The following is a 52,500-nucleotide window of genomic DNA, read 5'->3' on the forward strand; positions in this document are numbered from 1 at the left end:
GAGAAACCATCCACCGATGGAATAGTCACTACTAATAAGCTCGTAATTTTTAAGCGAAACTAGTCCAGTATAGTGATCTAGCTTTATTGTGGGACTGATATCTCGCAATTACTGACGACTAAACCTTTCCTGTTTGGTTTTATATTGCGTATAGCTGCCTTTGTTATTTTACACACTCGCATACACATACGCACACGTGCGCGCGCGCATGCACACACGCACGCACACATATACATGAACACACATTCACTCACATACACACTCACATGCAAAGTTTAGGTTAGGTAAAATATGTTTGTAACATATTTCAACTGGCAAAAGACAATTTCACTGTAGTTACTGTAGATAATTTTTTCTTTTATGCTAAAAAGATGTGAAAACACACTATCTGTTCAGTGTCGCCATCCACCAGAATTCCCAGACATCGATGTTTCTAGATCGTTGGCTTTTATCAATGTGAAGTACCTAAAAGAAGCAACTCTGAATAAATCTTATAAAGTGTTAGCTTTAAGTAAAATACAGTCAACAACGTTGACTGACTTGCACTGGTAGATGGCTAGATCGTGGAAATTACCGAAATATTAGCACCAAGCAGTGTTTTAGCATCAGCAAAGCTGTTAACTCTATTTTACATACAGCTATTACTTTATAAGATCTGTTCAGAATTGCCTCTCTTAGGGACTTCCGATCGATAGAAGCCACGAGCTAGAAACATCGTGCCTCGGAACCCTAATGGATGTCGACACTGAACAGATAGGGTGTTTTCACACAGTTTTACCATAAGAGAAAAGAATTGTCTTCAGTAATCCTATGAATTTGCCTTGTGTGTGCATATGCATAATCATACATGCTTATTCCAGTTACACACAAATACATACACATACATGCATATATATGCATACACACAGAGATATATACATATGTATGTGTACATTATTATTCCATGATATTTTATTCTTGTCTCTTATTGAATTTCTTTTCAAACTTTGTGAACTTTATTTCCGAAATCTTCACACAATATTACATTATTAAATAAATGAAAACTCATTTCATATTAAAAAATATCTAATTTCAACCCAAGCTGTAAACAAACCGTTATCTAAGCATCGATATTTCTATTGTAAACAACGTATAAGAATGTGTAGGTAAATATCTTTTAATTCAGTATATGGATAAAGATCAATAAAAGTAAACGCAGTACGTGGAAATGCGATGTTATCAACGTGATATGACATATATCGATCACGTTGGTGGTGATGGGAGCTTGTGGATTACTGTTATTATTTACTTGGTTATATTTATATGATACTCACCAATTGCTTCATTAAGTAAACTCGTTGTTTTCAGGTAAATGCTCTTTAATATGAGCGGCGTCGCCGTCAAAATCAAAATAGATAACAACGTAACATTAACTCGCATACACTACTTGAGACATATATATATATATATATATATATATATATATATATATTATATATATATATATATAATTGTTTGTACATGTGTTTCTTATGTGTCTGTATGTGTTTGGGATTGCGTGAGTATGTTTATATATATATATATAAACATACTCACGCAATCCCAAACACATACAGACACATAAGAGACACATGTACAAACAATTACACGCACACAGTCACCCACACATACACACACGTAAGCACACACACATACACTAAAAAAACAGCACGTATGAAGTGAAAGCTCATATCTCTTTATACCTGTTTACAATAACAGATTGAATATACATAAATGCATTGTAATTTACATAAATACATGTATATATGCAATGCATATATATATATATATATATGTATATGTGTGTATACACACACATAAATATATGAATGCTTCTATATATGCATATTTAATATGCATACATATATGCACACACAATATAGACACATATGTGAGCGTGTATATATATATATATATAAAATATAGTGTAATAGTGCATATATATAATATATAATATATATATAATGTATTAGTGTGTGTATGTGCAAAAATCTATGTGCGTTTATATCTATATATATATGTGTTTTTGTATGCTATACTCATGCACACATACTCACGCAAATATTAATGTATCCCTAGGTCTATATCTTAATGTGTATATATATATATATATTATATATATATATATATATATATATATTCTTGTAAATGCTGAGGTATATTATTTCTGCAAATTAGTTAACAATCAGGAGCGAATGTTTTCAATGCCCTTTCGCTTCTGTCGCCTTACTTTGAATTTTTCCCAAATCAATTTACTCCAATTATTACTTCACTGCATTCATCCCAGTGAAATAAAGGTACCCCTTTAATTAGATTATTGTCGCCGTTGTCTATGACACATCGTTGATAACATTCAAATTATATACTACATATGACAATCATGACGATGTCTATAGGTTATAATAGTAAAGACGCAAAATGAGTTACATAAATCAACTTGGAAAACATGTTGGATACGTAAAGCAATTTTGTTGCAGTGATTGAACCAAGAAAGACTTATTCTTTACCAATTATTTGTCAGCGCAACTGTATTTACGTTCTTCATTATTATATTTCGATTTGCATCCGTGTACTTCCGTAAACATACGTACAGTTTTCGCTCTTGTTTGTTTTTTGTTTGTTTCTTTAATACACACACACACATATATATGTATGTATTGCTGTATATATATGTATATATTGTGTGCATACAGTTAGATCTATGAATATTACTGCATGAGTTAGAGATCCATGTAAATATCATTATCCAATCAGCTTCCACTATAGTGGTTAGATCACTGTACTTAGCAGACAACCTGCTTACAATATGCAAGTAGAAATGCAGTAGAAAATTAAAATAAAGATAGATGTAGATTATTAATTCTTACGTACGTTTTACCATTCCAGTTATTCGGAACTCAACATTGGCTGTTCCAAATTTATTCGGTTGCCTAACTGCAATGGATCATCGGTAGAACACTTAAATGCACGTTACAGCTATCTGATATCGCTGATATGAGATCCCTTATCATAAAGCATCCAAATGTACTTGGAACATCCAATACTGTTTTCCAAGAAGCTGGAAATTAGAAATTAAAATGGCAAGGGAATAAGAAATTGTCATGAACTCCATTAGCTTACAGCTGTTTCGATTATAAGATGCAATCCACTCATAATTGTACTTCATTTCGTATGCTGTGATGAAGCTATAGGGTGATACACAAGCACTCTACTGTGAGTGCATTGCATCTTCAATTTCGTATTCCTTTGTCACTTTAATTTCCAATTAATGCGTTATATTCACATGTGTTTTTTTCTGAAACATATGTATACTGTGTATTAGTATCATTATGCCGAAGCGAAATAAATAAATAAATAAATAATAATAATAATAATAATAATAATAATAATAATAATAATAATAATAATAATAATGATTATTATTATTATTATTATTAATATTCTTCTTCTTTTTCTTATTATTATTAGTATTATTATCATTATTATTATTATCATTATTATTCTATGTTTGACTTTTGCTTTATGTCTGTACAAGTTGGCTCCAAGTCTCACCCAGAGACCTCAAGAGACAACAGGTTGGAAGTTCTGTGCCATATATTTGGTTTTTTTTTTTTTTTTTTGGTGTTGTACTAGTGAATGTCTAATACATAAAAATAAAAAAATAAATAAATAAAATGTTTGTTTTAAACCTTGGGATTACATAGAGAGTATTTTGCGTAGGATATGAGCAGTTCCCATGAGCACTATCTTTTGAATTTCTGCCATTTTGTGGTTTCCTGGTATCTGAGTTAGGTAGCAATCAGTCCCTTTCGCTATCATTCCCAGGGCACCTATGACAACAGGTATTGTTTTAGTCTTCAGCTTCCACATTTTGCTGATTTCTATTTCAAGATCTTTATATTTGCTCAGTTTTTGGTAGGTCTTGACAGATACGTTTATATCGATTGGGACAGTCATATCAATGAGGAGGCATGTTCTTTGTCTGAAGTCTTTCAATATGATGTCTGGCCTATTTGCATCTATCTTCCTGTCAGTTTGAATGGTGAAGTTCCAGAGGAGTGAGATGTGGTCATTTTCAAGCACAGGAGGTGGATTGTGTTCCCACCAGTTTTTTCATGGGGCAAATCCAGGTTTTTGCAAATTACCCAGTGAATATATTGTGCAGCTCTATCATGCCTACTGAGGTACTCTGTAGGCGCTAGAAGACTGCACTTGGAGACAACATGATCAATGGTTTCATTTTGTTGTTGACATACATGACATGTTGGTCTAATGCCGTTCTTTAATATGTCACTTTGATGTTATGCACTGCTCTCACACTGAATAATAATAATGATAATGACTTTGATAATGATGATGATGATATATGCATATATATGTAGATACATGTATGTATTTACATATATAAATACATACATATATGTTTACCTACATATACATGTATATAACTATGTATAGATTTATATCATATATGCGCGTATGAAGAGGAAGGTATAGAACATTAATTTACAACGCTGGTTTACTTGGATGAGTAAATATGGCAGATACACACAAAAGCGTGAGCATATACATGCGTATACATATGTGCATATCTACAAACGTGCATGCAAATAAGCATTTGGTTTTATGTGTTCTTTAAAGATTTTAGCGAAATTTTCAGATCATCATCGGTAACATGCAATAAACTGGTTGAACCACAATTAACGACGACTAATTGGTTTGTAGATTAATAGAACGAAAATCTATTTATTCAACAAAAAACAAAATAAGATCTGTAATATTCTGCAGTCCATTATAGTCTAAAGAAAAAAAATCAGTAAACAATAATGAAGCCAGAACACATAATTATCTGCCTTAATTAACTATTTTAACCAGTAAAAACATCATACACGGAAATAGACATTCAGGGCAGAAGAAATACTCAGAAGAAATAATTATTTGAAACATCGCATGCTTTATTTAGCATTCATGTGGGCTCCTTTGATAAAGGAGTGCATGAAATTATAAACATCGTGTCCTATTTGGTGATAATCCATTGTATAGAAATGATATTCAGCATCATGCATATATTTTTCTCCCAGATCGTCACCATCATTTTCATCGTCTTCAGTATTGTGATAATAATCGTCCTCCCGATCTTCGTCACGTTCACCATTTCCGATTTGCTGTTGTGTGGGACAAGTTACAGGCTGAATTGGCATCTCGTTTGGATATTTTCTCATATAGTTGATCCACGAAAGGTAATCAGCAACTTTAGTATATACAGCTACACCATTTTGGCAATCATTGTACCCAAACGAAGTAATCCCCGCTACAACCAAAGCATTATCCGAATGTCGCCGGCACATCAAAGGGGTTCCAGAATCTCCCTTTAGAAATTAGAAAATGATATGCAAATAATATTGTTTTGTTACTGGCATCGATCATCGATTTATAAAATACCAATCTACAGTTAAATGTGCAATGTCACAAGCAATTATATAGTATCGCTTAAGTAAACGAGATGCCAATAACCATTTTAAGGAAGATAAAATAGATTAAAATTGAAATTCTTTTGTTGCTGAGGACGCTGTGGAGTGGATGTAATAAATAATTTACATAAATAAATAATTTATATATATATATGCACATATATATATATATATATATATATATGTATGTATGTATGTATGTATGTATGTATGTATGTATGTATGTATGTATGTATGTATGCATGTATGTATGTATGTAGAAGGTTGAAAAGAAACACACGAGGTGATATATATGGAAGAAAGTGTCAAGGTAGAAATTGCTAAAAGAATTTTATAAAAATATTTCAGTACCGGTTTCAGTCATTGAGGTTTTTTAGCTGTACGTATTGAAAACAATTAAATTTTGGAAAAATTAAAAGAAAAGTTTTTTACAAGAATATTTACATAGTATTCAAATACAAGAGGCATTTTCCTTGTTTCTGCCTGTCTCTGTCTCACTTGTGAGTTCGAGGTCGAGGCAGAAACAAGGAAAATGCCCCTTGTATTTGAATACTCTTTTACTCTTTTACTTGTTTCAGTCGTTTAACTGCGGCCATGCAAGAGCACCGCCTTTTAGTCGAGCATATCGACCCCAGAACTTATTTTTTATAAGACTAGTACTTATTCTAACGGTCTTTTTTGCCGAACCGCAAAGTTACGGGCAAAGTAACACACCAGTATCGGTTGTTAAGCGATGTTGATTCTTTTTAAAAACTTTTCTTTTAATCTTTCCAAAATTTAATTGTTTTCCATACTTACAGTTGAAAAGGTCTCAATGGCTGAAACAGGTACTGAAATGTTTTTCATAAAATTATTTTAGCATTTTGTATCTTGACTCTTTTTTCCATATATATATATATATGAATATATGTATCTATTTATACATATGTGTGTGTATATATGTGTTTATATATAGTCATATACTTCCCGTTACAGTATATATATATATATATAATATATATATATATATATATATATATATATATATATATACATACAGATGGAGAGAGAAAGATATTTACTACTCTCTCCCTCTCTGTTTCTCTGTATGTCTCTCTCTCTCTCTCTCTCTATATATATATATATTATATATATATATAGAATTTGAGAAAAAGGAAGAGGGAGAAAGAGAAGAAAATATAAGGATAAGTGAGTCAGGCAAGTTAAATATTAAATATATTAAATACTTAAATGTTTGAAATGCTAAATATGTTTATATGTTTACATACAAAAAGGCCCGAGGTAAACATAATAGAAATGATATCAAGAATTAAAAGGATTGAAGGAAAGTATTACAAATCCAAAAGGGGTTTTGGTGGGCTCGGTAGTCCAAAATAATGTTTGTAGATTGATCGACAGCTAGCAAGCCAAGCTACTCCAAATTAATGACGAGCAATGACTCAGACACTAGTCTGTGGTTGCTGGCTTTGCTGGGTGGATGTGCTTATCTCACCATTTGTAAATATAAAGACACAGGAAATGTGTGAAGGCCGACAGGAAGCAGTGCTTCCTTGGGCTAAATAGCAGTAGTATTATTCCCTTTCATGAGACTGTCACATTAAGTTGACAACATACCACAAATTTATCGTGTTACTACTGCATAGATCTCTCTGACAAATTTATAAATGTATTAAATATATATATATATATATTTAAAATAATAAGGGTGAACAATTGAATATTAATTTAATTAATATCAATTGAAAACCAGTGTTCTAGCATATCGAAAAATCTGAAGTTTCAGAAAAAATTATATTACATACATATAAGAGGGATGTCCACTTACAGGTCATCTCTCTTGTATATATATATATATATATATATATATATATATATATATTATATATATACATATATATATATATATATATATTTAATGTAGGATAAAATATTTTCGAAAAAAAGTTTTTATCTATGGCCGTCATATTAAAAAATACCTTTAAATGTTAAATTTATAAAAGTTGTGTGTAACTACATATATATATATATATATATATATATATATATATAGAGAGAGAGAGAGAGAGAGAGAGAGAGGAAGAGAGAGAGAGAGAGGAAGAGAGAGAGAGAGGAAGAGAGAGACATACATATATATACTCATGCGTATACACGTTGTTTCGAGTATATATTTCATAGTGTCAGTCATTATTAACTTTATTGGAAACATGCATGTCTAGTTACCTTATGAAGGTTGAAATTCTGATGAGCACAATTAAATATGCTGAATGTTAAATCAACTCACGTGACATGCTTCAATGTTATTCGAAGCTGACCCAGCACAGAACTGCGATGAGATTAAACCACCAAACATATTTTGACAAAACGAGGTTGGATACCACTGAACTTTACCGTACTGGAGTCGGTCAGGATACTTGCCGTCTGAAATAGAAAATGAGGGAGAATTTGGAAGAATAAATCGTCACAGTTAACATAGTCAAACGTTTCTTTGGTACTAGAAGATAACTTCTGAGTACTACGAAATTCAGTGGATATTAACATATAGAATAAATGTGGGAAAATGCTTCATTTTCCTATTATATTTCCGAAAGGTGTTTCGTTTTTCAATTATATTTTCGAAATATATTCTACCATATTTAGTAATGTTTATCAATAAGGTGTTTTTAACCTCATTGACACTACTTATGGTTGAAGATATACCAGCCCTGACCCAACTATTTCTTTATTACGACAACGTTTATTTACGAGTACATTATCCAATTCATATAACTTTTTTGTTAAGAACATAGAGCTCAATTTGAAAGCTGTTTGGCTGCTGACTCTGGGGATCGAGTGACTTGCTGGATATTCCATATTTGGCTAACGTATCAAATTGCGTTATTATTATTATTTTACTTCAAGCCAACCCCAATGGAGCAGATATACTTATTGATGAGGCAGACAAAGGATTTTTGTAATTTGTGCAAACAGTGCATTCTGAGATGATTCAGTATTCAATGTGTTCTTCATCGAAGGATTAACTGCTGCTATCTTTAACATACCAAATAACCTCATCAAGATTCCATAGTGCACATGTTGATCCACAGGGATCAGTAATCAGTAATTTGAAGACTACATAACTGTGGGGACGACGTATTGACAGAAGTCGTCAGATCATTATGAAAGAACATGCATTATATTTATTAGATCTGGATTACTACAGCCTGAGTTGAAATCGTACCTCACTACTAGCGGATTAATCGGGATATTTCTTATTTCTACCACAGTTGTCTTCAGTTATCTTGTTGGTCAGCTGATAAATTAATACCTTTGCAACATTTTAAAACGTACAAGTTATCTGAATTTGATGACGAGTGCTGTAAAACAGCAATAATTACGCACACACACAGAGAAATATATAGAACACACTACTTACTTTGTGTTTTCCCCCATCCAGCAATGACACATGTTGATTGGAAGACATCTTGCGCTGAAGCAAGCGGCAGAGGATGGATACAGCGTGTGAAGAAAAGAGCTCGTGGCAATGTCAAAAGTGCAACATCATTGTCTGTTAAATACAGGAAAGAAATGACGCTGAGAATTGAAATATCTCGCCTGCTGGGTTCGACTACTTCACATTGATAAGAGGCAACCGCCTCGAAAATAGTCTGTGGAAGCCATACCAGCTGTTCGAAGGTTATAATGGACACAGATTTGGGTGTCACATAGCTAGCTAGAGGTGATGTCCTCTTGGAGCTAATCAACGGCAGCATTCGTCATATTTTTCTGGACTGCCATGTTAGCTTGGCGATGTCTATTAATATATATATAGCTAGATGGGCGTGTTTATATTTTCAAGTTGATGCAAAGGTAATCCCTTGCATGATTTAGAGTTCGTAAGTAATAAGAGGGTAATTAAACATTGAGTGTCCTATCAGCAGAATCACACATAATTTACATCGGCTGTGAATCTCCGAGTATCAACTATGAGGTGAATCACCAGGTGTTTCTCTCTCTCTCTCTCTCTCTCTCTCTGTATATATATATATATATATATATATATTATATATATATACATGCATGCATATATTCATAAGAACATATACGTATGCATGTTTAATAAATACGCACACATTCATTTATATATAATGAAGGAGATGGGTATAAACTGGCTGGCATTGAAGCAAGACAAAAAATGGAGACAGTAGCCAAATAGTTACAAAAAAATCAAAGTCTATCTGTCCAACTGTAAAGGATATAGTAAGGAAAACAGTAGCATTTCTATGTGCTCACACTTGTACACTGCATCATTATTAAAGTGTTAAAGTGGTATAGCTGTTTGTAACTGCTGTCTTATTGAAGCAGAAAGAATTCTCTTCTTTCTACGTTTGTCTTTTATTGTGTTCAACACTTGCAGAGTTCTTAATAATCATTGCCAGCTATTTATTAACCATATTAATAATATTATTTTAACTGCTACCGTGTGTAGGCCACGTCAAAATACTTTGAATGTTATTGATTCGGGCTATTTGAAATCAATATTCCATCGGGATCAGGAGGAAGTAATAAATCTTTGAAAAATAAAGATAACAGCCTTTGTTGAATTTCGAAAATAAAGGAGTCTAATAAAAACAGATAAAGTGAACGAGTCGCCCACTTGCGAAGAATTCCAATATTCATTTCTTTTATTCCATGTTTGAATCTTTAAATATCAAAATAATGTGGGGTGGGTGTTGAAACGTCTTTCAAAATAATAATTAGAAAGAACGATAATGACAAAAGAAAAATTTGATCATAATTATAAAAAATAAATAAATAAAAACGCATTTTATTTAATAAATGTGACCATGAGATATCCATATGATCCTGTTCTGAATTATTTTCTGAGAAGTCAAACAAAAAGAAAATATCACAGGTGAAGCTCTTATGTTTTTGTAGATAACTCACGGAATCTCTGTTTAGAAAAGTTGGCCGTTCTCTGAATTGCTGCTGGTGGTACTGACATACGGACTGGCATCATCGTTCGATCATTGTTTCCCACTCCAACATCCACTGATACGACATTGCCAGTCCTTTGTGAAAAGAAAGCTATAATTTATTAAAAGAAAGTCCTTGACAGAAAATCGAAATGTTTTCAAATGTTAATGAAGATAACAATGGAAGTGTAAATGTTATAGAAATGGTTTATTTCTAAAGGAACTCAGAATATTTAACGCCAGTGGAAACATGAGAATATTTAACAGTAAGGAAAATGGAGAGAAAATGGGTTTCGATTTTCCTTCCCAATCTAAAATCTATAATGGTGTTATACGTTTGGGATAGGAAATGCTACGTCAGAAAATAAATCTTCATCCTTCCCTTATATAATATATTATAAGGATCTCTTCCTCATTAATTTAAATTCTTCGTTATTTTGGAGTGCGGCTCAATAAGAATTGTTTCGAAAAGTCGACCGCAGATCAAATTTTAAGATAACAAAATTCTCAAATACTACGACTTTTATAATTCAGCATCGGAGTATTTTTGTTAACCATAAAAAATAACGTGTACTTGAAACTGTTGGTCAAGAGAAACAATTAAAGCCTTACATTTGCAACGCATTCTCCATAAATTAGGTTTTTTACCTCCACTATTTATAGTAGGAGTTTGAGGAAAATAGAAATTCTATTGCCAGTAACGTCATAAAATAATATTTAAACACTAATCTACTGTGAGATAGCAGTCATTTCAATAATACTAGCACTAAAGAATTTGAAGCTATTGGTTGAGGGTTGGAAATGAGAGTAAATTTTATATACATGTACCCTTAATGAAGTCGAAAAAGACGTGACGAACTGGAATGCGACAGTTAGTGAGAGGTATGTAGAATATTTGATCAACTCAATGCTTCCTAACTAGATTATGATTTTGTAGTTCCTTGCCACATTTTACAAAACCACCCTTTGTCTGTAGATTTTCTTTTCGTAGTAGACAATTTAAATAACTTATATATTGAATTAGCATTCGAAAATACACCAGATGCGTGTCAATAGGTGGTGCTGGACTGCTGTACATTGATGGTAAACACCTAGTCAGGGTGTTTTGTCTTTTTTGGAGACCGAATGTTTATAGTTGGTTTGGAGTCCACTATCAACTAAACTTACGCTGCTGAAAATGGCAAGCGGCGAACTTACGCCCAACTTCGTGATAGAAATGTGTCGGAACTGAGGTAAAGGAAATAGATGTTGCCACCAACAAAAAAAGAGCATTTCGATGAATATCATGAGGTTACATATAGGTGAAATGAGAAGCGAATCGATTTTTGACATGGAAATATTAGTTTCACAGTTACACACGAAAATGTTTTCAGTGCCATATATTGCTGTTCCTATACCTTCCTTTCGTGCACACACACACACACATATGTACACACACACGCACACACACACATACACTCTCTCTCTTTCTCTTTCACACACATACGCACACTCATGCATTAAGACGTAGAGGAAACGCCAATACATCTCAGACACATTCACATTCTAAACATTATCACATTATCTTTGAAAATCAATGGTTCACTAATTAACCTACCTTTCCCTATGTGAAATGTATTTATCTATGTTGATTGGTTTAATTAACTAATTGAGAAATTAATTCTTTCTAACAGAAATATGCCAAAAGTACAAGTGAACGTTGATAATAGGTAGCGCTTATAAACTTTGTAGTGCCTCAAACATTGTCCTTGTAGGGAAAGAATGAAACACCACAAAATGTGTGATTATATAATAAGAAATAGTAGACTGAAATATCAAAATCGTGCATCATGTTAATACAAAACCATTACATGTATTACTGAAAAACGCACGTAAGAATTGATAAATGTCATTAAACTGTAAGTTAAATAAGGATTTTGATAATTGCAGATATGAACCCGAAAACACAATCCTTTTCTACTCTAGGCACAAGGCCCGAAAATTTAGGGAGATGGGGCCAGTCGATTAGATTGACCCCAGTTGCGCAACTAGTAATTAATTTATCGACCCTGAAAGGATGAAAGTAAAGTCGACCTCGGCAGAATTTGAACTCAGAACGTAAAGACAGACGAAATACCGCTAAACATTTCGCCCGGCGTGTTAAAGTTTCTGCCAGCTCGCTGCCTGAACCCGAAAACAGAATCCGGAAACTCCATACATACAAATATTTATAAGTCAATTTTAAGTTGGGTTAAAGTGGAGTAAAGGGGAAAACAATCTATGAAATATGACGTTAGTCTCTATACAGTAATATACAAATACTTTTCTACCTACCATAAACGTAACACTAAATCAGAGAAGGAGGGAGAGACAGACAAAATGAGAGAGACTGACAGACAGGTAAAGGAAGAGTGAGAGTGAGTGTGTGCCTGTGAGAGAGTTTATGTAAGACAGAGATTTCTTAGAAACGTAAAAATAAGCATGCAAGGCTGGATGTGATATGGAGATTTTAAGCACAAAGAGTGAGAGAATAAAAAATATGAAGACCTACTAGATTTTGTGACGTCACTGCTCCTTTAGTAATCTTATTTTATTTGCCACAATCCCTCCCTCTTTGCGTTTGTTTGAATTGCTTTCCAATTGCATTATGCTATATAACATAATGGCAAATAAATGGATGCATTAATCTGAGAGCAAAAATGCTAATATCTCTACATATGTTTGTATGGGAATAATGCATATAATTATGTATATATATGCATATTTTATTGTATGCGTTTCAGCCCACAGCATGTTTGTAGCCATGCTGGAGCACCACCATTGGAATCATCTTTCCAGTCGCTCCTCGTATGCGATTGGCTTTGGTCAAGGAGAGTACTCGACACAGCTGCTCACTTCTGAGTTTCGTGTTGTGATAAAGGCTCACCCAGGACCTTAGACAACAGATGTATGCATATATGGATGTGTGTGTATATGTGCACATTCAAATATATGTGTGTATATGTGCACATTCAAATGGCAAATATGCGTCACGATGTGTTACCGCTACTGTTTATAACTCGCTCTGAGATTTATCATTGTTTGATTTCACTTTTTCAATATCAGTGTCAATCGACACTGGAAAAAGTATATGTATTTGTGAAGGGAGCTGACTTCTCGTCGACAACCATGATTGTTATTCGTCTAGGGACACCTCTTTCATCTGCGTTTTGAGAATTTTGCTGCTTTTTTTGTTGAGTGAGTTCGTAATTTTTGTTCGTGGTTGTTGTGTTTACTCGTAAATTGAACAGTTGTCCGTTGTGTAACAGTAATTCTGTGTTTAAACATTGTCATTACCTTCGAGGTAATTTTTTTGAAACATTTCTTCTCATAATTTGAGAAATGGATTTCGACTTGGCGTCGAGGAGTGACTTTCCCGTGATGGGAAAAGGTGAACAAAAGGATACTGAAGTCAAAAAACAGTCTTTTACGGCCGCAGTGGGCGGAACCGTAACGGATGTAGAATTTAAGATTGAACAGTTATTCGAATACCGGAACTTGGTAAAAACGGAAGGAAATGAAATTAAACTGGTACCGCCGCAAGCGAAGATACAGGAAATAAAGGCAAAGACAGTTGTATACAAAGTTTATAGCAACAAAGAAAAAATAATAATGGACGTCAAGAACGAGATAGTAGAAAAGTGCTTGTCCCCGGTGTGGAACAAAATTCGCCACGTTGTTCGAGGTGCTCGCAGCGCTACCGTTGAAGCACATTTCGACTCGGCTGATGTGGCAAGAGAGGTGTCATCAATGACCATGAAAACTGAGGATATCATGTTGCTACCTTCGTATATGGGAAAAAGAACAGCCAAACTACATGTAGAGGATATACCAAGAGGGTATGACATAATGTGGGTAGCAGCGGCAGTCCTGCACAACGTAGAGCGGGAAGTTTCAATTCTGCAGATGAGAAGGAAAGAGGAGGTGCACTGGAAAGGACAAACGCTAGAACTCCTCGTTCAAGCAGAAAATAAGATACTAGAAAACTTACCCGATAGGGTATTTAATGAGGAGGGAACTTCAATGAGAGTGTCAGTGGAGGGGCGCAGACCTAGGTGCTTCAAATGTGGCGAAAAGGGTCACGTCCGCTCAAACTACTTTAAAAAAAAGAAAATCAACGAAGCCCCTCCTCAAAGTGCTTCAAACACTGAAAAAGAAAAGGCGGAAAAAGAACCCAAGACTGCGACAAGGAAAGGAACCGAAACGGAAGATTTTAATGAACAAATGGAATATACACAGGTGACACACAAAAGAAAAAAAGATAACATCCTGGACTCCCCTCCCCAAACAAAGAAAAAATCAGCAAACACCGCAGACATACATACAAAACAAATTCCCCAGCCCTACCCCCACGGCATTGTATTCATTGGAACACAGTTCGCCAAGCCCCTCCCCATAAAACAAGATTTGAAAAAATTGTTAAAAAAAATAATAAGATTATAGCATTTAACGAGAAGAACGATAGGGTGTACAAGTATTTCAAATTTTCAAAATTTAAACTATTCAGTAAGTCTACAGACACAAAATCAACCACTCGCTTCGCAAAAATAAAGGGGAAGACGAGTGGAAGGAAAAAACACTACAAGAACATTTAAAGAATAATCTTATAAGAGATGTAACGAAGGAAATACTGGAGGGTAAACTTATTATAACCCCGGCAACCACACCTACCCAGAGCCCGATGGCAACGCCGGTTAAGAGCCCTGCAGCTACGACCACAAGGGAGGAAGAAGGGGAAGCAGGCAGATTTAAACTGTCATGCTCCCTGTCCCAACCGTAAGTTTGTTTATTTTTTCTCTCACCGACAATGGCAAAGCTGGGTTGTGTGAATGTGCGTGGAATGGGGCCGAAATGGAAACAAATTTGTTTCCTGAACAACCTCACGACACATGGAGTGGGCGTAGCTATTGTAACCGAGTCCAAGATGAACGGGGCCCAAGCGTTCTCGCCTCTTCTAAATGGTTTCGAGAAATTTATTTCTCCTAGCCGAGGAAGAGGAAGAGGCGTGGCAGTCCTTATCAGGAAGAGCTTGGACTTGCAGGTAAGTGCTGTCTTTCTGGACCCAGAAGGCAGGCTGGTCGTTCTGGATGTGATCCACGTAAGTAAACAGTCCTTCAGGTTGGTAGCTGTCTACGCTCCAAATGAGTGTAGGCAGGCGGTTTTTTTTCGGAATCTGGAGCCCGCTGTCCCTTGCCCCGATTCATGGCTTAGCAAGTTGGAGCGAATCCTTTTCCGTTTTTTGTGGAAGGGAGGAAAGCCACTTGTGAGGCGCTCCGTTTGCTGCCAGAAACCGTTAAAGGGTGGGTTAGGAATGCCTTGGTTGATGATGTGCAGGCATGCGTTGAGGCTGAAGCATCTCTGGCACCACCTGGAGCGTGATAAGGTGTGGAGTCCGCTGGCAAGGGGAACTTTTTCCGAGACCGGCTTCCTTAGTGAATTTTATACCCGGTCGCATCAAAAGACGGAATCTGACTTTATGGCAAAAGGAGTGCCGACAGGCACTCACGCTGATCCACAAGGCGGGCAAGGCCGGCTGCGGAAATACCACCTCGGTATTTTATAGCAGGCTGGTAGAGGCAAAGAACGACGACGTCCTAGGAGGGGCTCTGGGGTTTGACGAAGACCAGCTTACCAACCTGTTTAAAAAGACTTTCAGGACGGGGTATTTGGATAACTTCCAAAGATCCCTGGCCTGGCAGTGTTATAGGAATGCTTTACCTGTTCGCGAGAAGTTATCGCGGCACGGAATTTCAGTGCCACCGACGTGTCCAAGATGCGGGTTGGACGATGAAACCGTCCAGCACGCTTTTGTACACTGTCGGAAGTTGTCAGACATGATAAGTTACGCAGAACACGTGTTATCGCATCTGGGACGAGTACAGCTGTCGGCTGAGTCTATGATTAAGATGATACCGCCAACTGGACTCTCGAAGGAAGGTGAGGCATGTTTTCACTGCACGTACAAGAATGGAAGGAGTCGCAATAGGATCCTTTGTCTCAGGCCCCGGCTTGCTCACTTACTTCAGATATCATCTGAAGAGCAGAATGAGGCTGGAAAAGAAGATCTTACCACGAGGTGTGTATGAAAAAAGATGGAAGGAAGTGGCAAAAAAGGTGGGTGTCAGAAACCCAGCTTAACTATGGATGGAGGAGAGGAAAGAAAAGCTGCGGGGCCTTATAGGTTGCCGGGGTTTAAAATATATCAGTAAGAGCGCAAGTTAATGTAATGTCGTAATGTTCTATTAAGTCAATGCAAAGGACCATTTAAACACAAATTTTGTTTAAGGAATAATCCATATATTATAGAAAATTTTTAATCGAACCACTTAACTGTTTTTTATATGTATGTCCTGTATTGTCCTTCTATGTAATGATTTTCTAATCGTAATAAAGAAATTCGTCGACAACCATGATTGTCACACGCTGAAGATAGGTAAACACCTTGAAACTCGAGTTCGTGTGTATCATGAGTTGAAGACGGGGAGGATGACTTCCCTTCACAAATACTGAGAGGACACAGATAGTGTGTCTATAGCCAGCTGGAGGAGATATCTTCCTGGGGCTACAAACTACAGTAGCATCCACCCTTAGGGGTTAGCCATATTTAAATGGCAAATATGCGTCACGATGTGTTACCGCTACTGTTTATAACTCGCTCTGAGATTTATCATTGTTATATATATATATGAAAATAGTAATGCAATACGAGAGTATTGCTCTCCAGTAAAAGATAGCCCGTAAGGGTAAAATTATACGTATAAAAGTAAATAAATGGCACAACGAAGCACCGATATTTACTGGAAAATAGCGAACGTAATAAATAGGACGCTAATGTATAGCTTCACTGCCTATGTACAAGTAAAGACGCGTGTGTGCAACAAACATGAAAAAATTGCCTTACCTCTAGGAAGAACATCTGAAAAATAAAAAAACCTAGAAACGGATGCGGGACCGGTTTCAGAGTCTCCAAAATATGTCTGCCAACGTCGTATTTACTCCAGTAAATATCGGTTCTTCGTTGTGTCATTTATTTACTTTTATATGTATATATATATATATATTCTCTCCTTGTTTCTTTCTGTGTTTCTTTTCTGTGTATCTTTCTGTTGAAGAGCGTAGGCTCGAAACGTAAAAGACTTGTTTTATTTATATTGCTGAGCGCCATACTAATACAATTGTTTGTTTGTATTCCACCTGCCTTCGTCTTTTGTTTATTTTCATAAAGCTTCCCGTTATATATATATATATATATATATATATATATATATATATATATATATATATATATATATATATATATATATATATAGTTTATGAGTGTGTGTGTGTGTGTGTGTAAATGTATCAGCTATTTGAAAACAAAATTTGGATACGTTATTTACAGCTAAACAATTATATCTATTAGCAAAAACAAAATATTTAAATAGAATTATCTTAAATACACATAGCTGTTTAAAATAAGATAAGCATAAGATGCTATTACTGCCGCCATATGGCTTCTGAAACAACTGTGTTGAGAAGGTAAGCATTATTCCTGTTAGCCATGATGCCCCAGATAGCAAGCATCTGCAAGTCCTTGAATTGTGTGCATGCTTGTTTGTCTCCCCACAACGATGGATCGTGCATAGAAGGCTAGGAGGCCCAAATTAGGAAGTCAAGAGGATTCTCTTTTTTAACCCCGACACTGTTATTCTGGGACTTATTGGACATGAACTGTCCACTTCTCATAAAGAATTCGCACAACTTGTCTTCCTGCACCACACTTCTAATGTTTATCACGTACCCTTGGAGATGATTGGCAACAGCATTCATTGATTTGTTGTGATTCTCGTAGATAATGCGTTGGACTTGCTGGAAAAAATCGACTTTCTGACAACGTCTGGCCGTCAAGAATGTTATTTTATTGTTATTATTATTATAACTATTATTATTATTATTATTATTATTATTATTATTATTATTATTATTATTATTATAACTATTATTATTATTATTAATATTATTATTATTATAATTATTATTATTATTATTATAACTATTATTATTATTATTATTATTATTATTATAATTATTATTATTATTATTATTATTATAACTATTATTATTATTATTATTATTATTATTATTATTATTATTCAGTAGTTTTATTTTTATAGCGTGCTTTCACTTCACTACCGAGCACAGCTCTGTGTGCCTTGGGTATGTGCTGTGATTTGTTGTGATGCTCTGATGGTTATTGTATGGAAAGTGTTCTGCGTAGGATGTGTGCAGTGCCTAGTAGTGCAATTTTCTGTATGTTATATGTGTTTGTAAGTCCTGGTGTTTTTGTTATGTATTTGTCTGAATATTTTTTTATCATGCCTAATGCACCTACTATGATAGGAATTGTTTCTGTTTTCAGATTCCACATTCTAGTTACCTCTATTTCCAGGTCTTTGTATTTTGAGAGTTTCTCCATTTCTTTTAGAGACACGTTGTCATCAGCCGGTAATGATACATCAATACATCTCTGACAACTATATCTGGTCTGTTGGCCTTAATTTCTCTATCTGTGTGTATCGGCATATCCCAGAGTATGGTTGCTTCCTCGTTTTCTGTGACCTTTTCTGGTGTGTGCCTATACCATTTTTTTCTGTTGTTATTCCATAATGTTGGCATAGCTTCCAGCGTATGTAGGTTCCAACTCTGTCATGTCTGTGAATATATTCCTTCTTAGCCAGGACTGGGCAGCTAGAGATAATATGATTTATTGTTTCTTGTCCATCTCCACATATTCTGCAGTTACTTGTAATATTTCTTTTCATTACATGTTTTTGGTAATTTCTGGTGGGGAGGCTTTGGTCTTATGCTGCAATTAAAAATCCCTCTGTTTCTGCTTTGAGTCCTGAGCTTCTCAACCATTGCTGGGATTTTTCTTTGTCTATTTCTTTTGCGTTTAGTTTAGTGCAGTATTTACCATGAAGGGGCTTTTCTTGCCATCGTTTTATCATGGTCCGTTGCTGTTCTATTTTTAGTTTGGATTTCATTTGTTTTATAGCTTTTGTTGTTTCTTCATCTTCTTCTTCTTCTTCTTCTTCATGTTTATTAGGTGGTATGATTTCTTGTTTGTATTTGTCAGCTTCCTTAAATACTGAGAACAGTTTTTTGTTTTGCTCGTGTTTTGCCGCTATCTGGATCAGTTTTCCTTCCTTCTGAAGTAGATATTTTTGCAGTCCTATGGTGGTTATTTTATAGTAGTTTTCCAGCTGTATAAGGCCTCTACCACCTTCTATACGTTGTATATATAGTCTTTCTATGTCAGATTTTGGGTGATGCATCCTAGATCCTGTCATTATTTTTCTTGTTTTCCTATCTATTTTGGTCAGTTCATTTCGTGTCCAGTTAAGGATATTGTAGCTGTAACTTATAACTGGGACAGCTAAAGTGTTGATACCTATTACCTTGTTTTTAGCATTGAGCTCTGTGTTTAGTATTGATCTAACTCGTCTATAATATTCTTTTTTTTATTTTCTCTTTCATTTGTGTGTGTTGTGTCTTATCTAGTTCATGGATTCCTAAGTATTTGTAAGTTTGGCTTTGGTCTAATTCTTTTATTTCATTGGTTTTATCTAGTGTGATGTTGTTACTCTTAACTAGTTTTCCTCTTTTCAGAGTTACTTTGGCGCATTTTTCTAATCCAAATTTCATATCTATTTCTTTGGTAAATCCATGAACTGTCTTTAATAGTGTTTCCAGCTGTTTGTCATTTGCAGCGTATAGTTTTAGGTCATCCATATATAAAAGGTGGCTGATCGTTTTGCCGTAACATTTATATCCGCATCCACTTCTATTTAGCATATCAGATAGAGGTGACAGTGCCAAGCAGAAAAGGAGTGGAGAGAGCGTGTCTCCCTGGAATATTCCTCTTCTAATGGGGATGCTTTTGGTTTTCATGAGTCCCTCTTTTGTTTGGAGGTGTAGGACTCTTTGCCATTTATTCATAGAATGCTCTATGAATTTTATGATTGTTGGTGCTACTTTGTTAATGGCTAGTGTTTCGAGGATCCATGTGTGGGGGATGCTATCAAACGCCTTTTTGTAGTCAATCCAGGCGATACTGAGGCCTTTCTTCTTTCTGTGGCTGTCTTCAGTTATGGCTTTATTAATCATTAGCTGATCTTTACAGCCATATGAGCCTTTGCGGCATCCTTTCTGCTCTTCTGGGAACAGTTTGTTTTCGTCCAGGTGCTTGTTCAGCCTTTGTGATATCACTGCAGTAAATGCCTTGAACATAGTAGGGAGGCAGGTTGTTGGTCTGTAGTTTTCTGGTTTTTCTGTTTCATTTGATTTGGGAATTAAGATGGTTTTCCCCTTCGTGAGCCATTCAGGCATTGTCTCTGGCTCTGCTAGTACTTTGTTAAAGTTTTCAGCCAGCTTTTTGTGCATTCCTGTTAGATATTTCAACCAGAAGTTGGGGATCTTGTCATGCCCAGGTGCCTTCCAGTTGCTTAGTCTTTGCAGTGCCTGGGTGACCTCTTCAGTTGTTATGGGTGTCCAAAGTTGTTCAGATGCCGAGTTTGTTATTCTGATACTCCTTTTTTTTGGGTGTTCGTTCGCCGACCATATTTCTCCCCAGAATTCTTCCAATTCTTCTGCCGTTGGTGCTGCAGTGACTTCTATTTTATTTTTTCCCAGTTCTTGGTAGAACTTTTTGGGGTTAGAGTTGAACTTTTTGTTTTCTTCAGAGAAGCGTTGGCGTTTCTTGTACCGGCGGATCCTTTGTGCTTTGGCAAGGATATCTTGCTTCAGCTTTTCTTTTATTTCAGGCAAATCTTTCTCTGTGATGTTATATTTGCGGAGTATTTTTGTTCTCTTTTTGTGGCTCAGTAGCGTTGATTGTTTGCTGATTTCATTAAGAATCGACAGGTCTTTTCTAATTTTTTAAAATTTTGCTTTGGATGTTATTTATCCACAGGGTTTGTTTGGGTGGTGGTACTCCTGTTTGGGCGGGTTTGGGTGAGTATCCAGCTTCTTTTGTGGCTGCAGTGGCTGCTGCGTATATTAGGTTATTTAGCTCAGTGATATCACCTTTTTTTTTATTCAGTGGCTATCAGTTCAGTGACGGCTAGGTTTATGCTGTTTATAATAGGTGTTGTTATTTTGTTTATTTTGATTCTTGGGAGGTATGGTCGGTGGTCCATTTTGAGCTCTGTGGTTTTTAGTTCTTTGATTATTTTATTTTATTATCATAATCATTAGGCTCCCCTTCGTTGTTTACATCGTGTTTGTTGGGAATGTTGCGATTGTCTTCGTGTTTTACAGTTTCAGTGTTTATATTATTGGGCATTGTTGTGTGGCTTCTATCTACATTTTCCTGGTGTATGTTTTCTTTTAGGTGTTCTATTTCTATTTCTGATATTTTTTTTTGTGTTGAGAATGTATCTTCGTCCGTTAGCTAATTAATTAGGGTTCATTGCCGTATCCAAGTCTATATCTCTATTATTTTCCTTCCATATTTTATATGTATGTGTTGTTGTATTTTCATTTTTTGGGTAGAGTACTGCTGTGAAGTATGCGTGTAAGATAGAAATGTATTCCTCACGTGTCCATTTACGTCTTTTGGGTTTTATTTGCGGGACATGAGGTACAACGTCCGGCCCATTATTTTGACGGTCGTCATTTTCGTAGGGTACCGGTCCGTTTATTTCTGTTGTCACATTATTTCGCACGTGTAGTTTTTCGTACATTTTTTGTTGTAAGTTTAATGTACGTACCGCTCGATTGTTATTCTTGGGTTGAATAGTATCGGTGGCATTTAATTTCTTCGTAGTTCCTTTGTACATGGTGTTTGGGGTCGGAGATGATCGTGATGTTCCACGCATGTTTACATGTGTTGCGTTAGAGGCGGAGATGATATCGAGTCAAAATACATCATTTCGTTTCGAAAATAGTAATAAATTTCAATTAGTATTACTTACTCGGATACAGTCCAATTCTTTGTTAGTAAAACTTTGGCTCCATAGGATGTCCTTGTTTTCGATGTTTGTGGATAGATTTCGGAGCTCTGAATTTTCCTTCTTACATCTTAAACGTCCCCGGTGTTCTCTCTTAAACGTCTCCGGTGTTCTCTTATTATTATTATTATTATTATTATTATTATTATTATTATTATTATTATTTCTTTGGTTACAGAAGACATATTTACGCCAAAGGCCAGGAGCGTTTTTCTGATATTAAAATGAGGGACCTGGTGACATTTAAGAAAGTTGCAATACCAGAATCAGTGGGGCAGGTGGCTGAGGTAATGAGAACAGAATAACGTTTCATTTTATGCGTTAGATTTAAAGTTTCACTTTTGGGGCCCCTTATGGTCCTTAAAAGTGTTTTACTCTATACGCTTCTATAATGTTTTTTTCTACCAAATTTTACTCAAGGCATTAATCAAATCGAGGTTACAGTAGAAAGCATTTTCCCGAAGAACTACAGAATAGAACCGAAACGAGCACCACACGGTTCTGAAGCGAACATTTCCTGCACTTCAAGTACGACTACTATTATGCATCATTAACGGAAATGTGGTTACTAGTCTAGACGTACGAACTTTGCTCTGATACGGAGATATACATGAATAAGTATGCAATACAGAATATATAGGTTTGCTACAACATTACCCCCGTAAATGTAGAGTAACAAAATACTATACAGATTATACCTTCGATTACATTCCATTGTAAAGACTGCTTACTCCGTGACATGGAGTAACATGAACAACACTGACGCTAGATATGGCAAGCGTATGATAAGGGCTATAGCTATTTTATTGATACGAAATATAGTGATGAAGTATTCCCTAGAATATACTATTAATATAACATAGAGTGATGACGAATGTTCTTTGAAATAAGAATACAGAAGTTTCCGCGACAGAATATTATGGTAATTATCCAATTGATTGAACATCCAATACGAGAAATTTGACGGTTTCATTTCATGATTGATTCCATGTATATCTATCTATCTATCTATCTATCTATCTATCTATCTATCTATCTATCTATCTATCTATCTATTTATCTATCTATCGATCTATCTATCTAATCCCTCTAACTATCTGTATACACATACATAAATTTACACATACATGCAAACATACATACATATATATATGTATGTATGTGTGCATGTGTGCATATATATATATACTCAGATATATACGTATGCATGTATGTATATATACATATTTTCTTTTATTCGTTTATTCTTTCAGTCAATTTGACTGTGGCCATGATGGAGCGCCGCCTTTTAGTTAAAGAATCGAACCGCTATGTTACGGGAGCGTAAATACACCAGGATCGGTTGTCAAGTGATGGTAGAGGTACAAACACAGACAAAAACACACAAGCATATATATATATATATATATATAATATATATATATATATAAAGGGAAAGTTTACGAAAATAAACAAAAGACGAAGGCAGGTGGAGTACAAACATATAAATGTATTAGTATAGCGCTCAGGAATAGAAAAATCTTTTACATTTCGAGCCTACGCTCTCCGACAGAAAGATACACACACACACACACATATATATATACTAGCAGTATCGCCCGGCGTTGCTCGGGTTTGTAAGGGAAATAACTATATAAGCATTTTTAGAGAGTTACTTCCTTTATAGATGCCAATTCGGGCTTTCTTAGCCATTTCTGTTTTGGTGTCTTGAAGCCATGAAGTCGTTGTTCTAAAAGAACGCTGGTCTCCTTGACAACGCATTACGACGTTGATTTCCTTAAACTCCCTTCCCCACAGCTTCACGAGGGAGGGAAGAAGGGGGAGAAGCAAACACAGGTGCAGGTGTTTGAGCGTGGACGCCAACTCCGCCGCCATCGACACACGAGAAATTATGCATTAAAATGGAATAAAAAATGATGTTAAATTATTTTTAAAATCGTACACTCATCGTAGATGCGCGCTAATAATCAGACGGGCTCGATATTAATCACAACTATACGATACCCGAATTTGGTTAAACTGCACCGCAAAATGTGGGAGGAGTTAGGAATCTAAATCGTAGGAGACAGACACTCACACAACTACAGTTTTATATATATATATATATATATATATATATATATATATATATATATAATATATATATATATGTATGTATATATATGTGTGTGTATGTATGTATGTATGTATGTATATTTGTATGTATGTATGTATTATGTATGTATATATATAAGTATGTATTTACGTATGTATATATGTTCCAAAATAAAAACAACCAATTTTTCTCAATTTTGTCAAAGCAAAATATTGTTATACTTCGGGTCGTTGCAATGCAATGGTAGGGGAAATACAATTATAACACTACCACATTTATTTTATATGACCGCCTTTGTTTCGAATCACAGCCTTAAGTCTCGGTGCAAGTGCTTCACACGCGGTCCATAGCTGTTCTTGCAGAATTGAACCCTATTCTCGGCACAGTTTTGCCTTCAGAGCATCGAGCGGAGCAGGAGGAATGCTCGAGACCTTCGTCTTCAATATAATCCGAACAAAAAATTCTAGTGGATTGAAATCGGGTCTTCTGGTGAGCCATGAATCCTTGCCTATTAACGACGGAATGCTTTATACTGAATCCAGTGTTGTGTCTACTTGGAATTGCAGGATGGTGCCAAGTCCTGTAGGAGGTTGGAAGGTTCGCCTTGAAAGTACTAATTCGCACCTGGAAGCAGGTGAGTTTCCAAAATGCCGCTAATGTATCACTGGGTGCTAATTTTAACATCCGAGGGCACAAATACGTGTGGAGACTTTTCAGTGGCTGTCAGAACCACCCAAACCAAAACTGACTGTGGCTTTTGACGTAGATTTTCACGTCTACCCTCTACGGAGCCAGATACACACCAAACTTGATCATTCTGCTGGTTTACTGTCACTTTGATGTCAAATTTCTTTTCATTCAGAAATCTGCCAAAGAGTGAGACAACTTTTCTTCAATTTCATGTACTTATAAACTTGCATGAGTTCATGACGGCGGACCATCTTGAAGGTGTGTGTACTGGATTCCCCCCTCAGCGCTCGATACATTGATGTTCGGCTTAGTTTTGTTGGGACAGCCGGTTTACTGACAAAACGACGAGCATGTTGCCGTATCTTTTCTCTGGTACTTTTGAAAAGCTGAGAGGTCCGAGCACTTCTCTTTCGCTCACGTCCTGGTCGATCAGCAGTAGAATCAGTGTCTTGAAATTTTCGACATTTTTCCAAACTGTTATTCGGTTAATTTTAAGTTTTATTGCTGTAACTGTATTACTTTCAGCTTCTTTGGGAAGGTTTATGATTGTATTTCGGGCTATAGTTATTATCTAATTTGTAACTGACGTTATTTAGTCTGAAACAAAAGGAAGATTCACTAAGTGTTTATAAGGATGTATAATTTTCATGTCTTATCACATTTATTGATAGTTATTGAAATCTGAAATTTCGGTTGCATTAATTTCAGACACCATGTATAATGGATTCTCCCGTCGGTGTCGATGTATGAGTATCCAACAGTCCATATTATCACGGTAAAACTACACATACGGCCTTTTGCTTTCACTGACAAAGGCTTGAGGAGGACCACACAAACATTATGGAAATGCTGATAGTAGAATGTTAGTGCAGATACTTACAACAAACTCAATGAAGAAGAAGCCCCATACTTTTCAATTGGTAGTAATATTATCGTCGACTTTCTATTAGAACAAACTATTTTGTCGTTACACTTAGAGGAACCCTCAAATGAGTTTTTTGTGCAGAATGCACTTTTGTTTACATCGCTAGCGAGGAGATAAATCTCATTACCTCTAGCGCCGAGATCACCAGTTCACGTGATTTTGACCTTGTTTGTTCTTGTCAATGATGGACACTGAACCGCTAAAGGTAGCAGTAATTCATCTCCCTGCCATTGATAAAAGATTGGCTGTGCCAGAATAGATGGTGGTGAGTAAGTGTGTTCCTTTTTCCCTAGTTCTCAAACAAATTTTCTGTCATAAATGCACTGACAAAAGATTACACATTCTGACTTCAAGAAAGCGGCGTATCGTAAGAATTTTTAAGGATAATTGTCCTCTCCGTCAAGCACAGTTTGAACTCCATGTTTCCGTTAAACTATGGCCCCAGCAACTTTTCTGTCTTTATTCTTATGCGAGAGTACATTACATAACGGGTTATATTCTTTCAAGAAGTCGGCTGTGATTTTGGGGAAGTTTGGTTACAATTTCAAGTGTGTAGAATCATTATATAAATGTTTCTCTTTGGTTCAGTAAATTCTAGCAATGCCAAATATTTTCGTGTAATGTAGAATGAAAATAACCCAGGATACGGGCATCAGGTACGAACTCTTATTACTATGTAGAAAGCGAAACGAGTTGCGACAACAATCATTACTTTATAATATCGCTCTGATACCAGTTTACTAGTTGTTTAACAGTAAGGAGTCGTAATTTTATTACACCTGTTCTTTTCTTTGGAGCTTAAGCGACATAAACAGTTTGATTAGAATTAGGTCTCAAAACGGTTACTTTCTCAATTGACAAGAGATTATTTATTTTATCTGGAATGACCACTATAACACACAAATTACACACACGCACGCACACACACCATACGTTATACAAATTATACTTCATACATCTCTTAGATCTAAGAGATAAATTATGCAGGATGAAGATAAGTTTTTCTATATACAGGTCAACAGATATTCTTGAGAATGGCGTTTATGTAGTGAATAGTGATTTACTTGTTATCTAAATTTCTGATAACTAATCCAAGATATTCACCACGATGTGTGATAAGTACAATAGCAGTGACAGTGAAAGAAGGTGTTAATTAATATGAGCTTATATATGAGCTAGCTATAATGATTCATTGCTTCAGTAATCCAGTTAACTACAGTGGTGACATGACAGAAGCATTATGCCTTTAGTTTCCTTCGATTTACTTACAAATTTCTCTATAACAATCCTTAGTGTTGCTTAGCCACCATTTGATATAAACATACCAGAAGTCTTAGTAAAGGCTTTCCAGTCGTAACTCCCGTTGTATTTCTCTTAGACAGTTTACTCCGGACTACAGTAACCATGGTGAACTACATTTAAGGCAGTAAAGTGTGATGTAAGTTACAAGTGTCTGCATATGATATAGACATTTCCTCGTTGTCCTGTTCTACCAATAGTGGTAGTTTGGCTTTCAGAAACTTTTCACTTTTCTTCACGAGGAAGCAAAAAAAGTATTGACCGTATTCATTTGGTTTCAGATTCAGTTTCACTGCGTAACATTGTCAAATCTTTTACTGAATCTTCGGTTTGAGCGAAGCTTTGCATAGTGAAGAGAATTTATTCAATGGGAACTGAGTAGAAGCTCCTTGTGTGAGCGTTTTCGGGTATCTATCTTTCTATCTATCTATCTATATATTTATCTAGGTATATATATATATATATATATATATATATATATATATATTATATATATATATATATATCTTTACTCTTGTTACTCTTTTACTTGTTTCAGTCATTTGACTGCGGCCATGCTGGAGCACCGCCTTTAATTGAGCAACTAGACCCCGGGACTTATTCTTTTGTAAGCCCAGTACTTATTCTATCGGTCTCTTTTGCCGAACCGCTAAGTAACGGGGACATAAACACACCAGCATCGGTTGTCAAGCAATGCTAGGGGGACAAACACAGACACACAAACACAGACACGCATATATATATATATACATATATACGACGGGCTTCTTTCAGTTTCCGTCTACCAATTACACTCACAAGGCTTTGGTCGGCTCGAGGCTATAGTGGAAGACACTTGCCCAAGGTGCCACGCAGTGGGACTGAACCCGGAAACATGTGGTTAGTAAACAAGCTACTTACCACACAGCCATTCATTTTGCAAGATTCCTGATGTGAATCGTGTGTTGAAACAGATATTGCTGTATTTTGGGACGGTCATTTTTTTGCTAAATAAACACACGCACTATATATATTTTTTTCTTCACTCGTTTATTACTGTTCATATCTTATTATTTTAATTCATGTCCATTGTCCGGAAATATTTCGTCACAATCTGTGACCACTTAAGCAACACTTTTGGGTTTCGTGTGTGTTATTGCTCCACTTACTCTGTCCTGTTACACTAAGATGTGTATCTTTATGTGCGCACCCGAATATAAAAAGGAGCAACTCAGTCACTAAGTTTAAAACCACACTAAACAGTTGTTCTCGGAAACATAGATAAAAAATAGGGGTCGGAAAGTTTGCTGAACCAAATCTCAAAAAAAAACCCCCAACTACCAGGTAACCAGAATCAGGATAGCCCTAACCCTAGACCTGTATTGACACCACTAAAAACATCACCTAAAGCAAAACGCATAAAATGAACGAGAGCGGATTAAAGAGATGGTTTGAAAGCTTTCTATACAGCCTAACTAAACCCAAACAATGACCTTATTGTACAAACATATTGTACGAATGTAAACACTAAAAACCAGCACTCCTACTTACTGGTACGAACATCATCCTGAGTCAGTCGTTGAAGATAATGATATTACTGTCCTTTGGAATTTTCCAGTCAAAACTGACAGAACGATCCAGGTTAATCGAACGGACATAGTCATTAAAGACAGGGAAGAAGATGCTTGTAAACTTATAGATTTAAGTGTTCCCAATGATAAAAATATATCAGTAAAGGAATTTGACAGATTAAGTAAATATAAAGCCCTGGATATTGAAATACAAATGTTGGGGCATCTTAAAGTAAGAACTATTTCTGTTATTGTGGGTGGCCTAAATAGGATAAGAAAGGGATGTCGGAAACATCTACATAATATCCTAGGAGAATCATGTTTCAGAGAAATCCAAGAAATTGTGCTGACAAATATTGCCCACATCCTTCGAAAATCTCTATCCATTTAAATGTGTATGCTGTACTATATTAAGATATTTCGGTACTGCCCCTACCATTCCCCCTCCCCAAGCTTTCAGTCATACTGTAACATCTCTTATCCTTCATTTGCACTAGGACGCCGCGTGTGTCTCCACGAGTGATTGTAACAAACATGGAGATTAAAAGAAAATAATAATAATAATAATAATAATAATAATAATAATAATAATAATAATAATGATAAAATGGCTCGCATGTCTTTTGATCTTTAGTAATTGGAACTGTTATCATGTACATTGCTTTGTCTTGGTATAAAAGATTGGCTACAGCAAATATTCTGTTCCATATTTCAGATTTGCTTGTCAGCTGCTTGACCGTAACCAGTTGAGCATGTCCATTAGTGGCTGACGTTGTTCATCTCACATCATGAGCAGAAATAGTGGCTTGAGAGGAATTCTTTGGGTTTTGAATAATTCACCTCGGGATACATGGGTGTTTTATTAATCATCATCAAAGTAACCTTGTTCAAGGACCTTTTGAGTGAGAAGGGCTACTTAAACTGTACAAAATTCTAACTGGACCCAACTTGCAAAGCCATGCACTGTTTAATTTGATATAAGACCACCCTGTTGCGTACATATCGCTGTGATGCCTGTATTCAGGTACCCTATCCAGATGGGTAGTCATGGTGGGTATATTGGCCTTCGTATATTTTACTCCAGTGTCAATTTGATGGCATGCGCTGCTCTCTGACTCAATAATAATAATGATAATAATAATAATAATAATATGTATACATATACATACACACACACACACACACAACACACACACACACACACACACACACACACATATATATATATATATATATATATATATATATTATATATATATATATATATATAAATATGATGCGTATATGTCATAAATTTACATATATATGCCATCTATTGTGGATGTGTAATGCTGGGGTAAAAAGTTCGTTTAAGTTGCTAGAAAATATATGGATAGGCGTGATTACATAGAGCAAGGAAGGCACCAACCACTGCTCGAAAAATTATGGAAGGAAAGAAGCACATTAAAATTGAAGTTGTAAGACATATTACACAGGAAATAAAATATATTTTAGCAAAATTTGCATTGTAATATTTCTTGTCTAAAAATTAAAAGTAACAAAAAACAAATAACCCGCATTTTATGATTAGTTATGAAGAATTTGTATTTGCTACTTCAGAAGAGTGAAGAATACACAATTGCTATTACTTACACACAGTGTTGTGCTGTAAGAATATGTCTGGAATCAATAATAGTTCCTCCGCACAAGCTGGTACTGTCTTCGGTTTTTATATTCAATACAGCCAACCAAGGAAATTGGCAGTTCTGGGCTTGAACACCATTCCAAATCTTTCGATCTGTAACATAATATAATGGAAAATAGTGCATAAAACTTGAATTACATGAAAGAACATAAACTAAGTGAAGCGTCACAATAATTGCTTATCTTGTCTTTCATTAGGTAATGATTCTTACGTTTACAACCAATAATTGCGTTCTTTGACACAAATTTGCAATCTCACACACAGAAAAGCGCACAAACGCTCATACACCCAAACACACAAAATCAATGTGTACGTTGCATATGTGTGTGTGTGCATGTGTGTGCATGTGTGTGTTCATATGTGAACATAGGTGACTGCTTTAGCTCATGGCAATACATTCGCTATAGAGATCAATTAATTTATACAGACTGCAATGTGGAAAGCCGACTAGACACCACTTCGCACTGATATAGAATTGATAGACATGTTTCCACTAGATAGAAACGTATCATATAAAAATCAATGTAAAAGAAAACTGCAATTCATCATAGGAAATAGCAACAACATCTAACATATGTTCAATAGAGAAATAAATACGATGTATTCAATATCTAGCTGTGCATCTAAGGAACAAACATCATCTGACTAACATTCTGCCATCACAAATACACACGACTAGTCTGTTTGTTCCACTGTCTGCTGTGTTTTCTATTCTATATCTGAAATATCTAAGTCTATATCATATCGCTTTACTATTGTTAGACCATTTAACGTTTATCACATATACTCTACATTAAACACTCGATTGATTAGTCTTTCATCTGAACTACATAGTTTGAGAATTACATTGCCGCTGCTCACAATTTACAACAAACTAGTCACACCACAGTATCAAATAAGGTATTACGATACTGACTTCCTACAACAACAGGTAACCACAATTCACAGAAGATCAACAATGTGTATGGACGCTATTTAATATCCTCTCTTAGCTAAATCAATCAAATCAGAGTGATACACAGAGATCGTTTCATGAACAGACTCAACTACATGTGACAGCATTTTGTGGTTAACTCATGCCACAAATCTCAGTGAAAGGCGACCGCGTCTATAGTTAATGGAATTACATTTCAAAGTATAATGTCCCAAGCGTTACACTTAACACTTATTCGTTAAAAATATTAGCAACATGCTATTTAAATTGCCCCGTATAATACGAGCGGTTTGTAAATATTAAATTGCTTGTCATTCTTTATTCATTCCATAGTGTGTGGTTAATGCAGCGGACAAAGATTTAAAGTGAAAAATCAAAATTAGTAGTTAGTATTAAATGATTGAAACGCATAGTTCTCTAATTCCCCTAGCAAGATGCAGTTGCGGTATTATGCAGTGACTGGACAGAAAGCAAAGGGTACGTTTGAAGTGAAGATGGATTGAGTTTTGTTGACTATGGCAGATTTTATGTTTCAATCAAATACAAGATGTGTATGCTAGGTTGGTGTGCTTTTTTAGTACTGACATAATGAATCACTTTCATTCTCGGAAATTATATATATATATATATATAATATTGGAGGCTAATTCGCAAATTTACAACCTAAAGGTAGAAATATATACGTTACTAAAGTGACAGAATACATTAATCAACACCAGTATTGCTAGAAATAAGAGTCAGAACAACTCAGTAGCCGCAGAAAGCACTCTACTAATGACTGACAAGGTTGTAAGATTGTGAATTAGCCACCCGTAATATCCTAAATAGAATGGCCAACAAACGAGTATATAATAGAAGCTGGCAAACTGAAAGATTGTTTCATTTTAGTACTGAATTATATAATATATGCATACGTATGAATACATATACTAATACATATATATATATATATTTGCATATATAGACATACATTTGTGTATGCGTATATTAATATAAATTCTTACACACACAAACGCACACACACATATATATAAATAGACATATACATATATGTATATATATATATATATATATATATATATATATATATATATATATACATATATATTAGAAGAAATGAGGTACTCAGAAATTCGGATGGTTTTATATTTACAGATATTTATTTGTATATTACATGTTTTTTATACATCATATAACTTATATCATATATCATATATGAGCACTTTCGTCCATTCTAAGTTCTTGTGGAAAACTTTTCACCATTTTATAGATTTATTGAGTGTGTAGTGGATATAAGATAGTACAAGAGGGTGATGAATGAGTAGCCCACGAACATATCCACCCTATTAAGGAACACACATTGTTGATTTAAAAACAATTTCTTAGTCTTGTTTACACGCAAAACCATCACAACAATACATACTTACACACATACATACACACACATTCTTCGTTTTGTCTTATGTTGTCCATGATGTTTTTTCTTAATTTAAACCCTGGTGGTTAATGAATAAATTATCATTATCATTATTATTATTATTATTATTATTATTATTATTATTATTATTATTATTATTATTATTGTTGTTGTTGTTGTTGTTGTTATTATTGTTATTATTGTTATTATTATTATTATTATTATTGTTGTTGTTGTTGTTGTTGTTATTATTGTTATTATTGTTATTATTATTATTATTATTATTGCTGTTGTTGTTGTTGTTGCGTTGTTATTATCCTTATAAGGTGGTGAGGTGGTAGAATCATATGTCCGGCGTACCAATGAGTCTGCCAGCTCGTCACATTAATAACCATTTTATACCCATCTTGGTATAATATATATGGGCTACAGCAAATACCACAGATTTGCTTGTCAGTTGTTTGACCATAACCGGTTGAGCATGTCCCTTAGTGTCTGACGATATATGCAACTCTGACCACGAGCAGAAGTAGTTGGGGAGCATCATAGCCGTGTGTTGAAAGGAATTCCTGGAGGTGGATAATTCACCTTCGGAAACATGGATGTTTTGTTCATCATCTTTAAATAAACCTTATTCAGAGAACTTTTGAGCAGGATGGGTTACTCAAAATGTAGAAAATTCTAACTGGGCCCCACCTGCAAAGTCATGTGCTGTTTATCTTGATATGAGATCTCCACGTCGCACACATATGGTCGTAATGCATGTGCCTGGTGTACCCTTATCAGACGAGCTGTCATTATGTGTATACTGGGCTTCGAATATTTTACCCCAATGTCACTTTGATGGCATGCACTGCTCTCTCACTCAATAATAATAATAATAATATTAATAATAATAATAATAATAATAATAATAATAATAATAATAATAATAAATGGCAAATATGTGGCCAGTAGCAAACAAGCTGATGTAGACCTGATGCAGATCAGTGGCTACGGAACTCAAGGCTAAATGCAGAGAGTGAAGGCTTCATCTTGGTTGCCCACATCGGAGCTTATTGACCCGGAACTATCTAGCTAGTGTGCTGAAAATGGCGCAAACTAAAAGATGAAAAATGGTGTAGACCAATAGTGCCGATACTGCAACGATGGGATAGAAACTGCCGGCCACCTAATCTCTGGATGTAATGTTTAGGCACCTGTATAGTACAAATGAAGACATGAGAGAGTTGGCCAATATCTACATTGGATAATGTGTCGGCTTTATAACATCAAAACTGCTGACAAGTTGTACAAGCACTACCCTAAGGCTGTAACTGAGGGAGAAAATGTAATTATAATTTGGGACTTCCCAGTATGTACTAACCGGACCAACAAAGCAAAGGAACCAAGTATTGTTGTGAAAGACAAAAGCAATAAGGTATATTTATTGATTGACATGTGTATCATCTGTGACCATAATATCTCGGCAAAAAAATTTGATAAGCTCAGAAAATATAAAGATTTACAATCCAAAATCGAAAAGATGTCACATCTCAAGACGGCTACAATAACCCATGAATTTAGGAACACTCGGAATGATTAAAAAAGGAACTGCAAATTATTTAAGAAGGATCCTTGGCTTACAATCCATGTAGGAAGTGCAAAAGATTGTCTTAACTGATACGTCACACGTAATGAAAAGAATATTGTCGCTGTGAATTTTCTTTCCTTTTTCCCCACTTTATTTTGTTTGTTTACCTTTCTAATTTTTTAATATTTTCATTCTTGTCTCATGTACATTGTTTTTTCCTTGGTATAAAAGATGGGCTACAGCAAATATTCTGCTGCCCACCACAGTTTTGCTTGGCGGCTGACGATATGTATATCCTTCTACTTTCATGTCTTGTGCTTATAGTAGAAAAGATTATTATTATTATCATTATTATTATTATTATTATTATTATTATTGTTGTTGTTGTTGTTGTTGTTGTTGTTGTTGTTGTTGTTGCTGCTGCTGCTGCTGTTGTTGTTGTTGTTGTTGTTGTTGTTGTTGTTGTTGTTGTTGTTGTTGTTGTTGTTGTTGTTGTTATTATCAATATTGAGTGAGAGAGCAGCGCACGCCATCAAAGTGACACTGGGGTACAACTATACGAAACCCAATACACCTATCATGACTACCTGTCTGATAAGGGCTTATGAATCACAGCCATATGTGATATCATATCCCAAATAAACAGTACATGACCTTGCAGGTGGGGCCCAGTTAGAATTTTCTACATCTTGAGTAACCCATCCTGCTCAAAAGTTCTCAGAATCAGGGTTGTTTAAGGATGATGAACAAAACATCCATGTTTCCCGAGGTGAATTATTCCAACTCCCCAAAATTCCTCTCAACACATGACTATGATGACCCCCCACCAGTACTTCTGCTCGTGATCAGAGATGCACATATTGTCAGATACTAAGAGACATGCTGAACTGGTTAAGGTCAGGCAACTGACAAGCAAAGCTGTGGTATTGAGCAGAATATTTGCTGTAGCCCATATTTTATACCAAGACAAAGCAATATACATGAATACACTTCCAATCATTTCAGATCGAAAGCCATGAGAGCCACAGCCTGGTACTACCTCGGGTCTTTTACTACTACTACTACTACTACTACTACTACTACTACTACTACTACTACAACAACTACAACTACTACCAATACTACAACCACCACCACCACCACTACTACTACTACTACTACTACTACTACTACTACTACTACTACTACTACTACTACTACTACTACTACTACGACTACTACTACTATGATTGTTATTGACATTGTTAACGTAGCGAGCTGGTAAAGTCATTGGCACGCCGGCCAAAATGCTTAGTGGCATTTCGTCCGTCTTTACATTCTGAGTTAAAATCCGCCATTTGAGGACTGATCGATTTCATCGACTACCTCTCTTCCCCGTAGCGGCTGGCCTTTTACCAAAATTTGAAATAACTATTATTTTATTATTTTTCTTGTAGTTGTTGTTGTTGCTGTTGTTGTAGTTATCATTTTTTTTTGTAGATGATAATTAAGAGAATGATATTATTACAGAATTAGAATTGTAAAAATAACTGTAAGAAATGGAACTTACGGTGTGCATGACGGCCTAGAATTGATGGGAGAAGAATAAATAATACCAAAACGATTTGGCAGCTGCTAAACATGATTCATAGAAAAGTCAGTCTTGAATCTCGCAGTATCTACCATCAACCTATTTTATAAGTAAACAAATATGCTTAGGTTAGCGACTTTCTGACTCTGCAATCAGAACTTCAATAAATTCTAATTAAAATCAATAGGACTGATAGCAGGAAACAAAAAGAACAAAACAAAAATTGATTTTGTTTTATTTATAAATACCCCGTTGATGATTAGACAAAGAAATGTATAAGGATGTGTATTTTATATCGCGTGGAGTTTGTACTCATAACTTACGTCTTTTTCACACATTGGCACGAAATCTAATTGATATACTTGACGCCTCCATACAATGTACACACTGAACTTACTTTATATATGATCCATAGAATCAAGTGGTTTCTGTGTTTAACGTCAGTAGTTTTCTTACATGTCATTTGATTGGCCCACAAGTGTGTGAGTTTGTGTGTGTGTGTTTGTTCGTGCATGTTTTTGTGTGCGCGCATATGTTAATCCAAAAGGGCCAGAGATTTCGGGCTGAAACGTATAAAAGAATAAAAGAATTATATATATATATACACAATATTGATAATAATTAGGATTATTACGAAGCTGCATAGCATTACCCTTAATTCTTTTAATATTTATACAACACTTTGCACACACACACACACACACACACACACACACCACACACACACACACACATACATATATATATATATATATATATATTGTATAAGAGCGGTTGCTGAAGAGCTGAAAAGTGGACTATGAAGTTGTGGCGCTAGAGCTGTGAAATCTTGCATGCATTAATTTCTTCTCGGCTTATATATAACTGCATTGTTTATTTCCAAGAAAACTGACGTCTATCTGTTCAAAGAACATTTCAAAATAACTGGTTGCGACAACGAACATAATTTGGCATCGTAGTGTTATGAAGTACCTGCAGGAAAAGACCCTGCGGCAAAAGGGCTTTAACCCCTAAGGATATTCATGCTGAAACGTTTTTACATAAGTGGATGGCGCTCCAGCTCTGTCATCTGTGCGACCGTGGGTAGTTATATTCAGGAGGGGAGGGAGAGACTTGAAGATAACGCAAACTCTGGATGTCCTACAATTGCCACCACCGAGGAAAACATTGATTGTGTTCACCACATAATGATGGATGGCAGGTGATTGACTATAAATTAAGTGACCAATGATATTAGCATATCCCGTAAAGAATTGAGAATATTCTGCGCAATGAACTTGGCACGACAAACGTTTCTGCTCGGTGGGTGCCACATCTTCTGACACCTGATCACAAGTACACAATCCCCATCACACTACGGGAAAATCGTATATTGTATGAGGCAGACCAAGCTAGTTTCCTTAAACGCTTCCAAACCCATGATAACCGTTGAATTCATCTCTTTGTGCAAGAGAAAAAAGAGACATCGCATGAAGTAGAAACGCCTCTCATCACTTGCTCTAAACAAGGTCAAGGTAATTTCGTTAGCAGGGAAGGTATATTCTCAGCATTTTAGGCTTGCAAAACGCATTTATTTGTTTATTGACTATCTTCAAAAGGACCACACGATCAATGGAATGTACTATGCCACCCTGCTGAGGCAGTTATGAAAGTTTCTAAAGACCAAATCTCATAGGAAAAAGAACGAAAGTAATCATGTTTCATTGGGACAAAGTTTCAATAAAGAGGCTTTGGTTTCAATGGCTGCTATGCATAAATAAGGCATGTGACGTTGGTCTGGTTGACCATCGTCCCTACTATCCTTATTTGGCCACATTTAACTATCATATGTTCCCCAACATGAAAAAACGTCATATCTGGTGTTTTCGAAAACATTTTAGCTGTCTAGCTTTTTACAGTTAATCCTACCTGATAGAGCTAGATTGAGAAATGTCCCCAGAAATTTTTATAACTTGTTAAACAAGAATTACTTCTTTTTTTTTTTTACCAAAAATATCAATTTTGCCAATAGACAGAAAACTGAAATAAAAACCTAACATGAACCAAATATGACGTAATATTGTTTAACAAATATATTACATAAAATGATTAATTACACATCTTGGGATTAAAATTTCTATCAAGCAGGAAGTTTCAGGAATTCAAGGAGTGAACTTATTCTTGCTGTTTTGCGTAAATAACTTGCATTACAACAGTATCTTTGCAGAGGTCAACTGTAGCCAGTCACCAGTTTTTTTGTTCAACTTGCTTTGATACCTAGTCTCCATAGTCTCGATATACTGATGGAATCTTATCCCTTGCTCATCGCTTATTGTAGTATGATTTTCAGGAAAGCACTACACATGATTGTGCAAGAAACACACTTTTAAATCCATGTCGCAGCCTAGTGCTCGAAAATTGGTTAACAGTATATACATAAGTTCTTCATAATTTCGTGACTTCTTGTTTCGCAGAAAATCAGGCACAGCTGAAGAAGATGCATTCAATGCTTTTTAAAGATGCCAAACACGGTCTTCCAAAATTGCTAATCCTGCGTTAGCCACCAAATCTGTGGCCTGTTAAACAGCCCAGCCATAATTTTCTCACAAGCAAAACTGGAAACTTACTGCGTAAGCATTTGAAACGGTCGCTGTCTCAGTGTTTCATAACATCTTTTATACATTATATTGGGTTTCCAGACTTTGTTTTTATCACCCAGTTTCATGCTACAGTAAAATGTCTTCAAAAACTCTGTGATTTTATTTCGCTGCGTAGGTGAAGTGTTATATCTACAGATATAGTAGAAGACGTCCTTCCTCTTTGTTTTTACATCTTCTCCTCTCACAACTGGCCATATTTCTGAAATACAAAAATTTTCAAGCATTTTCACAATTGCCAACAGTTATAAAGTTAACAGATGAACATACGTACCACAATGAACATACAGGCCATAACATTCTTTCTACGGTTATTTTACCATGTTTGACAAAAACTTACCTTGACCTATATAACTTAATAATTAAAATATTAAGGGCGCATTCAAAATATCAATATTCATAAGAAATAATAAGAGGTTCATCAAAACATGCATTGCCTGGTTTACAATGACAAGCACACTAAATCAAGCAGAGGGTGGGCATATCTGACATATATGACACACAGAATGTGTCTAATAAAACATCGTTTACTCTTAGTCTTGTTGAGAAAAGTTTGTATTTCCAAAGTTATTCCGTGTTAAAGTTGTCGTATTTCGGTAATTTCAACCAATTAATGACGTGTATTCAGTTGAATAAAATTATTGCTGTTGCATGTCAACAACAACTTCCGGCCGTGTATATTTCGTTTGTCACTGTCATTTATGACATATTTAATCTCAGTTACGTTTGTATGAATAAACGAGTGTAGCTGAAGCATGTTTACTTCATAGCACCACCACAATCGTTCGTGCATTTCTATTGCATTTAGTTTTTTTCTGTTTTTCAGCTACTATTTTCGGAAAGAAATATTGCCCCTCCCCCTCCACTTTCATCATTTTTCACTGTTTCCGTAACTCTAGCCCTAAAATCCCTACCCTAACCCTAAAACCCCAACCCTAACCCTAAAGCCCCAACCCTAACCCTGAAACCCTAACCCTAACCATAACGCTAAAATCCTAACCCTAGCCCTAATACCCTAACCCTAATCATAAAATCCTAACCCTAACCCTAACTCTAAAACCTTAACTCTAAAACCCTAACTCTAACCCTAAAACCCTAACCCTATCCCTAACCCTAAAACCCTTAAGCTAAAATCAGTACAAACGCACGAACGATGTTATAAATAACAGTGACAAACGAAATATACACCACCGATAATTGTTGTTGATAAACAACGGCAGTAATTTTATTCAGCTGAATACAAGTCATTGATTGGCTGAAATTACTGAAATACGACAAATTTAAACTCGAAATAACTTTGAAAATAGAAACTTTTCTCAAAAGCACTAAGAGTAAAAGATATTTTATCTGACACATTCTACCAGTGTCCGAAGACAAGACATTAATTTCTCGATCTGCCGTTCAAAGGGAAAATATCTAATCAATGCTTTGTAAATTTTATTTACCGTTCTTTGGGCTACTCTGTAAGCTATCTTATAAACTTTGAACAAAAGTTGTGATTAGACCTTTTGAAGAACAGGTCTTAAAATATAAGAAATAGAGTAATAATTTATATCAGAAGTTAAATGTTTTCTTGTTGATATTTCTCCTAACAGTTTGGCGAAGATATGACAAAGAACCTCTCAGACTCTCAGACAAAGAATATCTCAAACTCTAAATATTAATACGAGATTATTATTATTATTATTATTATTATTATTATTATTATTATTATTATTATTATTATTGAATATTTTTCACATAATCATTTCGTTATTAATTGCCTCAATTGATGGATAATTATTCAACGTAAAAACTGAGACCAAAAATAAACCATCAATTATATATTAGTAATTCAATAATTTCCGTATTAATGAGTGTAAGCCTAATAGATACTCAACAGGGTTGTGTGAGTGTGTACGCAATAAAATTGTAACATAATAAAGCAATAACCAAATATTTTGAAAACAATACAGATATAAATTATTACCGCTATAAACCAAAGTCACGTCATATAATTTGCAAATTAATTAGTAATTACAAAATTAATATGTTCATTAAAGTGTCTGGTATTACAATAGAATTTCAGTAGATATTACCAAGCATTTTAGAACTATTTCCTTCTCCATTAAGTGACGTATGTATAAATGTCATTATTTATATTGAAAATATGTTTGCTAATTCCTAATTAGTTTTCAAGTGTTTTCCTATGAAAGCTATTTAAAGCACTACTCATGAAGGCACTTCTAATAATTTTAAAATATCAAATGGTTCATTATTTCATTCTTTGATACATCGTTGAAGTACAATGTCTTTGGCTTACATTTTATTTCATTTTTATTAATGTAACATTCCATGAGACAGAGAAATCTCTTTTATTTAATAATACTTTATTAATCGTTTAAGCCACTGAAATTTATTACAGATGTAGCGTGACACAAGACATTTCATAGTCTTCTACTGCAGATTGGTTCCCCGCCACTGTGCACAGGCGATAGCATGCACACAAAGGGTGTTGTCTAGTTCACACCTTTCTATCCTATACTAAACACAAAAATGAAGGGAAACAACTGCAATCAGTAATGTAAACTAGCTGAGCAAGATTATATTTCTTGAACGGTGACTTGTCCTACAGAAATCCTGCAAAAATTGTTCTTTGATCCCACGCTAATATCAGTACTGGTCTTTCGAGGCGAAGAAAACCTTCACTGAAGTTTTTGCTTCCTCTTGGCTGATGAAGCGCCGCGAGAGCAGAAAGTGAACCAAAGAACAAAAAAAAATAATAATACGTGACAGCTAAACCCGGAATAAATGCAATGTGTAACATCAGTGCGATTCTCTCAAGATCCTGGAAGTTATTCTGGATCTTTCGAGCGGTATGAGGTCTTTTTAACTCACAATGGCATTCATGCATACATGCGCTGCAGCTGTTCTGAGTATAAGTTGGCATCGGTAGTTCCGGCTATTCGGAACGGGCTTCTAGTGAACATTCCTCTTGTGATTCCACCAGATGCACAACAACATCTTGCATTCGAGACGTCCATGTGAGGCCACAGTTTCTCGAAGCCGGTTCTTCCTTAGACAGTATATATGCACATTAAAATTGCGGAAATGTATCTCCTTCACATTTTTATTTCTTCCAATGCATAACCCCTTTCCTGCCTTGCGACGCTTCAACCATGACGAGATGGGTGATTCACTGAAGGGTTTCTTCGCCTCGAAGGAAAAGTACTGTTATCAGCGTGGGATCAAAGAACTAGCAGAAAGATGGCTTCCGATTTCGACTTTAAATGATAGGCTGCTTTTGTTTTAACTTGACGAATAAAGCAAATAAGTTGACAAAATATTGCAGTCAATACATTCAATTTTGACTCGAAAAATATTAATATCTGTGACGGATAATTGTCTTAACTGAGTAATGCCAGGGTTGAGAAATTAAGCATGTCAAAATTGTTTTGAAAAGACTATAACAAGACATAACGTTTTAGTATAAAGTATTTTCAGAGTTGTAAAGTTATTGGCATATCGAAGACAAAAATGTCCTCGAGGAAGGAAAACGATCCAACCTATTATTATATTATGTTTCAAAGTATAACTCAGCCTGGATCATTTGCGATTCAATAGATAATATCCATTTTAATATTATAGCAGTCGTATTGATTGTTACAGATGTTAGAGGCCAACTCTATTGTAAGGAATAGTTATCCATTATAAAGCTTTGTAAAATACAGAAACGTTTTAGCGAGAATTCTAAGATAACGTTAATGTCTAGAACACATTGCAACATGATAACAACAAAAACATTAAATTCTAATTAACTGCTATTTCTACATATTAATTAGTAATTCTGCTTAATTACAGCATTTTGCACAGCTGTAGGCTGTCCTTTGACTTTACATGTCTAGGTTACTTAATCCCGTCAAAGGAATGTTCACTGATCGAATATAACTATTTAATGTTACTAATTGAAATAATATAAGTTTAGTGTCTAACACTAATATCGATTAGGAGAATATTTAATTCATAGCATAGTTTGCTAAAGATCAATGATTCCGAACTGTTACAAAGCCAACTATTTAGTAGTTTACCAAATACTCAGAGCATTTTAGATTAAATCAAATGAATTTGTTTGAAGATTTCTTTAAAGATACTTGCAACAAAGACATATTCTCAAATTGCGAAGTCAATATTTTTCTGTCTAAACCGGATAAGAGACGGTAAAATAAGGATTAATTCTATTCTGCGATGAAGCCATTCTCAATCACATATCAGAATTAAATCGTCTTACTGGAAAAGAACCTTCTCCAATATGAGAATTTCAAAAAGAATAGAATAACAAACTTCGTCTGGAAAAAAAATTCATTTCTTTTTCGTTATAGCATCAACGCAGGAAGTAATCGTTATTTTAAATTTTAATATTTACATACATTTATTAAGAGTAAAATAGTATAGAATATATACGTTATCTTTAGATAACCCTAGCGTCTAACGATGATCCTCTACTGAGACTTTCATTATTGTATGTATGTATGTATGTATGTATGTATGTATCTATGTATATATATATATATATATATATATATATATATATATATTATATATATATATATATATATATATACAAATATAAGAGGAAAACCAGTGACTGGTTTCCTTAAACGCTGAAAATAGACGCCAAATCGTCTAACCATGAAAATGCATTCTTATTTAACGGCAATTTGGATGTACTCGTGCATGACACTATGAAAAGATATAAAAGGATCAGTCAGTTACATACTTCGTAGTTTCACCATTAATAATTACAAAATTATCCGTGGATCTTCAATGAGGTCCGTTGAGAAGACATAATAGTAGAACTCGAATACATACCATTTCCTCGAAAAGGACACACATGCGTACAGAGTTCTACCATTATACATCACGTTTTCAATTCAAATGTTTTCATCTGCTTCGCCGGCCGGAATAAATAAGCAGTGAATAGGATTCAGTAGTGAATTGCCCGATTCGAGATCTAAAATATTTAAAAATATAAGTACCGAGGGTTAAAATTATTATTAAAAAATAACAATTTATACCAATGTCCAGCATGCGTAAAAAATTCAAGGAATGCAGATTATGCACAAATATAAGAGGAAAATCACTGAGTGGTTTCTTTATATGCTGAAAATAGACGCCAAATCATCTAATCACGAAAAATGCGCATTTATTTAACGGCGCTTTGGATGTACTCATGAAAGACACTACGAAAAGATGTAAAAGGATCAGTCAGTTTCATACTTCGAAGTTTCACCATTAATAATTAGGCTTTAATCGTGAATCTTGATTGGAATCCGCTGGGGAGACATAATAATAGAACTAAAATACATTCTACCTCCGTGAAAAGAACACACATGCGTACAGGGTTCTACCATTATACATCAGGTTTTCAATTTAAATATCTTCATCTGCAGCGCCAAGCCGGAATAAATCAGCAGTGAATAAATAATAATTTTTACTCTCAGTACCTTTTTAAATATTTAAAAATATTTAAAAATATTTCAGTTCTCGAATCGGATAATTCACTGCTGATTTATTCCGGCTTGTCGCAGCAAATGAAGACATTTGAATTGAAAACGTGATGTATATTTGATTTCTTTATTGACCACAGGGGGCTAAACATAGAGACACAAGCAAGGAAAGACAAAGTGTTTTAAGTCGATTACATCGATCGCAGTTCATAACTGGTACTTATTTGATCGACCCTGAAAGGATGAAAGGCAAAGTCGACCTCGGCGGAAGTTGAACTCAGAACGTAACGGCAGACAAAATGTCGCTAGGCATTTCGCCCGGCGTAGTAACGATTCTGCCAGCTCGCTGCCCAAAACGCGATGTATAATGGGAGAACTCTGTACTCATGTGTGTCCTTTTCATGGAGATAGTATGTATTTGAGTCCTATTATTATGTGCTCTCAGCGGATTCCACTGAAGATCCACGGAAAATTGTGAAATTGTTAAGAGTGAAACCTCGAAACCAGCTTCTAGAGACTAGTTTCAGAGTAACTTCTCATCATCAGTCGAGAGTAGCATGGCTTTGTAATTTTACTTTGTTATATATATATATGTATATATATATATATATATATATATATATATATATATATATATATATATATATATAACAAAGTAAAATTGCAAGGTACCGCACGAGCGGAAATATATATAAAAGAAGGTTTGAAAATGCAATTTTAAAAATGTTTATTCACTTGACCGGTTTCACTTGTTTATAAAAAGATTCTCAAAAGTAAAATGTAAATCTTTGTTGTGTTAAGTACTCGTTATCACAAAAGTATTAAAATACAGTTATACATTCTTTGATAATAATAAGAAAATGTTAAAAACTGTTTACAAGAAAGTATTTAAGAAATTATTCAGAACGGGACTACAAAAAGTATTATGAGTTCAATAAAAATCAGACCGATATGAAATGATAATAAAATATTAATAAGTTATAATAAAACAATAAATTATAAAATTTTTATAAAACAGAAAATATATTCTTTGAGAAAACATAACAGGATTCATGTGAACTTCAGTGATAAAGCCTTGCACAGCATATTTCTGTTCCAAACGAGGAATATATAGTGAAAGACTGACAGCCATCTTCATGGAATCAAATATTCAAGTGGATGACAGCATTAAGAATATGGAAGAAGTTCTCAGCTATAGCCATGCGGGATTTATCAATTTCAAAAAGTCAAACTTGTGATCAGATATTTTTCAATGACGTCAAACTTTTAAGATTTTATTGAAAGAAAGAAAGAAAAATAGTTGACGTAGTTATAAATCTAACTGACATTTTACATTTTGAAGAATTAGGTTAAAAGCGATGTCAGATATACATCTAACGTATTTAAAAGAAACTATACGCACTGGTTATTAGCACACCCAATTTCTAGATTTTGAAGAAGGAAGAAAATGTAGTAGTTAACATCTTGGCGGTGGTAATGGTTGAGGGGAGAAGGGCGAGAGAATTAAGTCTTTGATTTTTATCCAGTAAAGTACATTTTAGAATAAATAAAAGGAAAACGTAATCGGCATTTAATAGTTGTCTATAGTTTTGATAAAATGTTTTCAATACACACGCATTTAAACACCCAGATGTTGAAAATGTACATACATATATACATATATTCATATATACATATATATATATATATATATATATATATATATATATATATATATATATATATATATATATATATATATACACGTGCATGTATGCATACATACATATATATGCACGTGTTTGTATGTGTACATTAGGTCCTTACTTTTAACTGTATATTCTTGCAGTGTGAAGGTGGGCTAAAATCGTTTGGTCCAGCGACAGAAAGATATATATATATATATAGAGAGAGAAAGATAGCCAGGGAGTAAGAAAAAGCAAAAGGAAAGGAGAAAGAAAGTATTGATAAAGTGGAAGAAGAAAGAAAGTAGAAAGAAAAGAGCGAAAGGCAGCCAGCTGCAGATTTCCTTTGTAAATTGAAGTACCAACTCACTTTGTAAATGCGTTTTAAGAGTGAAAAGGAGATTTAGTTGGGGAAATTATAGACATTTATACCTACACACGTGATCTAGCCTCTCTTTCTGGCTATGGTACATAAATAAAGGTATTTCTTTGATGAGTTAATTGGCACAATTACGTTATATTAGTTGCTAGTGTGAAGACCTTATTTAAAAAAAATATATTTCCGTCTATATGAAGAGGTGCAGACATTCTGTTTGTCTGTCTCTTTTGCTTTCTCTCCTCTGCATAGATATTAAGAAAATCTAGGTGTGAGGGATGCGCGAAAGTCACAATATTTAATGAGAATATTTAATGTGTTTTGCTGAATATGTACATGTATTGAACAACTGTAACCGATAGATGTGAAGACTAGTAGATAAATGACTGAATGCTAACTGCCAGCTATCGTCGTTATCTCGCTGCTACATAGGTATTCTAGTAAATTAATCTTGCCTAGATTGGCTGAAATACTTGTAACATTTCATACCATGTCCAGAAGCAATTCAATGTTATGAGAAAACACATTATGCAATTACTTTTTTGATGTCTGTTTCAAGATAAACCTTCATATGGCACACTGATTATAAAGAAATTATTTTAATGTAATAATCCTGGTTTTTTTTTTACCCTTTTCTTCCACATATAATGTGCCCGAAAGATTCATCTTTTTATCAGGTCTTGTCTCACTTGTTCAGTGGATGAAATTATATGCGTGTCATTTGCGTGAAGTTCGGGAAATGGTTAAGTGGGGCAAAATATACATTTGCTGATTTCCTGCTTTATTCTTACTACTTTTGAGACCATTGCATTGCAAATATCGCATCAGCATTTAGTACCGTTATACTGTCTTTGAGAATGAAAACTGGTCATCATAGTTATTGTTATTGAAGTTGAGAGAGTTTGAAATATAAGTTACGTGAAAGGTATATTTTTCTTGAAAATTTTCTTCGACCTTGATCTGGATATATTTTGATGTTAAACAATCAAGTTCTGTATTTAAGAGAAGAGGAATTATATACGTTATATACGTTATTTACATTTGACGGATATTTGTTCTCATCTTCTTTATTGTTAACACAACGTATCGGGTGATATATCCCCAGCATTCATCAGGTGTCTTGGGGCAATTTCGAACCTGTGTTCTCATTCCTAAGGTATTTTTCGATGTTGTTGTTGGTGCTGTGGTTGTTGTTGTTGTTGTTGTTGTTGTTCTTCTTCTTCTTCTTCTTCTTTCTTCTTCTTCTTCTTCTTCCTATTATTATTATTATTATTATTATTATTATTATTATTATTATTATTATTATTATTATTATTATTATTATCATCATTCAGTAGTTTTATTTTTATAACGTGCTTTCAGTTCACTACCGAGCGCAGCTCTGTGTGCCTTGGGTATGTGCTGTGATTTGTTGTGATGCTCTGATGGTTACTGTATTGAAAGCGTTCTGCGTAAGATGTGTGCGGTGCATAGTAGTACAATTTTCTGTATGTTATATGTGTTTGTAAGTCCTGCTGTTTTTCTTATGTATTTGTCTGAATATTTTATTATCATGCCTAATGCACGTACTATGATAGGAATTGATTCTGTTTTTAGATTCCACATTCTAGTTACCTCTATTTCCAGGTCTTTGTATTTTGAAAGTTTCCACATTTCTTTTAGAGAAACGTTGTCATCTGTGGGTATTGATACATCAATTAGAAAGCATTTTTTCTTCATGATCTCTGACAACTACATCTGGTCTGTTGGCCTTAATTTTTCTGTCTGTGTGTATTGGCATATCCCAGGTTATGGTTGCTTTCTCGTTTTCTGTGACTTTTTTGCGTGTGCCTATACCATCTTTTTTCTATTGTTATTCCATAATGTTGGTATAGCTTCCAGTGTATGTAGGTCCTAACTCTTCTTAGCCAGGACTGGGCAGCCAGAGATAATATTATTTATTGTTTCTTGTCCATCTCCACATATTCTGCAGTTACTTGTTATATTTATTTTCATTACATGTTTTTGGTAATTTCTGGTGGTGAGGTTTTGGTCTTGTGCTGCAATTAAAAATCCCTCTGTCTCTGCTTTGAGTCCTGAGCTTCTCAACCATTGCTGGGATTTTGTTTTGTCTATTTCTTTTGCATTTAGTTTAGTCCAGTACTTGCCATGGAGGGGCTTTTCTTGCCATCATTTTATCATGGTCCGTTGTTGTTCTAGTTTTAGTTTTGATTTCATTTGCTTTATAGCTTTTGTTGTGTTTTCTTCTTCTTCTACATATTTGTTAGGTGGTATGATTTCTTGTTTGTATTTGTCAGCTTCCTTAAATACTGAGTACAACCTTTTGTTTTGCTCGTGTTTTTGCCGCTATTTGTATCAGTTTTCCTTGCTTCTGAAGTAGGTATTTTTGCAGTCCTATGGTAGTTATTTTATAGTAGGTTTCCAGTTTTATAAGGCCTCTACCACCTTCTATACGTTGTATATATAGCCTTTTTATGTCAGATTTTGTGTGATGCATCCTAGATCCTGTCATTATTTTTCTTGTTTTCCTATCTATTTTGGTTAGTTCATTTAGCGTCCAGTTAAGGATATTGTAGCTGTAGCTTATAACTGGGACGGCTAAAGTGTTAATAACTATTATATTGTTTTTAGCATTGGGCTCTGTTTCTAGTATTGATCTAACTCGTCTATAGTATTCTTTATTTATGTTCTCTTTCATTTGTGTGTGTTATGTCTTATCTAGTTCATGAATTCCTAAATATTTGTAAGTTTGTCTTTGGTCTAGTTTTCATTGGCTTTATCTAGTGTGATGTGCTACTCTTAACTACTTTTTCTCTTTTCGGGGTTACTTTGGTGCATTCTTCTAATCCAAATTTGATATCTATTTCTTTGGTGAATCCATGAACTGTCTTTGGTAGTGTTTCAAGGTGTTTGTCATTTGCAGTGTATAGTTTTAGGTCATCCATATATAAAAGGTGGCTGATCGTTTTGCCGTAACATTTATATTCGCATCCAGTTCTATTTAGCATATCTGATAGAGGTGTCAGTGCCAAGCAGAAAAGGAGTGGAGAGAGCGTGTCTCCCTGGAATATTGCTCTTCTAATGGGGATGGCTTTGGTTTTCAGGAGTCCCTCATTTGTTTGGAGCTGTAGCACTGTTTGCCATTTATTCATAGAGTGTCCTTTGTATTTTATAATTGTTGGTGCTACTTTGTTAATGGCTAGTGTTTCGAGGATCCATGTGTGGGGGATGCTATCAAACGCCTTTCTGTAGTCGATCTAGGCCATTCTGAGACCTTTCTTCTTTCTGTGGCTGTCTTCAGTTATGGCTTTATTGATCATTAGTTGATCTTTACAGCCAATATGAGCCTTTGCGGCATCCGTTCTGCTCTTCAGGGAACAGTTTGTTTTCGTCCAGGTGCTTGTTCAACCTTTGCGATATCACTGCAGTAAATGCCTTGAAAATTGTAGGGAGGCAGGTTATTGGTCCGTAGTTTTCTGGTTTTGCTGCCTCATTTGATTTGGGAATTAATATGGTTTTTCCCTTCGTGAGCCATTCAGGCATTACCTCTGGCTCTGCCAGTATGTTGTTAAAGTTTTCAGTCAGCTTTTTGTGCATTCCTGTCAGATATTTCAACCAGAGGTTGGGATCTTGTCATGCCCAGGACCCTTCCAGTTGCTTAATCTTTGCAGTGGCTGGTTGACCTCTTCAGTCGTTATGGGGGTCCAAAGTTGCTCAGATGCTGAGTTTGTTGTTTTAATACACCTTTGATTTGGTTGTTCTTTCGCCGAGAATATTCCATATATTATTATTATTATTATTATTATTAATATTATTATTATTATTAATTATTATTATTATTATTATTATTATTATTATTATTATTATTATTATTATTATTATTCTATATTTGACTTTTGCTTTATATTTGTACAAGTTGGCTCCAAGTCTCACCCAGAGACCTCAAGAGAAAACAGGTAGGAAGATCGTGTTGTTGTTGTACCTAGTGTCCCATATATTTGGTTTTGTATTTAGCGTTGTACTAGTGAATGTCTAAAAAAACGAAAATTATGTTTGTATTAAAACTTGAGATTACATACAAAGTATTTTGCGTAGGATATGAGCAGTTCCCATGAGCACTATCTTTAGAATTTCTGACATTTTGGGGTTTCCTGGTAATTGAGTTAGGTAGCGATCAGCCCCTTTTGCTATCATTCCCATGGCACCTATGACAACAGGTATTGTTTTAGTCTTCAGGTTCCACATTTTTCTGATTTCTATTTCAAGATCTTTATATTTGCTCAGTTTTTGGTAGGTCTTGACAGATACGTTTATATCGATTGGAACAGTCATATACATGAGGGGGCATGTTCTTTGTTTGAAGTCTTTCAATGTGATGTCTGGCCTATTTGCATCTATCTTTCTGTCAGTTTGAATGGGGAAGTTCCAGAGGAGTGAGATGTGGTCATTTTCAAGCACTGGAGGTGGTTCGCGTTCCCACCAGATTTTTTCATGGGGCAAGACCAGGGTTTTGCAGATTACCCAGTGAATATATTGTGCAGCTCTATCATGCCTGTTGAGATACTCTGTAGACGCTAGAAGACTGCACTTGGAGACAACATGATCAATGGTTTCATTTTGTTGTTGACATACTCGACATGTTGGTCTAATGCCGTTCTTTAATATGTTGGCCTGGTAGTTCCTTGTAGGTAGGCACTGACCTTGAGCTGCTATGATTAAACCCTTCTGTTTCAGATTTTAAGCCAGAGGCCATTAGCCATTGATGGGTCAGGGCTTTGTCAACATCTTCATTATTCGCTCTCTTTGGGTATTTGCCATAGAGAGGTTTTTCTTGCCATTTATCATTCAGAATATCTAAGGCAGCTGTTTTAGCACGGGTTTTCATGCGTTTAGCTTTTTCTGTGCTTGTTTCTTGCATGTCTAATGCCGAAATTTGTTATATTCGGAATTCACTTAGATATTCCTTGCCTGTTTTGTTACCGAGTATGATGCTTTCTTGTTTTCATGTTTTGAGACAAGTTTTAACATCCAGTTATCAGAGTTTTTCAGGTAGGTGTCTAGGCCAATTGTAGCAATCTTCATTGTTATTGCCAGTTGTAAAAGTCCACGGCCTTCCTCTTTTCTTGACAGATAAAGTCGTTCTATATCTGCCTTAGCGTGGTGCATTCTATGCATTGTCAACAGCTTTCGTATTTTTCTGTCAAGATTACATATTTTAGTAATTGACCAGTTAACGATATTGAAACTGTAAGTCACGACTGGTATGGCTAAAGCATTGATCGCTTCGATACTGTTTCTCGTATTCAGCTCTGTCTTGAGTATTGCTCTTACTCTGCGATAACATTCTCTCCTGATCCTTTTCTTCATCACTGAATGCCTTATTCCGTCCCCTTCAATTACCCCTAGGTACTTGTAGCTCTCCGCTGGGTCTAATTCTTTCATGACATTCTGCTGGTCGAGGTAAACGTTAGATGTTTCTATCATTTTTCCTTTGATAAAGGTAGCTTTTGCACATTTATCGAGGCCAAATTGCATTCTGATGTCATCATTGAATTGTTTAACAATCGCTAGTAAGCCCTTGAGTTGTTGGTCATTTTTTGCATAGAGCTTTAAATCATCCATGTAAATGAGATGTTTATATTTTTATCCAACATTTTAAATCCGTACTGCGCGTCATTGAGCAATTTCGAGAGAGGTATTAAGGCTAAACAAAAGAGGAGTGGTGATAGTGAGTCACCCTGGAAATGCCACATGAAATTTGTACATCACCAGCATTTAGAGATTCATTGTCACTGTTCAAAGTTAGTGTGGTTCTCCATGATCTCATACTTACAGACAAAACGTTTCGCAGAGTAGGTGCTATTTTATACATTTCCAGGCATTTCTTAATCCAGCTTTTTATAGTCGATTCAGGCTATTGACAAGTTTTTATATCGTTTGTGACAATCTTCTAAGATCATCGTATTGATGAGTAGTTGATCTTTACAACCATAGGATCCGCGTTTACATCCTTTCTGTTCATTAGGGAATATGCTGCTGTATGTTAAAAAACTATAGGTATATTCCGTCAGGACAGATGTTAGCGTTTTATACATAGTTGTTAAGTAGGTTATGGATCTATAGTTTTTTGGTTCATTTGTTTCTTCACT

General features: G+C 35.0%; 1 protein-coding gene across 1 annotated transcript; it reads right to left on the minus strand.

The window, feature by feature from the left end:
- Window positions 1-4,952: 4,952 nt before the first annotated feature.
- On the minus strand, window positions 4,953-36,305 carry LOC115218124 (granzyme B(G,H)). The gene is made up of 6 exons (XM_029787919.1): window positions 36,169-36,305; window positions 30,644-30,788; window positions 10,413-10,537; window positions 8,902-9,033; window positions 7,771-7,907; window positions 4,953-5,387 (listed from the first exon to the last, which is right to left on the minus strand). Exons 1-6 carry the CDS (start codon window positions 36,239-36,241, stop codon window positions 4,974-4,976), a joined length of 1,026 nt encoding a protein of 341 aa, XP_029643779.1. The 5' UTR covers window positions 36,242-36,305; the 3' UTR covers window positions 4,953-4,973.
- Window positions 36,306-52,500: the final 16,195 nt, after the last annotated feature.

Source organism: Octopus sinensis, linkage group LG12, assembly GCF_006345805.1.
Source record: "Octopus sinensis linkage group LG12, ASM634580v1, whole genome shotgun sequence".
NCBI lineage: Eukaryota > Metazoa > Mollusca > Cephalopoda > Octopoda > Octopodidae > Octopus > Octopus sinensis.

Excerpts from the sequence above, each read along its gene's own strand:
- LOC115218124 (XM_029787919.1), bottom strand. The coding sequence starts at position 36,241 with ATGTTTAGCAGCTGCCAAATCGTTTTGGTATTATTTATTCTTCTCCCA. Across the intron at positions 30,789-36,168 it reads TCTAGGCCGTCATGCACACC|ATCGAAAGATTTGGAATGGT; the intron begins GTAAGTTCCATT and ends ATTATGTTACAG. Across the intron at positions 7,908-8,901 it reads TGGATGGGGGAAAACACAAA|ACGGCAAGTATCCTGACCGA; the intron begins GTAAGTAGTGTG and ends TTTCTATTTCAG.